Source organism: Ovis canadensis, chromosome 2, assembly GCF_042477335.2.
Source record: "Ovis canadensis isolate MfBH-ARS-UI-01 breed Bighorn chromosome 2, ARS-UI_OviCan_v2, whole genome shotgun sequence".
Lineage (NCBI taxonomy): Eukaryota > Metazoa > Chordata > Mammalia > Artiodactyla > Bovidae > Ovis > Ovis canadensis.
In genome coordinates this window covers 42897182-42960132 of record NC_091246.1, presented here as the reverse complement: position 1 = coordinate 42960132, position 62951 = coordinate 42897182, and the positions used below count along the sequence as shown (strand labels likewise).

Below are 62951 nucleotides of genomic sequence, written 5' to 3'. Positions count from 1 at the left end.
ACTGGATGGACAGGTGGATGGGTGGATGGATGGATGAATTAGTGAGTGGATGGGTGGGTGGATGGATGAATTAGTGAGTGGTCGGATGCATGAACAGATGGCTGGCTGGCTGGGTGGGTGGATGAACAGAGGATGGAATGAATAAAGCAGATGTTTCCACTCCAATTCTAGAAACATATTCTACAAAATTGAGTAGGAGCTGGGCAATGATTGTGTTCTCCAGAACAGTGGCAAGTGTTTGGAAACGGCCTAAGTGCCCATCTGTGAGGGGTGAGGTACAATCTGTGGACACCCCACAAGGAACAGCCCTCCCCCTCTTTCCTGCCACCTTCCCCATCCCCAGGAGCTCATCAGGGGTTCTGCCCATGCCTCTCGCCCAACACCATCCTCTCGGCAGGGGGCGGAGGTGGGGATGCTGCTTGAGTTCACCACCCGTTAAACTCAATTCATAAAACGCTCCCTTTACCGAGATACTTTAAGAAAACCTCCGGGGAACCCTCAGCACTTTCATTTCTAAAAAGGTGGCTCTAGTGAACCCTCTGGGGCACAGAGAGCAGAGCAGATAATGCTGAGAACAAGTGCATCAGTAAGGGGTGAGCTGACCACCCTCACGCTCACACTTAGAAACAAGGAAGACAAATGGACGAGAAAGCCTTCACGCTTTTTGTGTAAAATAACCATGAGCCTGAGTCAGGCTCCACCTGCTCCTCAGGGCAGGCACATCGGGGAGGTCACGTCTCCTCCCCAGGGTTCCTCTCCAGAGTGGACACACCTAGCGTGGGGACTGAGCTGTGTCCTGAGTCTGCACTCAAGAAATGAGGAGCTGGCTGGCCCTGATCTCCTGGCAACAATCCACATTTCCACCAGATGCGTTTTAATTTTTCCACCTGGGAGGACCCTCTTACAGGACTTTCAAGGTCTTCCCACGTGGAGGAAACTTGGATGAGCACGATACGACTTGGTGTGACCTGGCAGAGGTATGGACTCTTAAAACCCTGAGAGCCCAGGGTCTACAGCTCCCGAAAAGGAAACTGCCGAAGAGGACAGGCCCAACAAGGCAAATAAGGGAAAAACAATGCAGCCTGGGGGCTAAGCCTTTTCTCTTTCACTTTCTTGACATTTATATTTACGTTTCTTTTAATACATTTTTAAAAATTCCTTTTTTATAATTTTCACATTTTCAAAAGTCCCTTTTTATGTTTTCAAAAACTCCCATTTCTCTATTAACAATGCCACTGCAGCCCAGCTGTTACAAAAATAACCTGTCTGAAGTATTCACTCATCTATCTTGTAACAACACTACTGCTGCAAATGAAAAGCTGTCATGGCTTTGAATGCTAGAACTTTAAGCTGGAACAGTGGATGTCTGTATAGAGAACCCCGGAAGCAACACAAACTGGGCACGAACCCTCCCTAGGGAAGGAGGGAGGCGTACCCTTCTGGACGGGGCAGAGCGGCTGGTCAAGGGACATGCTCTCCTGGATCCCCAGCCGCAGCTTCAGCCGGAGCAGTGGGTTGCTGATGCCAGTCTCACGCTGGATCTCCGTATCCGACAGGGCGAACATGATGGCGCCGCTCTTCACGTTGGCTCGGCAAGCAGCCACCTACCAGGCTGGGATCCCGACCCAGAGCTGGGGACAGGACACAGGAGGCAGGAGGTTATGCGTGGCTGTGGAGGGACTGACACACCCAGCCCAGGACTGGGGTGCAGGTCGGGGTGGGGCGCATATACACCTCCAGCCAGACCACAACAGTTGGCCCGTCCCACTGTGCCAAGGCATGCCTTGTCTCCAGGCTTCCTCCAGCAACTCATGCCTGCAAGAAAGGAAACATTCAAAATTCAAGAATCACTACTACACACGGGTATAAAACAAGTTAACCTTAGTATTTATTCTCTTTATAAATTTGAAAAGTGAAATAGTATGTATCTCACCATTTTCATTAAATCTTCTAAACCATTAACCTAATGAGAATGCAGACATATTGCAAAGAACACCAGAGTCATGAAATGCTGAATGAGTCCCCGCAATTCCTTATAGAATCACTTCCTTCCCGATGAAAGAGTTATGGCCAACCTTAAAGGATTCAGAAGTCTGCACATCCAAGGGAGGAGGGTAGTCAGGGAAAAACATCCACTCTTCCCTTTCTAAACAGTGAGGACAGATAACGTAGAAGCCCCACGGGGAGGCTTCAGGACACACACAGCTCAGCAAACCTTCTGACTCAGCTTCCCCTGCAAGCTGGCACATGACAGTGTCCACCAAGGGGAAGAGGAAAGACAGCATTTAGAGCAGGAGGCACATGATGCTCGAGGGGAGTCCCCGCACGCCCAGGACACTGCGCTGACCAACAGGGACGCGGATGGTCCCGGCGGCCTTGGCCTCCATTCCTCATGGAGCACGTCCAGCACCTGGTGAGCCCGCAGTGCTCTCCCTGGGTTTTCCACAGAACGTGAAAATCTGAGATTCACCAACCCTCAAAAATTCTCTGAAAGTGGGTGCATCGGCTGCGTAAATTTAGCAATTAAAAGAATACCTTTGAGACAAATTGGGGCTCAATATAAACAAAATAGTTTTGAGAAACAAGCTGATTCTCTCATCTATAATACCATAAATGTTAAACTATATTCAACTGAAATTTTTTCTGGAATACTAAAATCTTTTTTCACGTTTTATAGACAAGGCATTTTCCCTGTAGTCAATGTTGTTTCTGGTTGGCTGACAGAACTGAGATTACCCACTGTGGTCAGAAAATCCTCGTACTTTGAATTGTTCTCTGTGAAGCCACCAGAACATCCTAGAATTTGCCACGCAGAGCAACAGAGCAAAGAAAAACCCACTTGTGCACGCGCGCACACGAACACACACACACAGAGTTAGATGTCCACCTTAACACCAGATCCAGAGAAACCTGCCTACCAGAAAACACAAGCACACACACACACACAGACACACACACACACAGACACATACACAGACACACATCCGTAAACACAGGTACCAAATCCATTGGGATTCCTTTAAAATTATCCTTCCATCACTTTCAAGACAAGAGGCACAGGGCTCCTGAAACTGATGACGATGTGCCCAGGCTCCTTACTTGCGGGCGTCCCTCGTGTCCTCGTGGCTGGCCATGCACAGCACCCCGTCTGCAGCTGGTCCAGCTGAAGGGACCGCAGAGAGGTGGGGGTCGAGGTTTCACATTTGATGGTGGTCTTGTCATCTCGTACCTCTTCTCATAAAGCTGGCAGCTGAGGGAATGAGGTAAGTGTAAAACTGGGTAACAACAGACTGTGTCGAATATGTGAATCTGGAGCTCTGTGAAGAGCTGAGTAGCTGTGGAGTCGCTGTCCCCATGTCGGCGTTTCTGTCATCGAATGTGCCGTTGATGCTCTAGTGTGACTGTCCCACTCCCCCCCAAACCCGGGTGGCAGGGACCCCCACATGGCAGCCCCCAGGCTCACTCTCTCCAGCTCATCCACCCTCTGGAAGTTTCCCCAGACCCTCAGTAGGAGTGGGGGCTGCAGGTGTGTGTGTGTCCTCGTGCCCTGTGTGACGTTGCACGACTAACCGCAGTCTGTGTTTCCACACTTCCTCCCGCGCTCGTGGGACCAGGCAGCATGGTGGGAACGCAGAGGCTGGATTCTGCTACAGTCAGGACTTACTCCTGCTGAGCTTAGGGGTGAGTACAGGCCGGCCTGGTCCCGCGGGGGCACGGAGGCCACTCCCTAGGAGTGAAGGGTCAGCAGGTCTCTGAAGGTCGTGCCAGGGAGAGCCCTCAGCAGCAGAGAACGTGACCTTGGCGCCCGGCTGCCGCCTGAGTGGTCAGAGCACGGCCCAAGTCTCCCTCGCGTCAGTGCACACAGGTGTCCCTCCCACAGCAGCAGTGCTGCTGGCCATGCCCTGTGTGCACGTTCTCGGAGGGAACAGGGCCCAGATCATCAGGGTTCACAAGGCTGCCCTGCCCTGGCCTCTCCATCCGGAGGCCAGTGTTTAACACAGAAGTGCACCGGTATCTGGGGGTCTGCTGCCACTGAGGGGCCACCCTCCCTTGCAGGTGCTGCTCTTGGGGTTCCTCTGGTGGGTCCAAGCCGGGAGCCCAGCCCTGCTTGTGCCGCTCTGAGAGCAGGAGGCTGTCTGCTCTGTCCTGTTCACGTCTCAGCTAGAAAGCTGGATTGGGTTTTAAGTCTTTTTACCAGCAGCTTTTAGCTATATGTCAGAATGAAGTCAGCCACAGAGTTCTCTCCTTGATCTACTTGGTCCTTCATGTTTCTCTGAATTCTCAAAGCAGCTGAAGCCCAGAATGGGGTGGGGGTAGGGTTTCTGGAGGGGAGGGGCTCGGGCACCAGCCGCCATCCCAGGACTGACTCGTCTGTGTGTTTGTTTCCAGTTTACCCGCACTACTTCTGCAGGTGATTATACAGCATCCAGGATACGATAAAGACTACATTTTGAACTTAATGCAATCTTTAATCTGTTAATGCTTTTTATATGGACCTAAGATATTTTATTACAGAGTTTTTAATTAGTGAAAAATTCATGAATACCTAGAGAAAATATTTTAAAATTTAATGTTTCTTATATTTATGTAAACTTATGACTTCATTTTGGAGAAGGAAATGGCAACCCACTCCAGTGTTCTTGCCTGGAGAATCCCAGGGACGAGGGAGCCTGGTGGGCTGCCATCTATGGGGTCGCACAGGGTCGGACACGACTGAAGTGACTAGAAGTAGCAGCAGCATGACTTCATTTATATACTGACTTTTTCCTGTATATCCAGGCTATGAATAGCCTTTCAGATCAGTTCATCTTCTGATACCTGATTTTAGTCTTCAAATGATTGTACTGTAATACTTGTCTGTATAAATCCTATGAACAAATATAGGGCTTTTGCAAATGATGCATTGATTGTAATTATTCTTGTGTCATTTTTAAACGTTAAACCATAAGAGAAGGGGTTTTACTGCGATTGTAAAATCATCATGACACGGTGTGCATTATCCTTCCAGAATGTAACCAAGCTCTCCAACAATCACTCTGAAATGAGCGAACTAATTTCAACCAGTTGTTGTAATTTAACGACTGACCTAAACTGTACTTTTTTTCTAGGAGGAAATGCTTTTTGTCTAAAGCATGGAGCGATTTAATAGTACTGGGTGTGAAGTGTGAGCTTCTGATGAAGTTTGGGCTGAAAGGAGGACTAGAAGATGACTATGAAAATCTCTCCTGTAACCTAGTCTCTGGACCCAGATCCCTCCTCTCTGGTGAGACTCTTCGAGGACCAATCGCGATGCCCTGTACCTGCTGCGGAGCCACTGAGTTGGACAGTGAGCGTGCCACATCCCCGACAGACAGACAGACTAGTGCAGCTCTGACAAAGGCCTTATTTTTCTGATGTAAATCATCCTTTTACATCTGTTTGTAAACATGTTTAAAGAATGGACCTAGGCATACATTTTTAGATTTTGATGACATAGCCATTTTGGATAGTATAAGTAGCAAATGTAACTTTTACTTTTTCAGTAGCACATTAAAAAAGCCAACAAGAGATGCATTCAAATCATGGTGCCTTATTGTGCAGCTGATATCTTGGTAGACAGAGACGGCATGTCTCTTTACATGTGCGTTCTGCCTTTAATTTCCTTGTACAATTCATTGTTACCATTCTGTGTTTCTATTAATCTTTTGTGAACTTCCCGAATATGTGACAAAGTATGTACACTCTACTTTTGAACTATTTTTATCACAGTATTATTTACTGCTTTCTTTCAAAAAAGTAGTGAAGCCAAATTTCCACTGCCAATAAAGAGTGCCGAGGGTAAGCTGTACTCTCAATGAGAACAGACCAGAGCTGGTCATGGGAGCCCGTGTCATCACACGGACATTCTGTTAAGAGAAACGGATGGGTACAATGCAAAGGCTAGAAGGTGGAAGTATAGGGGTCCCCAAAGGACGACCGGCCTGGTATTCATGTCCTTGGCTCCGGAGAGGACAGGGCCCCTCTGCTGCTGAGACGTGGGCAGCGGGCCGAGGGCGGGAACAAAGTGCCGCTGTCGAGGCTCAGCGTGGATCCCAGGGCGGGGTGGCCGAGGGCAACCCTGACGCAGACCCGAATGATGTACTACGGAGTGTGCGTGTACACGCTTGTGTGTGGGAGCTTTTTATATTACTTTAGTCAACAGTCTTTATTATTCATACATCCATAGAAACAAGAATGTAGCAGGGGGAGGTGGGAGGGAGATTCAAGAGGGAGGGGACACAGGGACACCTGTGGCTAATCCATGCTGATGTATGGCGGAAATCAAACCAATATTGCACAGCAATTATACTTCAGAAAAAGGAACATAGCAAGGTGGTCAGGAAAGTATGGAAAAAAAGATTTCTCATATTTATAATCACAACTCTGTGTACATCTGGGAGCAGGCTGCCCACCATCATCAGACCTCCCCGCCAGCATCAGACGTTTAACTCCCAGCATCAGGCCCTAGTTGAGCATCAGGACCTCCTCCAGCATCAGGCCCCAGTCCAGCATCAGATGTTCCCGCCCCAGCATCAGGGCCCTCCTCCAGCATCAGACCCTCCCCTAGCATCAGGCCCTCCTCCAGCACCAGACCTTCCCCCAGCATCAGGACCTCCTCCAGCATCACATCCTCCCCAGCACCAGGCCTTAGTCCAGCATCAGGCCCTCCCCCAGCATCAAGGCCTCTCCCAGCATCAGGCCCCAGTCCAGCATCAGGCCCTCCTTCAGCATCAGGCCCTAGCCCAGCATCATACATTCCTGCCCCAGGATCAGGGCCCTCCTCCAGCATCAGGCCCTCCCCCAGCATCAGGCCTTAGTCCAGCATCAGGCCCTCTTCCAGCATCAGGCTCTCCTCTAGCATCAGGCCCTAGTCCAGCATCAGACATTCCCACCCCAGCATCAGGGCCCTCCTGCAGCATCAGGTCCTCCCCCAGCATCAGGCCCTCCCCCAGCATCAGGACCTCCTCCAGCAGTAGCCCCTCATCCAGCATCTGGCCCTCCCCCAGCATCACACCCTCCCCCAGCATCAGGCCCTCCTCCAGCATCAGGCCCTCCTCCAGCATCAGGCCCTAGACCAGCATCAGGCCCTCCTCCAGCATCAGGCCCTAGGCCAGCATCAGACCCTCTCCCAGCATCAGGCCCTCGTCCAGCATCAGACATTCCTGCCCAGCATCAGGGCCCTCCCTCAGCATCAGGCCCTCCTCCAGCATCAGACCCTCCCACAGCAAAGGGCCTTAGTCCAGACCAGACCTTCCCCAACCATCAGACCCTAGTTCGCCATCAGGCCCTCCTCCAGCATCAGGCCCTAGTCCAGCATCAGACATTCCCACCCTAGCATCAGGGCCCTCCTGCAGCATCAGGCCCTTCCCCAATATCAGGCCCTCCCCTAGCATCAGGCACTCCTCCAGCATTAGGCCCTCGTCCAGCATCAGGCCCTCCCCCAGCATCACACCCTCCCCCAGCATCAGGCGCTACTACAGCATCAGGCCCTCCCCCAGCATTAGGCCCCAGTCCAGCATCAGGCCCACCTCCAGCATCAGACTCTCCCCCAGCAAAGGGCCTTAGTCCAGAACCAGACCGTCCCCAACCATCAGACCCTAGTTCGCCATCAGGCCCTCCTCCAGCATCAGGTCCTCCTCCAGCATCAGGCCCTCCCCCAACATCAGGCCCTAGTCCAGCATCAGACATTCCCCCATCATCAGACCCTAGTCCAGCATTAGGCCCTCCTCCAGCATCAGGCTCTCCCCCAGCATCAGGCCCTCGTCCAGCATCAGACCCTCGTCCAGCATCAGACATTCCCGCCCCAGCATCAGGGCCCTCCCCCAGCATCAGGCCCTCCTCCAGCATCAGACCCTCCCCCAGCAAAGGGCCTTAGTCCAGAACTAGACTTTCCACCCCATCGGACCCTAGTTCGCCATCAGGCCCTCCTCCAGCATCAGGTCCTCCCCCAGCATCAGGCGTGGCAGCCCCACTTGTCTGACGCTCCTGAGCACAATTAGGCAGCCCCAGAGCAGCAGGACAATAGCTCTTGCAGGATGTGCATCTTTAGCAATCACCTGCGGATCACCAGCAGCTGGGGTCTGTTTCAGGCCAAGGAGAGGCAAAGAATAGGCTCTTGTGCCGGAGGCAGCGCTGGGTGTGGGCACGTTCCCCAGCTCTGCTTCCTCCCCGAGGGGGCTTTGCTCTCCTGCTCTTCTCACATGGTCAGTCGAGGACCCCAGGGCTGTGTCCTCCCAGATTCACGGTCTCCTTGATATCTCAAGCCCAAGTCCGGAGTTGCGTCCCAGTCCGGTGTGGCAGAGGGCTAGGAACACCCAAGCTCAAGGGCTGAAAGGATCCTGGGGGACAGCCGGGCCCCAGCGGGTGGCAGAGCAGGGGATGAGGGTGGCCGCCCACAGAGGGCTCCGCAGCAGCACTGGAAGGACAGCAGGGATGCCTTAGCTCACTCGGGGACGATGCCCGGCCTCAGCACTCAGATGTCACCCCCAGCAGCTCTGGGACGCAGGAAGCTGGTGAGTGACACCACGGCACTCGGGCCGTGTGGGTGGGCATTGCTGACCATGGCCTCGGTTTTCATTCCGGTTCCAACTGTCCCTCCGAGGGCTGACGGGCTCCTCTTCCGAATGGCACAGATATTTTCTTTGTGGGGGAACACATCCCGGCTTGTTTCTGTTGGCACTGTTGTCGCTCATCCTGTGTTTTCCTCTTTTCATCCTGTGCTTGCTGCTCTTCCAGTTTAACTTAGGAGCAGCCCTTATTTTCTGCATTTCCTAGTTGTCAGCGTTCCCTGGGGCTCTCCAGGTGGCGCTAGCGGTGAAGATCCTGCCTGCCACTGCAAGAGATAACGAGAGATGTGGCTTCAAACCCTGGTTTGAGAAGATGCCCTGGAGAAGGGCATGGCAACCCACTCCAGTATTCTTGCCTGGAGAATCCCATGGACAGAGGAGCTAGTGGCCTACAGTCCCTCGGGTCACAGAGAGTCAGACACGACTGAAGCAGTTTAGCACACACTCAGGTTTTAGTTCAGTCACTCAGTTGTGTCTGACTCTTTGCCACTCCGTGGACTGCAGCACTCCAGGCTTTCCTGTAATTCCCCATCTCCTAGAGTTTGCTCAAACTCACGTCCATCGAATCAGTGATGCCATAGAACCATCTCATTCCTGTTGCATCCACCAGAGAGGTGGCTGGGGCTCGGCAAAGTGCATGGTCCCACTACGTGGGTGTCAACCTGCCCTCACCACTCCCTAACCGCGTGACCATCACTGTCTCCTCCTCTGTAAATCAGGAGGTGGCAGCACCTGCTTGGTAAGGGGCACACACAGCATCTGGTATATAATCAATGCACCATCCATCTCAGTGTTGTATTTATTACTAATAGGAATAGCATGTAATAATCTGCTCCTTTTTCTCTCTTCTCACTTCGCTGTGCTCCAGACCACATCTGTTTTACCTACCCTGTAAATCCCACACCCAGCACAAAGAAGACATTCAACAAATATCTGGCTGAAGAGGCAGGAACATACCCTGTCCTTAACGAGATGAAGCCGAGCGAGATGGGGGCCTGATGATAACACTGTGTGATGAGGAGACCCCAGGAGGACCTGCGTGGCTATGGGCTGGGGTGGGGGGCATGGGCAGAACCCTTGATGAGCTCCTGGGGATGGGGAAAGTGGCAGGAAGGAGGGGGTGCTGTTCCTTGTGGGGTGTCCACAGATTGTACTTCACTCCTCACTGATGAGCACTTAGACCATTTCCAAATGCCTGTCACTGTTATAGAGGAAACAATCATTGCCCAGCTCCTAATCAGTCAATTTTATAGAGTATGTTTCTAGCAGTGGCTTACAAACATCTGCTTTATTCATTCCACGCTCAGTTCATCCACCCATCCAGCCAGCCATCTGTTCATGCATCCATCCACTCACCAGTCCATCCATCCATCACTCTTAATTCACCCATCCATCCACCCAGCCACTCATCAACTGATCTGATCATCTCAGACCCTAAAGAAGACAGACGCTTCCTCCACTCGTATCAGGAGGACACCCAGCGTGAGTGACAGGAACCTCCTGGGGACAGCGGGGACACACAGAAGGGACATGCATGCAGACCCTCCTCCCTCTGAACGGTGAAGCACCCACCTGGTCCTAAGGCCTCCTTGCTGCTGTGTCCAGGCCGGCCCTTTTCCTTTTTGCCAAGCAAACGACCGATGGAGGACTTGATGCCCTTCTTCTTCGGGGCTTTTGCCAGCGAGTCCTGGCTGCTGTTGCTGTTGCTGGGCTTGCCCCCGGGGCCATCCTGAGAGCCTGTCGGGCTTCGGGGAGAGAAGACGACCTTTAACCGGCACCCTCGTGCAAACACACACCCCTCCATAAGACCTACGGATAGAACTGGCCACCCAGCAGCACCCACGCCTCAACCTCGCAGCAGACAGTGGAGTCTCCTTCACCAACCACACTCCACACGAGCAATGCAGACTTCCGGCCATAAACAACGGCCCCGGGAAGCTGAGATTCTCTGACCGGAGCTCTTCCCCAAGGAGGGCTTCACCCCAGACGATCTGGTGCAGAGGGCGCTCCGACTCTCCCTAGGGTTGCTGCTCGGCAGGTGACGACGCTCCCAGTGAAGGGGAGCTCCTCAGTTCTGGGCAGTTCCCCCCGCCTCCTGCAGGGTGACCGTCCTCGGACATTGCAGGAAAGCGAAGGTCATTGTGCAGGGCTACTGGTCAGGTGACCACATGTGCCCTCTATCGAGTGGCCCCTGGCTCACGACTGGAGTTCAGCAGGTGGGGGTCTGAATGAGGACAATGTCAGTCACAGGAGGGGACAGACAGTCTCCTGAGAGGAGACCCCTGAGGAAAAGGGAGGGACCCTCAAGAGCAAATCCGAGAGACACGGAGCCGTAACCCTCAGGAACGCTCCCCAGGCTGGGCAGACCTCTAGCAAGAGCAGGAAGAAATCTCCCACAGGAGTCAATATGTAGAGACAGATGCTTTCTAAAATCACTGAGGTCACTGAGATCTTCTCCCCCAGCACCTGAAGTTCACCACTAAACACAGGCACTGAATCCAGTGGGATTCCTTTACAATCATCCTTGCAACTCTTTCAAGACAAGAGGCACAGGACTCCTGAAACTGACAACAAGGAGAGCAGGCCCCTTACTTGCGGGCGTCTCCGATGTCCTCGTCGCTGGCTGTGCGCAGTGAGCCCATGAGCCGGTCCAGCCGAAGAGACCGCAGCAAGGCGGAGGTCGAGGTTTCACCTTTGATGGTGGTCTTCTCATCTTCTACCTCTTCCTGTACAGCTGGCAGCTGAGGGAGTGAGGTAAGTGTAAAATTGGCTAACAATAGACTGTGTCGAAAAAGGCAATCACACGGGCTTTACATTATAACCAGAAACTTATTTGAAAATATATTAGCTATGCTATCCGCCAAGTACCAAAAAAAAAAAATGCCTTGTTCTAGCTTAAAATGCCATCTTAAAGGACTGTTTGTTCAAGAGAAGCGGGGCCATGGAGCAGCGAGACCACCCCCACTGAGTGCAGAGACCCCAGCCGGGAGCCTCCCTGCAGCCGGGCTCCGCACTCCCTGGAATCCAGCGACCAGATGGCCCTGCCAGGCAGGACAGCAGAGCCATGCCAGCACCGTGAACCCTGCATGGCATGAACTGCCCTGAAGAAAGGACTGTGCTCATCGCCAGATGCTGCTCAGAAGCACCACCAGCAAGAGTAAGAAACCTCTCAGCAAAGCTGTCCAGACCTTTCTATTTGAAGGAGAAAAGGAAACAGCTTGTACCACCACCCAAGATCATTTGTAGTGATGATGCAGGTTACTGACCCCATGACAACAAGTGAAACACACATAAAGTACCTAAGCCCTCCGTACGAACACCATGTGTCTGGCTTGTATTTCTCCGTAACATACAGACTGGGGGCAACACACTGAAGTGCTTACACCCAGTTTGAGTGTCATTTGCTCACTGGGGTTTATATAAAGCTCCCCTAGGTCTTCACTAAGAAATAATCTTGTATCAACCTAGAGGGGTGGGATGGGGAGGGAGATGGGAGGGAGGTTCGAAAGGGGAGGGATGTATGTGTACCTATGGATGCTTCATGTTGAGGTTTGACAGAAAAGAACAAAATTCTGTAAAGCAATTATCCTTCCATTACAAAATAAACTAATTTAAAAAAAAAAGATCTCGCCTGGACCCCCAGCTTTTCCGCTAGTCCTGGGTCTGAAGATAGGAAAGACAGTGGTGGCAACAGTGTGGGGGACAGATGAACCCCTTCGGGGTCCAGACAGGTCTCACTTATACATTTGGGCGTGGGTTAAGCAGGGGAGGTTTGAGGAAACACGCATGGCAAGTATTTTTATAAACAATGAGTGTGTTGTTTTAACCTACTAACCAATCTTTTTTTAATGGGATTCTGTAAAGAATACTGATCCAGGGCAGCCCCACAGGAGCTTGGTGACAACAAGGTGACTTAGTGCAAAATACAGCTGAACTCGTTTAACGGCAGCTGGATAAACTGGGCACCCTCTCCTGATCTCTATACCAAGAAACCTCAGACAACAGAAGGCTACAAAGGCTAGAAATTACCACCATGGAACTGAACAGGGATCAATCTCAAACTTAAGTTAAAATAAGCATTTATAAAAATCAGAAAACAACAAAGAACAGAGCAGGGAAGTGACACACCTGGGCTGACTATGGACGCAATGGAGACAAACACCTGCCTCAGAGTCAGGGACCACGGCCAGCGCCTTCCCCCGGGCCTCCTCCCAAGGAAGGCCCCTGGCTCCCCAGCCTGGCTGCCCTCCCCCACGATGGGAGCCGCCCCACTGGTGCCCACGTGCCTAGGATGGGCAGTGCCGTGTCCTCACTTAACAGGAGGGCAAAGCGGGCCACAGAGCGGGCGAGCGGCACAGCCAGGTCACCAACCCCAGGGTGATGGCGCTGCTCTGCTCTGCCCAGCAGAAGGGCTCCCGGGCAGAGCTGCCTGAACTGGAGCATGGCTGCCCGAGTCCTGCAGGAAGGCCCCAGGAGTGCTCCATCAGCAGGCTGGGAGTGGGAGAGGGACAAGGAAGGCCAGCCCTCGGGGCACTGGACTCCAGCAACAGGGGCTCAACCAAGTGACCAAAGGGGAGAGGCAGCGATCTCCCTCTTGATGCTCCCTCCATCAGGGATGCCGTGATGGATACGAGAGCCTCTGGAGCAAAGCGGGCTGGACAGCACCACAGTAAGTGTCCAGGCTCTGATCAGACCAGTCTGAACCACACTGCTGGGTGTGGGAGCCTGGGCATGGTGCTCGGCCTCTCTAAGCCTCAGTGTTCCTGTCTGCTGAATGGGGTTAACAGCAGCCTGGACCTCACCTGGGCGTCTGCGGGATTAGATGACAGACTCGGGAAGCACTCGACACGGTGTCTGGCACACAGAGTCTCCTGCACACTGCTACCCACCGTCATTAAATTGGCTTCCCCCAAATCTAACTTCTCTGGCTCTGATTCAGTCATTTGTTTCAAAAAAAAAACACTAAGCAGAAACTCCATGGTGGTCCAGACGTTAGGACTTGGCACGTTCCTTGCCAGGACACCGGTCTGATCCTTGGTTGGGGAACTAAGATCCAATAAGCTGTGCAGCACAGCCAAAAAAAATAAGTAAAGAAAAATTTTAAAATAATAAATACTATTTCTATTATAAATAAGCATGAGATGATTAGAAGGCAAACAAGTGGGAGATAGGCAAACTGTTACAATTGTCCCAACAAATGACCTATTTCCAACAGAACCATCAGCATAGTCTAAGTGGTGGGTGAGTTTCATTACTTCCACTAAAATGTCAATTATTCACCAGTACATAACCACACAGTGTTCATTCATGTAAAATGATAAGGACTCTCAAATACTTCACAGAGAAACAAAGGCATGCTAAATTACTAAATAGTTTACCTTTCGACAATGCTTCCTTAAATCACTAGGCTGATAGATGCATGCAAAGAAATGAAGAGAAACCAGATTTATTGAGATTTTGAAGCTAAAAATTCAAGAATCAGTATAGACAAATACAGTATAGCAAAAATGATGGCAAACATATAAGTGAGATGAAGATTTAGAGAACATGTAACTGGGAACAGAACATTTTTTTTTGACCACAGAAATTAAATAAGCTATTCAAGATGTACTAGAGAAACACTATAAATTATTACTCAGGAAGATACAATTCTATTACAACATCATGATTTATTAAAGCACAGCATTCTGTACAAAAAAGGCCCTTAACAGTTGTCTAGTCTCAGCCAAACTTATCTGTAAGTTAGTTTCTCTTCATAAAACACATGTTATACTTTAAAATAGTAACTTAACTGATGAGGAAGTTACCATAATACCTATTTGAACACTGAACAAATCGAACCACCTTTTGGACATTAACATAAAATGCTTACTTAGAATTTGATTTAAAACTTCTCAAAATAAATTGATGAAAGCAGGTTCCCTGTGAAAACATGTAAGAAAGAAAGCTAGCATAATAGCAGGGGCAGTCTTTACATTTTATTAACCATAGGAGATGCTTTTTAAAGAGTCTAGTAGAGACATTAACTGTGCAAAAGCTGATGAGATTTATAGTCTTCAATACAAGCACCAACACAGAAAGGATATTGTGTCAAAAGTCCATTCATTCTACACTTAAGATCATTTCTCTATGTAAGGATAATCTCATTGATGAATTACACACGATATGTGGTTTAGGATCCATCTACATTATGCTTGTATCTGCATAGTGATATGCTAATTCAAAGTTACTGCTGTGGGGGAAAAACACCATGTGATGAGACATGAAGACAAAGCACAAACCCGACTAAGGGCACACCTGCTGTGGACCACAGCACTGCTATGACCAGAGCAGGTGGGAGGACGGGGAAGTGGAGATGGATGGGTCAACTGCAGCCTTGGGGCGAAGCGGGGCAGTGGTGGGAAGCTGGGGTCTGGACTGACAACCACTAAGCAGACAACAGGATGAGCCAGGAAATCGAAACCAATGATGAGAGCAGACACACCGTCAGAGAACTCCAACAGCAGGACAGAGTATACAGAACTGCTCTTTCCCAAACACGCAGAAAGAAAGCAATCGTGAAACCACAGAGAAATCGTCCAAGATTTTTAAGTATCAACTAATTAGCCAATGATGCAAATTATAAAAACAGTGTCTCAAAAGACCACAAAATGGACTAGTTACCACTTCACATGCCGCTAAATGGTTCACAGTTAATTTAATTCTATGCCGACTAACAATGCAGCTAACATGAAACAGGTGGTAACCAAAAAAAGTGAAAATACAAGTGCAGTTACAAAGCAGAGTGTTGTAAACATGAGTTCATGGGGTAAACAGCAATGCACTCGCAAAACCTAAGCTAAACACGGAAGAAAGCTGGAACATGTGCTTTAGAGCCGCACACTCTGTCACCAAAAGCCCTAGGTCGTCATCCCGTTTTCAGACTCGGAAGACTGAGGAAGCCCGACTTCTTCACTGGGGCCCTGGGGCACCGGGCTTTTAACCTGGTTTCACATGCAGAGCTGGCCTGAGCACGCGGCCAGGCCCATCAGCGAGCAGGCCAGTTGAGATTCCTAAGCCAGGGGTCCAGATATCAAGACTAATTTGTCGCTGTGCGATTATGGAATGACTTCGCTCAGTCGTGTCTGACTCTTTGCAACCCCATGGACAGTGGCCTACCAGGCTCCGAGGTCCATGGGATTTTCCAGGCAAGAATACCGGAGTGGGCTGCCATTTCCTTCTCCAGGGGATCTTCCCAACCCAGGGATCGAACCCGGGTCTCCTGCATTGCAGACAGACGCTTTACCGTCTGAGGCACTAGGGAAGCCCGATTCAAGACTAGGCAGTTTTAAAAATCTTAGACCTCTGAGTGTAGCAAATGTACCTGATTTTCTTCTGGGTTAAAAGAGAAAAAACAAACAAAAGAAAACCTATGTGCTCGGGGAGGGACGCGGCAGGAATGAGGCAGACACATACCACAGTCATGAAGCCCAGCTTGCTTACGTCTCGCGCAGGGCTGTGACGCCTCCTTCGGGGCTTGGAGCGCCCTCTGCTGGGCGGGCAGGAGCCGGCATGCGAGGAGGCGGGATTCAGCTTGAGGGAGTTCCAGGACTGAGAACGAGGAAGGTTGCTGAAGCTCCCCCTGCCCACCCTGCTCTCAATCCCCTCGGCCCGCTGATCCGTGTTCTCCTTCTTTTCTTGGATAAACCTAAAATAGAATAAAATCATCACCTGCCTTTGTCAGCAGAGGAACGTGTCTGGACAATAAATTTGGGCTTGCATTCTGTGTCACGATTAGCAAATTCCAGGAACAGTTGCTCAATTAACATCTCAGCAAAAAGGTTCAGCTTTCCCCCTTTTGAATATTCTCAAACTCAGAATAACTTATCATGGAGTCTTACAAAGTGGCCCCTGATCCTTCACGTTTGATTTGACTTATTTACTCTAACATTCTGATGGGGCCTGGGGGGTGACTCTCCCTGTGAGGAGATGCCTGAAGTTGGCAAGCTTTACCTCCCCTGCTCTCAGGGCAGAGATGCACGTCAGTGCCTCAAATCTTTTCCACTGGGAATCGGGAACTCCGTATAACCAAAACAGCCATTCACGAGCAAGCTGGGGTTTCCAAACACAAGTCTCCAGACCAGATGAGTGCTGAGTTGAACTTTTCATTTCTTTTTAAGCTTGTATATGTACAAACGCATCACTTGATGAAGTTCTCCACCAGCTCTGTGTGAGTTTCTGGATTAATGAGCTGTATTAACCTAGAAGTCACAGTTACTGCTCTTCTCCCCTACTGTGTCATGGATGATTCCATATACAGATTACATACATGATTATGCAAATAAAATGATTTTCCAATTAAAAGACAAGATCCTTAGAGGTAGTAAACTCTCCAGTTTCACTTCTACTTATACATCTTGAAAGTTTTTCACTGTTGACAAGTTGATGGACAGAATTTACCATTTACATCAAGTCAACTTGTTGCATAAGGAAAAATCACTTTTACCTGACAACGTGCTGTAAAAATAAAAATATTAATATATAACTGTCCTAAATTTCCTACAGGGATGAGAAAAGACAATATTTCTGAGCTTGTTTGTGCTCAAACACGGCCCACAAAGCAGTCTGTCTCAGCATCAAAAGTGCAGGCGGCATCATCGGTGTTTGCTGGTTGTGCCATTCACCCCTGCCTTTTCCCCGAGCCCCCCGCACTCGACCAGCAGGAACGGGCACCCCGGCCAGGGGTGAAGAGGATGAGAACAAAGTGAGCGGCAGCTCTGCCAGGTCCTGTGCAGGGTCACCGGCCTGCGGCCACTCTGAACGTGGACTCGGGACAGGAGGCACAGCTGTGCGGGTATGGCACCAGGCAGGCCTCAGGGCCCCCAGCACCCCGGCTGCACCCAGACACAGGGACCCCTGCTCACCAAGAGGTCGGCCTTTGGGTTCTATCCTGTTTTGTAAACTGTTATAACTGCCAAGGCTGGGTCTAAAGAAAACATTTTAAATATACTGATGAGATGAGAAAAACTCAAACACATTTCCTTGGATCACTGTCTTACAACAAGCCAATCTTCACAATGTATTAAGTTAAAAAGGAAAATGCAGATCTGAGTGGGAATTTGCCAACCCCAGAACCCTAGCTTTTCTGTTCCAGGAAGCTTTTCACCAGGACCTGGAAGGCTCCGAGGGACACACGAAGGCGAACCCTCAGTGCTGGAGGGTGCACGGGCCACAGGGGACACTGCCTCGGCACCTCACCCACCTTGGGGCCCAGAGCTGAGGGGGGAACACCCCACAACGGCCCCCCACAGAGTGCTGACACCACACTGTGGACAGAATGTCCTGGCTGACTGAGCTCTATAATCAAGGGCAATCTCAGAACTGAAACTTCTCGAAGCAGACCTGAAGTCAGTGTTCTCACTATGGAACACTCAGACTTCTCTAAGCAGAAGACAGCTCCTCAGAGAAACCGAGTTTCCAGGGAGCTGGGCTCTGGCACACCCACCGGATCTGTTCGTTGATTTTGTCCAGCTGCTCCTGAATCCTCACCGCCAGACTCTTGGCATCGGCCTGCCCGCTGGGCGACAGCAGAGCGGGCGCGCTGAAGAGGGTGACCCCGTCGCCCTCGCCGTCAGACACGCCCTCGTCCCTCTCCAACACCTGGGCCACGTTGGCCAGCACGCTGGCTTGCTGCCCGCGCTCCTGGTCCTGATCTTTCAGGGGCTGCACCTGGGCACGAGAGGACCACGTCTCGTCAGCAACATTCCGGACAGCTCAAGTCTGTCAGGAACTGAACACAGTTTTACATGGAAGCCCTGACTTTGGACAAGTGGGCCCTGCTTATGAGACACTGCCATCTCTTAAGCGAGCAGTACTGAAGAAACAGGCAGGAGGAGAATCCAGTTCCTAGATGGCCTGGTGACATTCAGGTCTCAGCGTGGACGGAAGGCAATCCTATGAGGTTATTCACAAGGGTGGGCTGATGGAGTCAGACACAAAAAACGAAAATTACAAAAATACATCCTTGCTTCCATCAGCCAGGCTGAAGGAAAATTAGAAAAAGAAACCCTTCAGCTCCGCAGCCGCTGGGTCCACCCCACCGGTCATCACTGGTACTAGTTCGCTGAGGAGTGCCGTCCTCGCGGGTTCCCAGCCCTCCGTTTCCCAGGCTGGTCTGAACACGCACAGACAGGAGTGAGCAGGGGCAGCCAGGGGATGGGAGGGCCAGCCTCCCGTGGCTCTCCTCTCAGGGCACAGGCCCTCAGGCGGTTCTGGGGATGGCCCCTCACACCGCAAGGGCGCCTCTGTCATCTGAGCCGCACAGGAGAGTGCCTGCTGGGCCCCGTGCCGCCCTCCCGCTCTCACACCTCACACCCTCCTCTCCATAAATCTCCCCCCTGCCCCACTCTCACCCAGGTCCTGCCTTGTTTTCCCAGACATGACCTCAAAGCAATAGCGGGGCAGCCTCGAGGTGCTGGCTTGCCGGCTCCCTGTCCCCCGTGGCCAGTACCCTCACTGTCTGTCTTCATCACGACCCCACCCCAGGGATGGGCCACCCCTTTTCCTGGCTCCAGGACCACCTGCCATCATGCCTGCTCCACTCCAGTGAACTAGCTGCCTATGGGTTCACCCCCATCAGCCCAATCAGCACATCCTCTCCATTCTCTCGCCTTAAAATCGCACATTTTTGAACAGTTTAATTCTGAGAAACTGTACTCTAAGTGTTCCATAGCAAAGATAAACACTCAGAACAATACTAACCCTTATAAACCATAATGAAGAAGTTACATCTCAGGTGTAGAAAAGCTTCTGGAGGAAACATGGCAAGCCATTGACAACAATGAAGTCTGTAGAGAGAAGCTGGACTTGGGGTCGGGGTTCGGGTGGTGGGGGACAGGACTCACTCTATCGCCCTTGCTCCTCTCATTGCTTTAAACTGTCTCCTCCTCACATTCATTCCTGGGCATTCCTCACATTCATTCCTCTACACCCCACTTCACTTCCTCACGGGAAGTGAACCAAATCAAACGGGCCGAGTTTCTGAGTCACTCGACTCAACCTGGCAGCTCTGTGCTGTCGGCCACGGCAGTCACTCGCCTTGTGCAGCCACTGACGGTGTGACGCAGGCCGGTGCAGAGCTCGGTGTGGAAATCACACAGATTTCAAGACTCGCAGTGAAAAAAGCATGTAAAGCAGCCCGTTCATTTTTAGGAAATTTTAGATTGTGTATGTGGCTCGTATTATCTTTCTGACGGAGAGCACTGTCCACATGAAAGGCTCATGCTTTGTCTCAGCTTTCGGGTGAACCCAGAAAGGACTACTCAGAGTTCTGAACCACACACAACAGCCACACACTCTAAATCCACCTACAACAAATCACACTCAATGTTCAAAACCAGAAATGCTATACACGTTACAGCAGCGGACTAGCCATAAGGAAAATGTAACTCCACTTCCGCTAAGCATCTGCAGTAACTGTAACAAGGAACCCAGCTCAGTTCAGCTCTTAACGCATTTCTAAAGGATTTAGAGATTTAAGGACCTTGTCCTTTTGCATTTCTTCTAAATGCTTTTTTTGCATTTTCAACTTCCCATAGGAGAGAATTCTGAAGAAGAGACACACAGTGCTTTAGAGTCAATTCTTAACAGACGTTGTGTGGACTGCGGGATGGCTACTCTCCTGAGTGAAAGCATAAAGCACCTTGGGATGAGGGGCAGACCTCGCGCCCAGAGTGAAGTGTCGGCACGAAGCGGGATGACAACTGTTAACACTAACTTGTACACAGAAAATCTCCTCCTTTCCCAACTGATCTTCTAGATCCAAGGAGGCCAGGTCCCTGGGGTAAGTGAAACTGCTTTATACTTGCTTTCAGCTTTTGCAGTTCAGTGCTCACTCAAGAAACTGGCTCAGGTTTCACATGCAAAATTCAAACCTGAAACAAAACTATCCCCACCTCAGGGCCAGCCCACAGGTCAGGGTGAAGTGAGGTCTCTAGTGAGGTGTGGGTGTCATCTTGGGTTTTGTGGGGGAAAAATGTGCCACAGAACTTGTAGTGACCACGGGTCTCTCTCGGACAAGCGTCGCCCAAGCGCTGACCTCGGCGAAGGCTCTGGGCCTCATCTTTAGGGCACTGGTGCAGCTGGGACAGCTTTTCATGGAACCTGAACAAGACTGTTGCCCACTGAGCTGCTCTGATAGAGGTTCTCAGACATTTTCCAAAGCAAATCAAATGAGAGATGGCTGGAGTTGGAATATGAGAACGCTTGCTTTTACTTGCTTCAATCTTTACTATCACGTTATATAAAAGATCCTGAACTAAACTGATTGATTTGGCTGCATTGGGCCTTAGCTCCATCATGCGAGATTCCTTTGATGTGATTGCCGCGTGGCAGGTGGGATCTTAGCTCACCAACTAGGGATCGAACCTGCGTCCCTGACCTTGCAAGGCAGGCTCCCAGCCACTGGACTGCCAGCAAAGCCCCAGAAATAAACTTCTAAGGAAGAAACGAAGGGGTGAGGGTGGACCTAGAAGAATGTTCTAGCACAGCGGCTGGTGCCATCGGGGCCACTGGTGGATCCGCCTCACTGATGCTTTCTGTAAGGGTTGCGGGCACTCATCTATGTCTGTTCCTTTACACACTGCCTGTGGAGGCTGTCACGCTTAGTGACTAGCATGAAATGCTGCTACTCTAACCAGTAAAGACATTCTGTCTGGCGCCCTCTCTGGGAGTTTTCCAACTCCTGTCCTGGAGGTTTCCCCCACACACAGACCGGGCCGAGCCAGGCCAGGCCACATGCGCCTCTTGTAAAGGGGCCGCGAAGCTGGCTCACCTTATCCTCCAGAGCAGCCGTTCTCTCCTGCAGGTGAAGCTGAAGCCTCTCATCTGAAACAGACAGACGCTTATCCACGGTGTCTGATGAGTGTTCATGGTGTTCTCCATTCATTTCTTCTCTTTGCCTCGCCTAAAACAGGAAAAACGAAAACCCGTAAACTTCAACAGCAAGTATAGTCGTTCTTTTAAAAGCACCGGGGAGCCGCAACCTGAGTGGCCTGTGCCCTGGTTCCCGAGGCGGTCCCCTCCCACGGCCAGCTCTGGTGGGCTCTTGAGCATCCCCAGAGCAGATGGGCAGGTGCAGAGGGAGGCAGGGACTTCACTGGTCAAAGGTCACTTCCAACACTTCTCTTTGGCAGAGCACCTGGGGGACCTTAGTGTCACCAGCCATTTCCTGTCAAAGGCGCTCGAGGAGCAAGCAGATTTACACTCAGAAACAAGTACACTTGAAAGGGGATCGGCTTACACACATGTCGGTGGAGGAATTTCCCAGTATGTAAACAGAAGCTTGATTCTGGATTAGGGGTGTAACATGAATTCAATTTATAAAGCAAAAAGTGAGAAAATTCATTTTGGAAGAAAAGCCACTAAAGACAGACTTTCCCATATTTTTCTTTACATGAAACATCACTTGAATTCTTTGTAATGATTGCTCTTGTTCAGTCACTCAGTCGTGTCTGACTCTTTGTGACCCCATGGCCTGCAGCATGCCAGCCTTCCCTGTCCTTCACTGTCTCCCAGAAGTTGCTCAAACTCACGTCCATCGAGTCAGTGATGACATCCAACCATCTCGTCCTCGGTTGCACCTTCTTCCCCTGTCTTCAATCTTTCCCAGCATCAGGGTGTTTTCCAATGAGTCAGTTCTTCGCATCAGGTGGCCAAAGTATTGAAGCTTCAGCCTCAGTATCAGTCCCTCCAATGAATAGTCAGGACTGATTTCCTTTAGGATTGATTGGTTTGATCTCCTTGCAGTCCAGTGGACTCTCAAGAGTCTTCTCCAACACCTCAGTTCAAAAGCATCGATTCTTTGGTGCTCAGCCTTCTTTACGGTCCAACTCTCACATCCATACATGACTACTGGGAAAACCATAGCTTTAACTAAGTGTTCCTTTGATGACAAAGTAATATCTCTGCTTTTTAATATGCTTTCTAGGTTGGTCATAGCTTTTCTTCCAATGATAATTCATATTCAGTTCAGCTCAGTTGCTCAGTCTTGTTTGACTGTACGACCCCATGGACTGCAGCATGCCAGGCTTCGCTGCCCATCACCAACTCCCAGAACTGCCATCCAACTGTCTTATCCTCTGTCATGCATTCTCTTCCTGCCTTCAATCCTTCCAGGCATCAGGGTCTTTTCCAATATGAAAGTTCATATTAAAACACTGGAAATCACTACCTCAAGCAATTTTAAAATGTAATAACAAAGTTGGAAAGTCTGTGTTTTATAAAACGAGCATCAATTTCATGGTTGGAAAAGATGTTTTAGGACCTACTGTATAAAAAATAAATGGAAAGAAGACAAAAGAATGATATATTTGAGATTGGCCCTGTGTGAGAAATTGCTTAGGCTAATTGATTGGTCATGGGTATTTATTATACTACTCCGTCCACTTTGTGCATGTTTGAAATATTCCATCATAAAAAATTAAAAAACAGGTTGCTGCTGCTGCTGCTAAGTTGCTTCAGTCGTGTCTGACTCTGTGCGACCCCACAGATGGCAGCCCACCAGGCTCCGCAGTCCCTGGGATACTCCAGGCAAGAACACTGGAGTGGGTTGCCATTTTCTTCTCCAGTGCATGAAAGTGAAAAGTGAAAGTGAAGTTGCTCAGTCGTGTCCGACTCTTCGTGACCCCATGGACTGCAGCCCACCAGGCTCCTCCGTCCATGGAATTTTCCAGGCAAGAGTACTGGAGTGGGTTGAGAGGTTACTTTCTGTTAAATATTTTCTGTTAAAACAGAGTCATCTCCAGCAACACAATTCAAAAGCATCAATTCTTCAGTGTTCAGCCTTCTTTATGGTCCTACTCTCACGTCCATACGTGACTATTGGAAAAACAATAGCTTCGACTATATGGACCTTTGTTGGCAAAGCGATGTCTCTACTTTGCAATATGCTGTCTAGGTTTGTCGTAGCTTTCCAAGGAGCAAGCATTTTTTAATCTCATGGCTGCAGTCACCATCTGCAGTGATTTTTGAGCCCAAGGAAATAAAACCTGTCACAGCTTCCCCAATAAGGCATCGGCATTCAAATATTTTTAAAGCCAAACAAAAGTTTACTTGGAATTGGCTTAGTCATAAACAGCATCCCAATCTCAAGAGCCTCTGAGCAGCAGTTCTGAAAGTAAGGCAGTGCACCCCGATCGGGAGACACTGAGCTCTCTAAGCAGGGAGGAGCCTCACCGAGGCCTCATGATGGGAGTCAGAACCACAGCCCCCGGGAGCCCGCATGTGAGGCTCCGCAGTCCAGGCCCAAGAACACAGCTATGGTGGGGACAGTACTGACCCCTGAGGCTGGACCTGGGATCCCCACTCCATTTCCTGGATGGTCTGTAGCACTGTGTGGCCAGTCCTTCCGGGTAACCTCTCTCAGGGCTCTCTGAGGCGAGCCTCCACCATCGCCCTTTTCTAGCGCGCCTTCTGTCGCAGCCCACCTACGGTTCTCCTCCTGCCTAGGAGCAGCCATCCTACACACACACACCACGTCTGGACCACCAGTTTGGCATGTGGGACCTCAGCGCCATGTCCGACGCAAGCACCTCCACACCTGGGCACCATGCCTTCCGTTTCACGGGCCTCAGGCTGGCACCTCAGGTTTGTTTGAGGGGCACTCGTAAGGTCCAACAGTATCCTGAGCAGCTCCCCGGCCTGGCTGGTCAGAGCAACAAATGTCCTCCTTGAACGTGGGGACCCACTGGCCCCTGCCCATCCCCCACGGGCGACCACATCTGGCCCTGCTCCCGAGGTTGGGTGCCTTGATCAGCAGACAGTGCCACACACGCACACTCCTCGGCAGAGACTGGAGCGGCAGAGAAAGGCAGCGCCGGCCCGCCCAGCTGCGTCTCCGGCCCACAGGCACCCAAGGCAGCTCCTTGCTCTTCTCCTCCAGTGGGGCCTCTATCTGGCGCTCCCTCTCCTCGATGCTGCTGTGTCTCTCTCCCGCCTGTCGGCCAAGAACAGCCTCAGCTCCGCTCACAACGACCCTGTCCTGACGGCACGCGGGCTGTGACCGCAGGGGCGGCAAGCGGGCCGTGCTCTGTGCGGACCACGGGCCCCGGGATCGCGGGGGCCACACCCGCGCGCCTGCGCAAGCAGCCAGCGCGGCTTCGTGTGTGACACGTGGGTGATGGAGAGCGCTGGTGACCGGCTCCTGAGAGGAGAGGTGCCCCCCACCGCCCCAGGCCTCACAGCTGCAGCCTATGCACCCCCTCCTCAGACTGCCTGTGGCGAGCCAGCGCGGGCAGCAGGCAGTGGCAAGCACGGGACACACGGGGGCACACTTTCTACCTTCCTAAGCTGGGAGGCAAGTTCAAACAGTTTAGCCTCCTTAGTGGCAGAGCTTCCGGAAGACAACAGTTCAGACTACAAGGCCGACCTGGGACAGACAGTGAAGATGCCAGGGGAGAGAAGAAACCAACCCTTGAGAGGAAGATCCCAGGCAGAAGGGCGCCCCCTGGCGGCTGTTAGTGACCCTGCTCTGGGAGGGTTTGTGAGCACCCTACACCACCTGCCTCCCAGGGGACACCACCCTCCTCCGGAGACAGGCCGGCCCCTCAGCGGCTCACTGAGCTCCAGGCAACGCTCCAACAGACAGCCGGGTCAGCACAGGCCCGTGCAGCCTCTCCATGCCCAGCCAGTGCCCACCAGCAGTGCGGCGCAACACCTTTCCCACCAGAAGGACGGGTTGGCTGGCTGGCTGTGGAGATCATGCTCCGGCAGCACCACGTTTCCAGGACGCCGCCTCCCACCCGTGGGCTCCGGGGACTGCAAGCTGGGAGTGGGGCCCCGGGTCTGCACAGTGCCCTGCTGTGACTTAGTCAACAATGTATGAATAAAGACTTAAAACTGTGTTCATGACAGAGCTATTTTGGCCATCTCTTAAATGAGACTGGGATTTTTCTCGTTCTTTATCCTGCTAGGCTTTGAGTTGCTCACTGAACTCTGAGCAGCAGTGACTCGGAGCTGAAGCACCTGGGGACACACAGAGCACAGGACAAAACTGGAGGGAAACTAACGCGGGGTGACACGGGAGTGGGGACTGTCTGACACTCAGGGAGCGCTCCCATCTCAGATGGGCCGCAGGACCTGTGTCTGTGCTCCTTCCTGGACTGAGCAGCAGAGGAACAGGCCCTCCCCACGCCCGCCCCTCGGGGACCAACAGCAGCACCTTGGAGAGCGCAGCCACCCGCTGAGCCAGCTCAGCCTCCACTTCCAGCAGCATCTGCTGCAGCTTCTGCTCTGCCAGTTCCAGGCACTCCTGCAACTGTTGGTCTTTATCCTCCTTCTCCAAAGGGAGACCAGAACATCAAGACGGGCCAAGTGGTGTAGCCTCTGCAATTTTAGTGAGCTGAGGCAAAACCTAAATGCATGTGTCTACAGGATTAGTTCTGTTTCAGAAGCTGCGTCACGGTAATTTTTCTCTCAGTGTTCCTGGGCTTGGTCTCAGTGGGCAGAACACCTCCTGCCAGAGTATTTGCTTTTCCTAAATGTCTCCAAAGAAGTCTTTTGAAAAAAAAGTTCTTATAGATTAAACAAGATCAGGTTTCTGTAGAAGCTTATTCATTCTTATTGACAAGTTAAGGGTCAGTACTGACCCTTCTTAAAACATCACCAGAATCATCATTTGAAGGGAACCCTTCCGACCGCAGACGGCCATGGCCTTGTAAGCCAAAATATGGCTTTCATCTCCTCTGAAATACAGACCTGCTCAGAGTGTGCCTGGGGAAATGCCAGTCAACTAATATTTGTAAATGCATGATTATTCTTTTAACAGATTTTCTTACTCTGAAAAGTTTCAGTGTAGAACAATTAGACAGATTCTTTTTGAAAAAGAAAAAGAATGAAATCATCTATACGCTTGGGTTCCTGAGAGGTTAGCATTTATTTCTAAGCTGCTTTCTTATATTTTCTGTGTGCGCATTACTCTATGTACATACATAAACAATAAGAGATGCTTTAAAACCCTCAGAAAACAACAGCACATGGTACATAGTCTTTTCTGATCCGCCTTTTACAGCCATTCTTATGTATGTCGTAATGCTCTAAATTAGCATTCCACATCAGACATTTCAATGGCTTTCTAGGATTTTATTTTGTAGTGGGGCCAATGATACACTTTGTCACACACCAGACTGACTCACTTTGTTTTGGAGAAGCCAGATTTGGTTTTCCTGGTTAAGTCCTGATTATCTGAGACCACACAGGAACAGGAGCAAGTAAAGCTCACCAAACTGCAGGACGTACAAAGCCTAATCAGACTGGAGCTCGAACCCTGCCTTTTGTCACAGTGACCCCAGTTCCCAACAGGCAGCCAGCTGCTGTGAAGTTCCCTGCTACTCTCTGCTCTTTCAGTAAAAATGCTAACAAGCCAACAGATTCAAGGCAAGTAAAACAAGAGTCATGAGTGCAAGTCCACAAAATGGTTAAACCAAATCCCAAATAACTCAAACCTGTAAGTTGCAGTCACCCTCAATTTTTAAAAGAATGTATTTCCTTTCAGTACAGCTAATGTATCATGATGTCCATCCACATTTATGAACGCAGTACTTTAGGGTCCTAAGAACTTTCCACTGGGACTTGATTTCCAACATGGGAATCACATGAAAAGGTCTGTACCTTCCTTCTTCAGTATTCACTACTAGAAAAGTCAGACACAGTTCAGTAAAAGCCACTACCTGTCGATGCATAGAATCCTTATTTGCGATTTCATTTTCAAGTTTATCATCGAGGTTGTACATAGAGATGGCTTCGCAGTGTGCAGCGAGGTAGCGTTTCTCAAGTGTAGTGATTCTCTTCTCCATGTCCTCCTTCAGGGCCATAGCCTACACCAGGCAATGCAGAGGAGAAAAGGTAAGTCATTATCATAGAACACTCCGATACACTTAGGAGTAAAATAGTGGGACTAAATCCTAAGTTTCAAATCAAACATAAAATTAGCATCCTCAAAATTAAAGTCCTAGACATGGCAGTTTTCTGAGATGTGAGCAAAACCACGCCTACCTCAAATATCACATTTGCCACGATGGCACCCATCTGTCTTAACATCGGTTTGGCCACTCGATTTACCAAGCTTCTTTTCTACATCATAAACCCAAACAGCAAACAAAAAGTACACTAAACTACTCTGTCATTGCAAGAATTCCAGAAGGGAAGGTATCTGGCATGAAATGAGCACCTCTGTCTCCTACACCATACAGGCGGGCTTGACCCAGAACAGGCAGGGACCTTCAACAGATCCAACAGAGAGCTCTGGCCTCATCTCCTTGGGTAAAACTTGGAAAAATCTCATGCAATTTCCTCAAAATTAAATAAGAATATTAATGAGTGGAAACAGAAGTCAAAGTGTAACACAACTGGGAGCAGCCTTCTCAAGCCGAGTTCTTCTAAAGCAGTTACAGCACATGTAGGAAACGCTCAAACCAGGAGCAGAGCTTGCTGCTGGTGCGACTCCTGTCCTCCGGCTAAAATCCATTTCAGGTCCCTCCGTGCTCACTAAGTAACCGGTGTTGTCCTAACATTAAAAGTGAAAGGTCTTAAAAATGCTTTTTCCAGAATTCTCTACGTATTAACCTCTGCCACCTAATTTTCTCCTGTGGCCAAGAGTAGTGTGAACAGGCTATACAAACATGTGCAAATATTTCTGTTTTGTGTTCTCACACAGAATTACTCACACCGAGCTACTAAACAAGTTCACCTGCTGTACCACATGTTGGAGGGGTGCTCTCTGAGACGGCCTCACGGGGGAGGGGTGGGGCAGGGTGGGCGCTGTCTGTGTGTGCACAGAGGAGAGGTGAGGCTCACAGGAGGAGGCCTGAGCCCCCAGCTCTCTTCTGTGTTCACAGTGACCGTTAGGGAGTTTCTCATAAATCACGACATCCGCAGACATGACCGCCAGAAACATCCTGATTCTGCATGATCACACAGCACGAGCCTGAGGGGAACTGAGCACCCCTGGCTGACACCCCCCACACCCCAAGGCTGCAGAGTCAGGGTGTCTCAAAGAGTAAGGACAGGGCCAGCGCTGCCAACCAGCCTTAGGCCTGCTCTCAGCAGGCCAGTCTCCCTCCTACATTTAGCCTAGAACCCCCAGGCCAGTTGAGAGAGTCAGAGACAACAGCACAGGACAAACCGGGGACCCCGTCCACCCTGGGCATTGTTGTGGGGGCAGAAGCAGTTACTGAGGGTCTGATGCTGCCAGATGCTAGAGAAACCAATCACCTTGCGCCAGCACTCATCAAAGAGACCTAGAAGAGAAGAGACAACCACTGAGTGGTGGGGAGGGCCCTCTTGCCGCACCTCCCATCCTAGGGACAGGGTGCAGGGTGGGGAGACACAGAACAAAGAGCCCCAGGCCTGTGACTGCAAGCGGGACATTCTGAATCTGGAGAACCCACAGGGAGGAGCAGAGAAGGGAGAAAATGAAGTAAAATGAAACCCATGTAAAATCTCTGTGCAGCGCTACTGAACCACCCTCTTCTCCTGCCTCCTCCCACCAGACTCGGCCAGGGGGAAGAGGGGACCATCAGCTGAGCTGGGGGCCCGATATGATCACGGTTTTGTAGGATCAGGTGAGGTGGGAGGGGTTTCCTTGGGAACAAGATCAGAGACAAGCCAGGAGGAACAGGAGGATTGGGGAGATGGAGGAGGGAGCCAGCCCCTCCTCCTTCCCTTCTAGAACCTCACCTTTCAAGAAGCACCACACAACCCATGCGATTAGGACAATGGCGTTTCCAAGTCCAGTTACAACTCCAATCCCCTGCCCTGAAGGGCCTGAGGAGGGAGAGGGGGTGACGGGGAGTGTCTGGCTCGTGGCTGCTGGCTCTCCAGGAACTGGGGCCTCTCCATGGGCCAGGGCACCTGATTCTTGGTCCACACATTTGATGTCACTCCAGGGGGTACAGTCCGTGACCATGACCTTCCCATCAGGGCACCTGGGTACAGACACAGGGGTGATGTAGGGAGCTCATCAGGGCCAGCTGCCTGGATGAGGAGAAAGAGGGGGCAGCCTCCCATCCTGGGTCCCCTGACAAGACAGTGGAGGGGGGCCAGGCTCTTGCCATCTGCAGGGGAGGGTCCCCTCACTCCCCTCACTGGGCAGGAGAAGGATCCAGGATTGTGTACTGCGGCACCCAGGCTCCTACTGAGTGTGCAGAGCTGTCCTTCGGGAGCTGGGCTTCCTCTGCCAGGCCTGCCTGGCCTCCCTGGGCTGCACAGGAAGCTCTGTGAGGTGGGGGCCTCATCCAGGTCAAGGGTCAGAAGGGTGTGGGCACAAGTTTGACTCATCCTCCAGTCAAACTTGAACACGAGGCCCTCTCATCCACCTGTTGACTCTTCCTACCAATCTCAGCCAACACTGGAGCATCAGAGGATAGTGAATTACTGTTGGCCCCTGAGTCCTCAAATAGGAAACATTCAGGTGCTACTGGGGAACAAGGGGCTGGGTGTGAGGCCTGTCGAGTTGGCTCTGGTTTTATGGGAACCTTGAAGAAGCACACATGTGGCCTCAACATGACTTCTGTCTGCTGTGAGCACTTTGGTCTTTCTAGGCCCCTCCCGAGGAGACATGGGAAGGGGCCACAGGGTAAGCCATGCAGGACAAACGGTGGTGGTAGGGAGCGCTCCTGCAGGCTCACGAGACCCCACAGGCACAAGGGAGCTCTGAGAGGTGGGAGGGGCTTCACGGAAGCAGGAGAGAGAAATGGGTACAAGGAAACTGGGGTCTCCTGTGGTTTGGAAGCCCCGCAGGCTCCTGTGTCTCACCCGGTGCTGGAGTTTTGACAGAATTCAAGTGCATCTTCACGGAAAGTGCCAGCTTTCCACTGACACTCAATGTCCTTGGTGGGTGTGCAGCGATTTTTTTCTTCTTCTCCTAGAGACCAAATAAGGTTCTGAGGATGTGTTTCCCTCATATGTCTCTCAACCCTTCTTCACCACCCAGATCTCCATCCACTCAGTTCAAGAAGTGATTCGGATGGCTTCCTGGCTGCTCCAGTGGTTAAGAATCCGCCTGACAAAGCAGGGGATACAGGGTGCATCCCTGGTCTGGGAAGGTCCCACATGTTGCGGGGCAGCTAAGCCTGTGTGCCACAGCTACTGATCCTGTGCGCTAGGGCCTGTGCACCACGATGAGAAGCAGCAAGAGTAGCCCCCCTCCACAACGAGAGAAAGCCCTTGTTCCGCAACAAAGACCCAGAACAGCCAAAAATCAATGAATTACTCTTTTTTAAAGTAATTTTGGGGTCATTTTCTGTGGCAACACACATAGACCATCCATAGAACAGCCAATGTTCACATGTCAGCAACAGAGGCATACAAAAGGGACTGTGCAGCATTACGGATTGCACTAGGGTTGGGAAGAAAAACGTTTTAGATCACAAATGAGGAGCAAGAAGCGGGGTGGGGTGAGGTGTAAGCTGAGGCGCTGTGGATGGAGAGGAACCCTTGGGTGATGTCCCAGTGGGTGATGCCCTGCTGGAGTGGCAAAGGGACCTCAGGTCATGAAGGCTGAGAGAGGCTGAGACCCCAGAGCAGAGGGCATGGTGCCCACAGGAGCCTGGCCCAGGATCAGACACATCACACAGCCCAAACCCAGCCCTGCCCCACTCCCCCAGGCCTTCTGCACTCTTAACATCCAGGCCCTCCATCAAGGGACACGTTATTCCCCTCTTTCCAGCTGATATTTTGAAAGACTTCCCTACCAGTTGGCATGTGTTATGCAAATAACGTCTGTTTGCATTTATTTTACTGACCTAGGACAAGTTGAAGACCTAGCTGGGCTGGAAATCAGCTTTCTGACCCCTCATCCCATTTAAATCCCATCTCATCACCCAGCACCCTAACTGCAGGCACAGGGGACCACAGGTTCTGTACCTGATTTGCAAGTCGTGCAAGGTAAGCAAGAAGAGAGGGTATTTGAATGACTGGTGTAGTCTGTCCCATCGGTGCGTGGGGCACAACCTCCACTGGCTTCTTCCATATAGAATCCTGGGAAGGAAGGGAAAAGCAGGTGAGTAAACCCCACAGGATTCCCTGAGGCTGGCAGTGTGGCTGGGGAGGCCTCTTTTGGCCATCTGTGGAATCCACAAGGGGAACTCTCTTCAACCGGGCTTTCATCTTTTGATTCTTCATCTACCACATACCTTAGACAGACCCTAGAGCAGTACTGCTAACAGAAATATATTACAAGCCACACATCCAAGTCGCATTCATAGCTGGCACAGGAAACAGTAAAAAGAAAGGTCAGGGGCTTCCCTGGTGGCTCAGAGGGGAAGAATCTGCCTGCCTATGCAGAATACATGGGTTCGATCCCTGTCTCGGAAGATCCCACATGCTGCGGAGCAGCTGAGCCCAGGTGTCACAACTCCTGAGCCTGTGCTCTGCAGCTCGGGAGCCACAGTTTTGAGCACACCTGCTGCGACTCCTGAAGCCCATGCGCCCGAGAGCCTCTGTTCTGCAACAAGAGAAGCCACCCCAGTGAGACGCTCACCTACCGCAACTGGAGAGGAGGCCCCACTCTCCACAACTAGAGAGAGTCCATGCAGCAGCAAAGCCCCAGCTCAGCCAAAAATAGATGCATAGACAGGAAGACAAGGGTTGGAGACCAGTCTTAGAATCTACCTGGTAGACATAAGTTCTGTTGGAGGCTCCCTTCCAGTGGGGCTGACGACTGCTGGTCAATTTCATCCTTCCTTACAGACATGGCTGAAGCAGGTTTGACCTATGGGGACAAAGCAGGGACAGGCATGAGTGGCTTCCACACTCTCACCCCTTCTAGGATCCACCCCACATTTCCTTGATGGCTGCCTGCAACATGAAACAGAACTGGGACCTTTCTTCCCAGCTCTAAACTCGCATTCTTTTCATGTTTGTCCTTTGGCCTTTTGTGCTAGCAAGTAACTTTCACTTCAGTTTTTGCCCCTGTATTCTTTCCTCTTAAAATATGTTTATTCCAGAAAGTATGTGCTCAGATGTGTCCAACTCTTTGCGACCCCATGGACTGTAGCCCATCAGGCTCCTCTGTCCATGCGATTCTCTCAGGAAGAATTTTGGAGTGAGCTGCCATTTCCTCCTCCAGGGAATCTTCCTGACCCAGGGGTCAAACTTCAGTCTCTTGCATCTCCTGTGTTGGCAGGCTGGTTCTTTACCACTAGCACCACCTGGGAAGCCCAGAAAGTATAGGCAAAAAAAATTTTTTACAATAATATAGAAACCACAGAGATCCCCTTGATTAGAGAAGTTATCCAGGATTTTGTGTCTTGACTTCTTCTATTTGACCACATGTGTGAATACTCTCAGGCTCTCTCTCTCTTTCTTCTCACATGTGCATGCACACACACACATACACACACATTTTCACAAATGAGGGTTCTGCCATGCATACAGTTTTTCATAGTAAGCTGAGACAAAACCTAAATGCACGTGTCTACAGGATTAGTTCTGTTTCAGAAGCTGCGTCACGGTAATTTTTCTCTCAGTGTTCCTGGGCTTGGTGTCAGTGGGCAGAACACCTCCTGCCAGAGTACTTGCTTTTCCTAAACGTCTCCGAAGAAGTCTTTAAAAAAAAAAAGTTCTTATAAATTAAAGAAGATCAGGTTTCTGTAGAAGCTTATTCATTCTTATTGACAAGTTAAGGGTCAGTACTGACCCTTCTTAAAACATCACCAGAATCATCATTTGAAGGGAACCCTACCGATCGCAGACGGCCATGGCCTTGTAAGCCAAAATATGGCTTTCATCTCCTCTGAAATACAGACCTGATCAGTGTGTGCCTGGGGAAATGCCAGTCAACTAATATTTGTAAATGCATGATTATTCTTTTAACAGATCTTCTTACTCTGAAAAGTTTCAGTGTAGAACAATTAGACAGATTCTTTTTGAAAAAGAAAAAGAATGAAATCATCTATACGCTCGGGTTCCTGAGAGGTTAGCATTTATTTCTAAGCTGCTTTCTTATATTTTCTGTGTGTGTATTACTCTATCTACATACATAAACAATAAGAGATGCTTTAAAACCCTCAGAGAACAATAACACATGGTACGTAGTCTTCTCTGATCTGCCTTTTACAGCCATTCTTTTGTATATCGTAATGCTCTAAATTAGCATTCCACATCAGACATTTCAATGGCTTTCTAGGATTTTATTTTTGTAGTGGGGCCAATGATACACTTTGTCACACACCAGACTGACTCACTTTGTTTTGGAAAAGCCAGATTTGGTTTTCCTGGTTGAGTCCTGATTATCTGAGACCACACAGGAACAGGAGCAAGTAAAGCTCACCAAACCACAGGACGTACAAAGCCTAATCAGACTGGAGCTCTAACCCTGCCTTTTGTCACAGTGACCCCAGTTCCCAACAGGCAGCCAGCTGCTGTTAAGTTCCCTGCTGCTCTCTGCTCTTTCAGTAAAAATGCCAACAAGCCAACGGATTCAAGGCAAGTAAAACAAGAGTCAGAAGAGGAATTCCACAAAATGGTTAAAGCAAATCCCAAATAACTCAAACCTGTAAGTTGCAGTCACCCTCAATTTTTAAAAGAATGTATTTCCTTTCAGTACAGCTGATGTATCATGATGTCCATCCACACTTATGAACGCAGTATTATAGGGTCCTGGGAACTTTCCATTGGGACTTGATTTCCAACATGGGAGTCACATGGAAAGGTCTGTACCTTCCTTCCTCAGTATTCACTACTAGAAAAGTCAGACACAGTTCAGTAAAAGCCACTACCTGTCGATGCACAGAATCCTTATTTGCGATTTCATTTTCAAGTTTATCATCGAGGTTGTACATAGAGATGGCTTCGCAGTGTGCAGCGAGGTAGCGTTTCTCAAGTGGAGTGATTCTCTTCTCCATGTCCTCCTTCTGGGCCATAGCCTACACCAGGCAATGCAGAGGAGAAAAGGTAAGTCATTATCATAGAACACTCCGATACACTTAAGAGTAAAATAGCGGGACTAAATCCTAAATTGCAAATCAAACATAAAATTAGCATCCTCAAAATTAAAGTCCTAGACATGGCAGTTTTCTGAGATGTGAGCAAAACCACGCCTACCTCACACATCACATTTGCCATGATGGCACCCATCTGTCTTAACATCAGTTTGGCCACTCGATTTACCAAGCTTCTTTTCTACATCATAAACCCAAACAGCAAACAAAAAGTACACTAAACTACTCTGTCACTGCAAGAATTCCCAGAGGGAAGGTATCTGACATGAAATGAGGACCTCTGTCTCCTACACCATACAGGCGGGCTTGACCCAGAACAGGGAGGGACATTCAACAGATCCAACAGAGAGCTCTGGGCTCATCTCCTTGGGTAAAACTTGGAAAAATCTCATGCAAATTCCTCAAAATTAAATATGAATGAGTGGAAACAGAAGTCAAAGTGTAACACAACTGGGAGCAGCCTTCTCAAGCCGAGGTCTTCTAAAGCAGTTACAGCACATGTAGGGAACCCTCAAACCAGGAGCAGAGCTTGCTGTTGGGGCGACTCCTGTCCTCCGGCTAAAATCCATTTCAGGTGCATCCGTGCTCACTAAGTAACTGGTGTTGTCCTAACATGAAAAGTGAAAGGTCTTAAAAACGCTTTTTCCAGAATTCTCTACCTATTAACCTCTGCCACCTAATCTCCTCCCGTTGTCAAAGAGTAGTGTGAACAGGCTATACAAACATGTGCAAATATTTCTGTTTTGTGTTCTCACACAGAATTACTCACACTGAGCTACTAAACAAGGACGCCTGGGGTACCACATGTTGGAGGGGTGCTCTCTGAGACGGCCTCACGGGGGAGGGGTGGGGCAGGGTGGACGCTGTCTGTGTGCCCACAGAGGAGAGGCGAGGCTCACAGGAGGAGGCCTGAGCCCCCAGCTCTCTTCTGTTTTCACAGTGATCGTTAGGGAGTTTCTCATAAATCATGACACCCACAGACACGACCGCCAGAAACATCCTGACTCTGCATGGTCACACAGCACGGGCCTGAGGACCTGAGGGTGAGCAAACGCCACTCGACTTGTCTGACCACTGGTATCACTGTCACACATCCCTTCAAGGAGTGGAACCTCAGAAAACTAGAGAAGATGGCCAGGCAAGCTGCCTCAGCAGAGCCCACGCAGCATGCTCCCATCTCTCTGAGAGAACGGCCTCCACAGACGTTCAGACTCGCCTGAGTGAATCAGAAGGAAATTTCAGCATCATCGGGAACACATTCAACAGGCAGGTAGGGGGATGACCTGGGAGACTGGGGTTGACATATATACACTAGTGATACTCTGCATCAAGTCCACAGCGAGTGAGGACCTACTGTACAGCACAGGGCACTCTACTCAGTGCTCTGTGGTGAAGTTACTGGGTAGGAAATCTAAAAAACGGGGATATATGTGTGTATATATATATGATTGGTTTACTTTGCTGAACAGCAGAAATTGACACAGCAGTGTAAAGCAACTATACTCCAATAAATGAATGAGTGGATGAATGAACTTTTAAAAAAGGAACACACTGGGCCCCCTAGAACTTGTGGATATGAGGAGTCCACAGCCAGGGAGCAGCACAGCGCCAGGACTGCCCTCATGTTGGTCCACTGCCAACGGACCGCCTGGACCAGGCCTCTTCTACCCCAGAGACCTTGACGCAGAGGTGGGGAAGGCAGCCAGTCGGGGTCTCGCCAGTGCTCTGCTCTTGCTCACGCAGCCATGCCAAGGCTGAGATCACGGGGAGAAGAAGGGACCCACATTCCGCCTCAGGACAACAGACACGTCCACTGGCCTGGCGTGCTGCGATTCATGGGGTCGCAAAGAGTCGGACACGACTGCGTGACTGAACTGAACTGAACTGAACTAACTGAAATTACACGATGACTGATCTAACTTACCTCTTTATGTGTGGCACCTAATTTTTCTAGCAAACTACCCCTTTCAAGTTCTCCTCGTGTGTTGATGTGTGTCTATACGTTAGCGCACTTCTTAGTGTATGCTGCTGCTGCTGCTGCTGCTAAGTTGCTTCAGTCATGTCCCACTCTGTGCAACCCCATAGATGGCAGCCCACCAGGCTCCCCTGTCCCTGGGATTTTCCAGGCAAGAACACTGCAGTGGGTTGCCATTTCCTTCTCCAATGCATGAAAGTGAAATGTGAAAGTGAAGTCGCTCAGCAGTGTGCGACTCGTCGGGACCCCATGGACTGCAGCCTACCAGGCTCCTCCACCCGTGGGATTTTCCAGGCAGGAGTACTGGAGTGGGTTGCCATTGTATACTCACCCTAATACACGGCTACTATAACAGAATACATTTAATGTATCTCATTGATCATAACGTCAAGAAAATCTGCTTATTAACAGCTTTAAATTCTAAGTTTGAGAGGAAAAAATTTATCCTAAAATAATTCTATTACCTAGTTTGTAATTGCAAATTGATATACAGAATGTAATAAATCTTGAGACATGTATACCAACGAATACTTTTTAACTGGGGGCTTCCCAGGTGGATCAGTGGTAAAGAATCCACCTGCCAATGCAAGAGGGCAGGTTCGATCCTTGGGTCGGGAAGATCCCCTGCAGTAGAAGATGGCCACCCACTCCAGTATTCTTGCCTGGGAAGTTCCAGGAAGAGAGGAGCATGGTGGGCTACAATCCACAGGGTCGCAAAGACTCGGACATGACTGAGCATGGACGCAGGCAATACTTTTTAACCATAAAAAACTCTTGACTTCTTACAGAAAAAAATGTATTTACAAGAATTCAAGAAGCTCAAAAGTCAACTAGTTACATAAATACATGCATCATCCACCTAACAAGGCAGCAAGTGTACAAATCCGGGATGGCCGGGTGGCTGGTACCTTCTTGTCCAGGGCCCTGTGGTGCTCAAAGAGTGACTTCAATGCCTTGAGCACCTCGAGCTCTCTGGTCATGCCGGCTGGGGACTGCGCCTGCCACTTGCCCGCCGTCATCTGCAGGGATGGTATGTACTGGGAAACCAGGCACTCCAGGTGCTCCAGCAGCAGCTGCAGGGCAGAGCCAAAGGAGCACCTTCAACCTCAGGCTTGAATTCAGGGCCGATAACCCCTCTCAGCCTCATGCTATCGCCGGAAACATGCTAAGGCAAGTCGGAATCCCGCCAGTGCAGTCTAAACTTAGAGTGGACTTCCCCAGTGGCCCAGTAGTTTAAGACTCCACACTTCTGCAGGGGTCATGGCTTTCAATCCCTGGTCGGGGAACTAAGACCCCACACAAACTGTAGCATGGACCAAATTGTAAGTTCAGAGAACTTCCCCCTCAAATGTTCTAAAATTATATTAGCTCTCCTCATAAATTTGAAGCAAAGTATGAGAACCCCAAACTGATCCACTCTGGTCTGCTCAGTGGGAAGATGTGAAAAATGACTTGAAAACCAGACAGAGTTTAAAGACAGCCACACGGAGCCCAGCGGTGACCCCCGCGGGGCAAAGGTCAACCCATGAGAATCCCCTACTGACCCTGGTGTGGTCCCTTTGTGCTATGAGCACAGCAATTTCCTCCTCTCTTGCAAGAAGCTGCTTCCAGCACATTTTGAATTCTTCCGTAGATGCTGCCAACTCCTAGAAAACAGTGAAATGAGTAAGTGACTAAAGGCAAACACAGATTAAACAGAGAGCGAGACTCTGAAGATGACCCTGTCAAGTCTCCACAGGCTCCACACAAAGGGTCTCCCTGCCCCTCCAGAGAACAGGGGTCCACTGACCCCAAGACCACACAGACCACCACAACTCAGGCCGGCCTTCAGCCTCCACTTCGACCTGGCAGGCACGCGGCAGGGGAGAACCCGGAATCCAAGCCTGCCTTCTCAGGACCCAGGGAAGTCTGAGAAACTTCCCTAAACATAAACCTAACCACAAAGTGGATAAAGAGATTCTTAAACGACACACAGACAAGTGACCTAGAACCGCTGGGGAGGGTCAGGAAGAGAGGTAAGATCTACAAGGCCATCATCAGGCTTTGGAGTGTTCCTCTGGGAAAAAGGCTGATGGCACCCCAAGGTCATCTGTTAGCCTGACTCCACAGAAGTCACCCAGTCATTCCATACACTGGTAAAATGTTAAATTCATGTTATATGTCTTTTCTCACAATTTTCATGCACGCGGTGCCGTCCACGTGGTGAACTTGCTCAAACTGAACCACATGGAGTCTTTCATTTTTCTAGTTTCCTTTGCACAAATAAAAAACTCCTGGGCTATGTATCCCCGACTACATACTGACTATTCAGCACCTAGAACACTGCCCAACACTTGTAAGAGGCATGTAGTAGACATGTGAAGCTATGAGGGTGTATGTTATACACATAAGCAGTAGGTACCCGTCATTAAGATGTTGGACACACTGTTCTGTGCTTTGTAAGATGGGAGATGTTAAGGGGCTTAGCCTTTCTGCTTCAAGGACTGATCCTATAGCTCAATCCACGTGCCCCAGTGACTCCTCCAGCCAGTGTTTCCCTCCTTGTGGGGCCCCCGCCCATCCTCCCCACAGCACCTGCACAACCACTTACAAGGTCAACCTGCTGGGGTCGATCCTGCCCAGAAGGCCAAAACGCCCTGGCCGGCAGGGCCCACAACCAGGCTAACAAAATGAAACACAACCCCAACGCTTCGCTGGGTGAAGGCCAATCCGAGGGGCCCAGCCCCCGGCTGCTCTCACCTCAGGCCACTCTGCTTCCAGGACTTGGGCCGAGGCCAAGTTCTTCCTTGTCTTGGCCTTTGCCTTGGGGATGCAGCACCGGAAAAGTGCCCATAGGCGGGCCCTTCTGCGACCCATCCTCGCAGATGGGGGCAGCCCCCCACTCAGGGGCAACTGCTGTTTCACGGTTAGATACCTCAGCACCCGAGCTATCACCACCAATCTCACACTACGACCACCACTATTCACACTACGACCACCGCTCTCACACACACCGCTCTCACACACTACTCTCACACACGACGCTCTCACACACCACTCTCAGACACACTGCTCTCACACTAGGACCATCAGCACTGCTGTCTCTAGAAGAAATGGCATGAAGGCTTTGCCTCCAGCACGTCTCCCAGGAGCCTGGAACCTGGAACCCACTCAGTCACAAGGGGCTCCGTGGTAACAGGGGGGCTGGGCTCAGGCCCACCATCAAGGGTGCCGACAGGGGGGAGGGGCTGCCAAAAAGACGACAGATGAGTGTGGGCTGCAGGAGAAGGAAGGCTGGGCCCACAGCTCAGGCCCAGCATCAAACATGACCCTGCAAGGGGACTGGTTCACAGTCGAATCAAATAGTAGAAACCGCTTCAGAAACCACTACACTAGGAATGAGCATGTCTTCTAAGTGGGCTTCTGCCTCCTCTACCCCCCAAACAAGCCTCCAGTGAGGCTACTCAAAGGGCACCACTGAACTCAAGGGTGTCCCCAGAACCCACCCGGGTGACAAGGACTCACCACGCTAGCTGCCCCTCACTCTCACCCTGAGCTCGGTCCTCCCTGACTGACTCCCTCACTCAAGCTCAGCAAGGGCTTGACCAACCTCGCTCCAGGCACTTAAAATGAATTCACAGTGGGTATAGGGGTTCCGTCCATCTGCTGCAAACTCGCCCTCTTCACTTTGACCCTGGATGCCAGACAACTCTTGCCCGTGGGGGCTACATGGTGGAGGTTCAGAGGTGTCCCTGCCTTCAGCTGTGACAGCCACCGCCTCCCAGACCCCGCCAGGTGCTGCCCCTCCCTCCAAGCCCGAGTCTCCCACCCCCTCTCCTGGCCCCACTCCCAGCCTCGCGGCTCTCCACTCGCCAGGGCACAGGCCATACTGCTCCTGGCTCAGCCGGAGCCTCTGCTGTCACTTGAGGACCTCAGTCACCAGGGTGCTTGAGGCCCTATATCCACCCATCTCAGCAATTACACACTCTGGGGGAGACAGAGTACCGTTTGGGGTCCCGCCCCCAGTTCACCCTGAACACATTCTCTTTTTTTCGCTTTATCTGCTAGAGTTCTCTGAGATGTCTTTTGAGAACCTCAACTGTTGCTTTCAAAAAGACTGTAAAATCACTGTGCTCAACTTTAAGAATAAAATCTTCATTTTCCACCTTAAAGTGAACCTGGAGAGAAGAGTATAAGCAGTCATTTTCTCAAACTGGAAAAGAAAACCTGCACGTGACCATGTCACAGAATACAGTTCACGCAACCCCTCCCTCCTCAGCCTTCTCCTCCACCACCAGCAGCCTGGCATCACAAGGCCTGCCCTGGGCCGGCAGGGGCAAGGGAAGAGGGCAGACTGACTCCTCTGTCCCCAGGCCAAATGGGCCGCTTGCCCCACCTTCTTCCCAAGTTCAAGTGGCATTGAAACAGCCTGGGCAAGCTGGGGATTCTGATCAGAAACACAACCGTGGGGAATAAGCAAGGACCCCTGGTTCTTGTTTACCCTGGTATCAAAGAGGATCAATAGAATTCCTGTGAATTTTACATGTGGCTTCAGATGAGAGAAGACACCCAGGGCTTCCCCACTTCCAGTAATAGATGCAAGCAGCTTGTGGGTCAGCCTACCAAGAGCTAGAGAAGCTAAATACATTTCAACAGAGGTCCTTAGGCAACCACAATCCAAGATTTCAAACAAAAGCTGGAGACTGAGAGGGCTGCTTCTTCCCTCAGGCCATCAGAACAAAGCTGACTCTGGGAAGAAAAGGCAGGGAAGAAGTCAAGCAGAGGGGACTGGCTAACAGCTCTGGACAGTTCCTTGGGCTGGGAAGACAAAACTTCAACTGCAGGCCTGACAAGTCAGTTCGGATGTTAGAGAGTAAGCTCCCCAAGAAAAGGGAGGCACAGAAAACATACCCAACACTCTGCCCAAACCGGCTGAGCGCTGAGTATCAATCAGCTTGTGGTGCTCGGGAGACAGATGGTGGGTTTCAGGACCGGCCGAGAAGAGAGGGGGCCATGGAGGGCACCCCAGGCTTCCAGATGGAGACGCTGGAGGGCTCCTCCCTGGGGTCGGGGGGAAGCTGGTGAAGGCTGCTGAGACTCAGCTTACAAGGACACTCCAGCCTCAAGTCACTCAGACCCTGAGTGAACAGACAGCTCTGTCCCCACTAGAGGTACCCAGGCGAACAAGGACAGAAAACTGATGTGGCAATATCACTGTCAAAGAGTGTCTAAAGTAAGAAGCATTACTAGTGATAAAAAGGAGCATCTCATACTAATACACGTTCAGTCTACCAAGAAGACAAGGATCCTAAATTTGAATGTACCTAATAACATAACCTGGAGAAGGCAATGGCAAGCCAGTCCAGTACTCTTGCCTAGAAAATCCCATAGACGGAGGAGCCTGGTAGGCTGCAGTCCATGGGGTCGCTAAGGGTTGGACACGACTGAGCGACTTCACTTTCACTTTGCACTTTCATGCATTGGAGAAGGAAATGGCAACCCACTCCAGTCTTCTCGCCTGGAGAATCCCAGGGACAGGGGAGCCTGGTGGGCTGCCGTCTATGGGGTCGCACAGAGTCGGACACGACTGAAGCGACTTAGCAGCAGCAATAACATAACCTCAAAATATCAATACATAAAAACTGACAGAAATAGAAAAGCAATCACAGCCAAGTTCATAATTGCAGTGGGAGATGTTAAAGACACTACTCTTGGGGAACTGGGCTCCCTGGTACCTAGTCACTTGCAGCCACGAAGTACTGAAATGCGGCTGGCTCTACAATGAGATGTGCTACAAGCCTGAAACACACACTGGATTTTAAAGACTTAGCATGAGAAAACGAATGTAAAATATTTCATTAGGTTTTATCAGGTTGATTACACACTGAAATGATAATATTTTGGGAATGTTAAAATAAAATATGTTTCAGGTAATTTCACCTACTTCTCCTTAACTCAACGTGGCTACCGAAATCTGAATTACGATGGACAAACCTGATCTAACTGATACGCACGTAACTGCATTCCCACTGATAGATATTGTTTTCAAGAGCCCAAGGAACATATAACAAAATGAATATATATTGGCTCCTTAGGAAAGCTCAAATTATTTCAAAGGACTGAAATAATGCAGGGGATACTTACGGATTGCAGTGGGCTGATGGCTTATGTGCCCTCAAACTTCACCCTGCACGTGGTGATGATGTTAGGAGGCAGGGACTCTGGAAGGGGTCAGGTCAGGAGGGCATGGGCTCCCATGCTGCCAGGACAGGGAGAAGAAGCAGGCAGTCTAGGAACCAGGAAACAGGCCTCACCAGACGTGGCCCCTGCTGGTGATCTTGGGACTTCCCAGCCTCCAGTACTATAAGAAGCAACTTTCTGTTGTGTATCAGCTGGTCTCCGGTATTCATAACAGTAGCCCCAAAAGACCGAGACGGGGCTCCTCGTGGAATCAACAGAGATCAAAACGGGGCCACTAGAAACACCTCCCCAAACACTGGGAAGATAGATGACATGCTTCTTGTAGAATTTCATGAATAATAATTTAAAAAACACAATGTAAATTAGAAAATACTTTTACATAAAAGATAAGGAAAAGTTGGCTTATTCAAACTTGTGGGACCCAGCCAACTGTGTTTAGATGGTAACTTAAAGCCCTAAACACATATACTGGAAAAGAAGGAAGGCCAAAATCAATTGAGCCTCCATCCCAGAAAACCAGACAGAAAGCACAGCGAATGGAGCACAAGGTAGATGGGAGAAAAAGGAGCAGAAAATAAGGAAACACAGGGCAAATACGAGATTTTTTTAAAACAAAGCCAGAAGTTGGGTCTTTGAAAGGACTGATAAACCTGATAAACCCCTAGAGAGACTAATTAAGAAAAAGAGACAAAGCACAAATCACCAGAATCAAGATTTTTAAAAGGGGAGACAACACATTTTGCAGAAAAGAAAGATAGTATGAACCACAGTTCACTGACTAATAGGAGAGTCTACTGGCCTAGCAAAGGGGAAATGCTTTACCTAAATATACCCAAGAAGACATACAAAATCAGAAAATTTTATTTGCATGAAAAACACTAAATCTGAAATTAAAAGCCTCCCCAGAATGAAACCAACCGGGTTTGTCAATCAATTCTTCCAAAAATCTAGGGAAGAAAACAGTAATCTCACAGGAACTCTCAGGGTAAACAAGGAACACTCTCCACCTCGTTTTCTAAGACTAGCATACTGTTACTGCTGCTAAGTCACTCCAGTCGTGTCCGACTCTGTGTGACCCCATAGACGGCAGCCCACCAGCCTCCCCTCTCCCTGGGATTCTCCAGGCAAGAACACTGGAGTGGGTTGCCATTTCCATCTCCAATGCATGAAGGTGAAAACTGAAAAGGAAGTCGATCAGTCCTGTCGGACTCTTAGCAATCCCATGGACTGCAGCTTACCAGGCTCCTCCGTCCATGGGAGTTTCCAGGCAAGAATCCTGGAGTGGGGTGCCATTCCTTCTCCATGGAGTACAGGAACATTAAAGAAACACACACACACAGAGTTAACTGTGAGGAGATGCGCATGTTGGGCAATCATTCCATGATGTCTATGGGCATCAAGTCATCACAATGCAGACCTGAAATACACAAAAACTGCATCTGTCAGTGACTCCTGAGTGAAGCTAGGGTTCTAAACTCGGCCTGGTACCTTATAGCTGGCAGGTGTGGGAACTCGGGTTCATGTGCAGGCTGTACACACTCTTAATCACAGGTGAGACCTGAAGCAACGAAGCAACTCTCCATTTTTCTTTTGTGTTTTTCTCTGTTCCCCTTGCCATTTGTGTTTAGCAGATTCCCAGCATTGAGTGAGCAGCGTCAACGCAGCAATAATGTTTCCCCATTGAAGGCAGGAGCGTGTAACACCAGCAGACTTCCCAATCGCCCCTGGGTGCTGCATCACACACAAAAGCAAAGAAACACGACATCCCTGAGACAGAGCTGCCCGACGGCAGTGGGGACTATGGTCCACCAGACGTCCCAAGGGGACCCCCAGGGCTGGCCCCCCAGCTTGAGGCCACACTTGCCTTTCCACCATTCTGAAGGTCCTGGCAGAAGAAAGCCAGGCCATGGAAGGGGGTGGTGTGGCCGGCCCGCGGGACTCAGGGCAGGACGCACTCGGGTCTGTGCTGGGCTCCACATCCAGTCACCACCCTTGGAGTGTACAAAGTTCTCGGTTTCTGACAAAAAACAATGGAGCCAAAGTCACTTAGGATGGTTTTCAAGGAAAAAACCTCACTGAAGATTCACGCAGTGCCAGCCTCCACCCCTGCTGAGATTCAGACTCCTGGTCATCCAAGGTTGTGCCCGCAGCCCACCAGGGCAAGGGGAGCCTCCCAGACACAGGGAGGCATTCTTCCCCCACTTTGAGTGAAGGGCTGCACCCCCGTGGATGAACCCGGCTCACCCCTCCACTTCTGATGCTGAGGCCCACGTGACTCCCACGACCAGATATCCAGCCTCTCCCGGGGCCTCCGTGTCACTGCCCAGGCCTTGTCCATGGGGCCCCATCAGGCAGGGTGAGTCCTGTGCGGAGCCTCCCAGCTCGTTGGCCTCCCTGCCCACATCAGGGCCGTGCAGGAGCACTGTGTGTCCACTGAATGAGTGGATGAGGGCCCCTAACAATGACAGTGATGACGACGAGGAGGAAGAGGTGAAGGGGGCTGAGGTCCAAGTGTCAGTCCCTGATTCAGGCCTCTGTGCGTATTAACTCATTTAACCTCATGACAAGGTTGTGTGTCTGTGTGTGGGGGGCAGGGGCCGGTCCTGCCACTGTTCTCACCGTGGAGCCAGCAAGTTCACTTGGCCAGGGGTGGCTGCAGCCACTGGCCACAGACTGGACAGCTTTAACACAAACTCATTCGCCCCCAGTTCTGGAGTCAGAAACCTGTGATCAAGGTGCGGGCAGGGCTCAGCTCCCTCCAGAGGCTCCAGGGGAGGGTCCCTCTGGCCTGGTCCAGCTCTTGGGGGACCCCAGGCCTCCCTGGGCTTGTGGCCACATCACCCCGACCTCTGTGTTCATCTGCACAAACCTTCTCCCCTGGGTGGCTCTGTGCTTCAGATCACTCCCTCTTCTCTTCCAAGCACACCTGCCATTGGATTTAGGGTCCACATGCGTCCCGGGTGACCTGGTGCAGAGGTCAGTAACTTATTTCCATCTGCTGAGACCTTCATAGGAATAAGGTCACCTTTGCAGGCTGTGGAAAGATGGATGGCTTTCGGGGCCACCACTCAGCCCACCACGCTGGTCATGAAGCCACCGGGCAGAGCCTCACTGGGCTTGGTGCAGGCAGCTTTGAAGAAGCAGGGCTCCAGGACTTCAGTCCTAAGGCTGCCTCAAGAAGATAGTTAGGATCAGGACACTTGGGCACAGGGAACAGATGAGCAGGGCTCCAAGGTGTGCTGGTGGGCGTGGGGCTCACCTGCAGGGAGCCTGGAGCCTGACATGACGGCCCAGGGCGGGGGAAACAGCACATGGGTTTGGGAATGGACGCATCCCAGCCCGGACGAGGGGAGGCAGGCATGGGTACTCAGGCCAGGGGAGCCCAGATCTTCCTGCTGCCCTCAAGGGGCAGGTCAGATGGGCCCAGGAGGGAGCCGTGGTTTAAACGACCAGGGTCGCAGTCCCGGTCTGCTGCTGTGTTGTCTCTGGCCAGTGACTCAGCCTCTCTGAGACCCTCTATTGCTCCTCCGCAAATCTTTGCACACGTGACTCGCTTCACAGTTTGGGGGAGATCTTGGTGTTCTCAGTACCCCCGCCCAACCCCGTGGCCGGGGCTATGCCACCTCTCCACAACCTTGAGGCCGCTAAGACCACCCCTGCACAGACTCTCTTTGCAAAGAAGCTGGAAGCCGCTTCCCCTACCATAGGAAGCCTGAGGCACCGAGACCCAAGAGGCAGCAACCCCTCCAGCCTGGGGCTCCCAGGCGCAGGGTTGACCACATGGGTACTGGGAATGACCATGGATGGCCCCATACGGCCAAGCCCGTCTTTCCTGTTACAGCTCCCGTTTATTTCTGTGCGCTCTGTTCAGCCACACGCAAAGACCCAAAATATAGTCCTCCAAGTCCGTGGAGATTTCTCTCGATGCTGGTCAAGAAGCAGTGCCTGGGCCACATCCCTGGGAAAACACGCTCCGCTGTTTACGTGAGTGACAGGGTCCTTCCAAGAAAAACATCTGGCAGGACTGGGAAAGGGTCATGGGACTCGGTGGATGTATGGGATGTCCTCGTTCTTACACATATAGGATGTTTTAAACCCTGGTGCCTGGCCTGACAGCAGTCTGCTCCTGGCAGGAAGAACCCATAAGATGCTGGTCCCCTCCCCCAGCAGGACGCCCCAGAGCGGTGACTTCTATCTGGACTGGCCCCTCGGGTGGGGAGTCTGGAGGCCACAGAACCGCAGGGGCCTCGAGCCTTGGCGTGGGCGTGGAAAGGGCCAAGGGGCTCGGGGAGACGCCAGGGTCAGGGCCCTTGCAATGGACCACCGCCAAACGCTGGACAAACACAAGAAATAACAAATGTCATACCTTAAAGTTTCTAAAGAGCCAAGAAGGCCCAGAAGAGTGACCAGGACTGTGCTGTCACAGTCCTGGGGAGGGGAGGGGGAGGCTCGCCCAGCACAGACTGGACAGGTTTAAACCTCCACTCCCGGCTCAACTCACAGGAACAGTGACCTCACCACAGTTGTTCCCGGCACTTTCATTTTAGAAGGAAGAAGGGAATCACAGAACAAGCAACAATGTCCCCGTGGAGGATTCCAGGTGGTCGAGGATGCCAAGGGCCCCTCTTCGTCCCCACCGCTGCCTGAGCCGGCGTGTTGCACATCACGGTCACCCATCTCCGCTGAAGGGCAGCCTCCTAGGTTGTTGGAAGGTTGGCCTCAATGAGGCCAAGCCTGGGGTGCTTAGCTCCCCTCATGGGCTCCCGGGCAGCACACCTCCCCAGCCCACCCTGACCCCACAGTTGCTGCCCACCTCACAGGGCCCCATCACTGCCATCAGGGAATTAGTAGTGCCAAGTCTCAGGCCTGAGGGTGGTGGGCGGGCCTCCACAGCATCCTGTGTGTGCACCTCAACTGGCTCACGGTCCAGCAGGAGCTGTGGGGAGCGTGTGTAAACGGCAGGGACACACAGGACTGCTTCCGAGCACCGCCGGGCCAGGAAGCCGTGGAGCCCCGCTGGGAAGCCTGGGTTGGACTTCTGACCACCACAGGGGACTGGTCAACTTCCCCCCTGTGCCCTCGGCTTCCTCAGCTCTAAGGATAATACCACCACTCGGAGGGCCTCTGATATCAGGGCCGCTCTGTGGGAGAGGTCGTGTTCTCCCTAAATGTGTTCAAGGCACGTGATGCCTGGTCAGTCCCTAACGACCGGGTGCATTCTTGGGAGCCCTGGATCCTGCCTGCTCTTCCTGTTGGCACCGGGGTCCCGTGTGGGTGTGAGCTGGAAGGCTGGTTCCAGGCTGAGTCTGTCTGCTTAGGTGACAGACATGCCCCCCCGGGAGGGAGAGCGGTGGCACGAGGTGGGGCCTCATCCCCTCCTTCTGATCAGTGGAGGAGAGACACACAGAGACGAGGAGGCCATGTGAGGAGGAACCGGAGGCTGGAGGATGTGGCCACAAACCCAGGAACACCTGGAGCCCCAGAAACTGGAAGAGCTGGGAGTGACGCTCCTCCAGAGCCCAGGGCGGGGAGCCCGGTCCTGCTGACCCTTGACTTTAGACTTCTGGCCCCCAGAACTGGGAGACAATCGATTAGTATTGTTTTAAGCCTCCCTGCCACACCAGTGTGTGGTCATCGGTATCAGAACCCCCACCTGGGACACTCAATGATCTGTGTCCTTAAGATCCACCAATCGACCACTACCTCAGCCAGGCCAGTCTTCCCCTGGTCATCCCGGGATGTCTTCTCAACAGTAAACCTCCTGACTCAGGTGAAAGACTCACGCTGCACACAGGGGCCCCATCAGTGTGGGGCTCAAAGCCCATGTTGCCTCAGAGCTGCTCAGCCTCACACACCTGCTGGCCCAGGGGGAGCAAATGGGGTCACACACCTCTGAGCCCCTGTGACCTCCACACCCTGCCCAGTCATAACTGGGCCAGCAGACATTTCAGGAGGGCAGACTTGCTTATCTGTCCCCATTCCTCGTGCTTCACTGTCCTTTTGCATCCCCCCACCCCTGCTCCTGGGCTCCCCTGGGGACTCCCTTGGGGCTTAGCGGGTAAAGAATATGCCTGCAATGCAGGAGACCTGGGTTTGATCCCTGCGTTGGGAAGATCCCCTGGTGAAGGGAAAGGCTACCAACTCCAGTATTCTGGCCTGGAGAATTCCATCGACTCTATAGCCCATGGGGTCACCAAGAGTTAGACATGACTGAGCAACTTTCATTTCCTTCATCCCTGCTCCTGGTCCAGCCTGTCCAGCTGGCCCTCATGTTTGGGCCTGGGGAACACTGGTGACATCTGGGGACATTTTCAGTTGCATTTATGAATGCTGCAAGATATTAAATGCCAACAACACCAAGGCTGAGAAATCCCACTTTAAGACTCTTCATCTTTTGGGGGTCATTGTTTGAGTATCCAGTGGAGTCCATGGATTTCTTTCTCCCTGGGGAAAAATGCATAAGCCCCAATTTTGTTTCACAGTGGCAAGGCAGTGTGGCTGGGCTCTCTCCGAGGTATCTTGTTCCCCAAACCTTCCACTTCTTGTAATCAGAGCACATCCGGGAATGAGTCATCCAGGACATCTCTCCACTAAGCAGGCTGGTGTGGACCTGCACACACCCCGCATGCTGCCTGTCACCTGCGGCCCCTGAATAGACTCTGGTCTCGAGCAGAGGCAGGCAACAGGCTTCCTGGGGCCTGACTCATCTCAGGGGAAAGTTTGGGGTTGCAGGAGCCATGGAAAAGTCGGTAACGATCTGAAGACACCACAGGCAGATGGCTCATGCTCAGCTCCAGCTTTTTGAAATCTTGAACCATTTAGTTTATGCCAATAACAGTTTCACCTAAAAAGGGCCCAATCAGAGACTTCCCTGGTGGTCCAGCGGTTAACACTCTGCCTTCCAATGCAGGGAGTGTGGATTCAGTCCCTGGTTGGGGAACTAAGATCACCGCATGCCTTGAGGTGTGGCCCCAAATATTTTTTTAGAAAAGGTCCAATCAACTGCTGAAAAACTTTTAAGGCTATAGAACCAAATTATCACTGAAATTTGGGGTCACTGTGACCTTGTGATTTGTATTAATAAGAAGAAATACATGTTTGGTCTTTGCCCCCGGTCCTGGCACAAAGCTCCTAAAACTGTAGGAATTACCTAAGTGGGGAGAGCAGTCAAGGTGTCTCTTGTTAGGTGAATGAGGTGACTTTTCAGAGAGTGCCTCCTTTCCAAAGGGGGGAGCTGCCTGCCAGGGTAACTAAGCACATGGTTAGAGGATTGGAATTTCCGGTCCCTCCCCTGCACCCCCTCCTCCCCTGACCATGTTTGGGAAAGCCCGAAGCGCTTCTGGTTGAAGCAATCACAACAGCCAGTGACTGAATCAATTGTGCTGGTGTGATGACTCCTCCATAAAAACCCCCAAACAGGGTCTGGACAGCTTCTGGCTTGAGGAACACATGCAGATTTGGGGAAAGTGAGGCTCGGAGAGCGTGAAGTTCCTTGCCTCCCCCTCCCCACACACCCTGTCCTATGTATCCCCCTCCATCTGCTGTTCCTGAGTTTATTACCTTTTACAATAAGGCTGTGACCTACTAGGCAATGTGTTTCTCTGAGTTCCGTGACCACTCAACAAATTAATAGAACCCAAAGTCATTAGAACCTCTGAACGGGTAGCCAGTGGGTCAGAGTACAGGTGAAGTCTGGGCTTGCAATGATGGCTGGAGTGGGCGGAGAGTCTTGTAGGGCTGGGCCTTTAACCTGTGGGGTCTGGAACTACCCCCAGATAGGCAATGTCCACACTGAGTTAAGTTGCAGGAAACCCAGCTGCTGTCACAGAAGTGCTGGGTGGTGCCGGGGAAACAAAACATGCATGTTGGAACTGGAAGAAGCCTCGTCACTTATTAGAACAACTCGATCTTTCCTGGTGGCCATAACCAATGTCTTTATGCTTGATGTTTATTTCAAATTCAGAGGTTTTAAAGAAGATACGTGTGGCGAAGGATTTAACTGGACTTGGAAAGTCTCTTCTTTCTCCATGGAATGAACATGGCCATTCCATTATCATATGAGCAATAATGATATATACCTGAATATTCACATCACCAGTGAGAATTTCACGAGTGTCAGACTTTAAGTTAAGTACTTTAGAATAACCCAGTGATGTAATGACTTGTTTCCCAGATGGCTCAGCAGAAAAGAACCCGCCAGCCAATGTAGATTTTGAAATGCAGGAGACCTAGGTTCAATCCCTGGGTGGAGAAGATCCCCTGGAGGAGGAAATGGCAGTCCATTTCAGTATTCTTGCCTGAAAAATTCCACGGATAGAGGATCTGGAGTGCTACAGGCCACAGGGCTGCAAAGAGTTGGACACGAATGAGCAACTGAACATACACACAGTCATGCAAATACTGTTGGTATCTGTTTGACAAACGGTGAAACTTCATTGCTGTTGTTGTTCAGTCATCCGATTTTGTCTGATTCTTTGCGACCCCATGGCCTATACACTCAAAGGAATTGTCTAGGCCAGAATACTGGAGTGGGTAGTATTTCCCTTCTCCAGAGCATTTTTCTGACTCCCCACATATTGGAAGAGTCAACTTGAGAATTCTTGTTTTTTATTTCATTTCAAACAGCCTTTGGGTATCTGAAAGGACAGTGTAGGTACTTTCAAGATGTCTTCTGCAAACAAAGCCCTTTTGGCAAACGTGGTCAGGATCTCCAGGTCGGCGTTGCTGTGGTAAGTGTTGCAGCTCAGCCAGAAGGCACATCCTAAGCTCTTCCTCTGGCAGAAACAAATTCACAAAATAAGCCAAGAAAGAGAGCTGGAAAAACAAACCACACCAACAACCAGAAAATCATTCCTCATGAGACAAAGCTAGAGCAAAACCCAACATCCATGTGGCCCCAAAACCCTCTTGGCAATGAATGTTCAGGAAGGAAGACATGAAACATATCAAGTTCTAAGGAAAGGCAATGCCCATGGCCAGTGTAGTTTAGAGGTGGCCTGACTGCTCAGATGTAGACACACACCAATGTAAACCCTTTGCAGACAGCAGTGATGGTCATCACCATGGTAAGTGTTTACCCTGGTGACAACCTGCCCTGGGCACCACATAAGGGAGCAGACCTGATTCTCTTCCTCTGGCCCCACACCATTCACTCATGAAGGCATCTCAGGTGCTATTGTGCCCTGCCTGCCTGTCTGGCTCGGCCATGAGCTGTGACCACCTCGAGGGAAGGACTCCACCTTCTCTTCTCTCTGCACCATGAACCTGCACACAGGGGGCCTTCAGAACCTCAGGAGACTCACCCCACCCCCACTATAGCCAGAACACTCCCCAGGCGTTAAAACAGCTGTGGAGTCACTTTGGCCCAAGCCCTGGTTACGGATCCCTGCAATCTACTACAGCCTCTACAGCGTGAATAATCAGGTCCTTTCTACACAGATTCCCGGCTGTGAGATCCAAGCTTTGGATTCATTGTCAGCTCTGTCCCTCCCATGGCAGCCAGGTGGGCCACGATGCAGACAAAGGAGTTCATGAGCTAAGCTTCAAGGGAGGCATTGAAAGGACAGCAATGGATGCACCCTGTTGCAAACTGAGGGAGGATCCCTACAGGTCTCAGAAAAGGCCTCTGGTGTGCAGGTGTGGAGGAGGGCTCCCAAGGTGCAAAGGAAAGAGAGGTACTCAGGGGCAAAGGCTCATGGCCTCTCCTGTAGCAGCTCCAGTTGGTAGCTCGTGAACAGTGGACAGCCAATGTGGTCACATGAGTGTGACTCTTATTCCCTCACAAAGCAAGAGAAAGGGGGCAGGGTATGGGAGTACCCGGAGGGTGCTGGTGGGGTGGATGAAGGGAGGTGTCCTTCCTCTCTTCAGTGCCAATTGCTTTTGTGAGTCTCAGAGCTGCCAGAAGGCCGTTACCAAGTCAGGTCCCCACAGCATCCAGTGTGGGCTGGGTGCACGTGGACGAGCCACACCATATGGTTTCCCTGAGTTCTAACAGCAGGATCTGGGGATTTTGTCTAGGTACACACTTCCTTGCTGTAGCTGTGTTACCTGTTACCCCCTTCTTTGAGCCCCAGTTTTGTCCTCTAGAAAAGACATCGATTGCTACCTTAGCAGGTTGCTACCTTAATCCTGTGAAGACTAATTAGGGTAATCCTACAATTAATAGCTGGCCTTAAGAGAGATCAATGAATAGCTGGCCTTAAGAGATACTGGGCTTCCCTGATAGCTCAGCTGGTAAAGAATCCTCTTGCCATGCAGGAGTCCCAGGTCTGAATCCTGGGTTGGGAATCCTGATCCTGATCCACTGCAGAAGGGACAGGCTACCCACTCCAGTATTCATGGGCTTCTCTTGTGGCTCAGCTTGTAAAGAATCTGCCTGCAATGCAAGAGACCTGGGTTCAATCCCTGGATTAGGAAGATCCCCTGGAGAACGGAAAGGCTACCCACTCCAGTACTCTGGCCTGGAGAGTTCCATGAACTGTATAGCCTATGCGGTCACAAGAATCATACACGAATGAGGGACTTTCACTTCCTTTTCAAGAGCTATGACCTGAATCCAGATTAAACTGGAGTCTCCAAGTGTCATCTGGCATTTCTTCCCTGAAGCCAGCCAAAACCCACACCGTTGCATTTCCAGGGGCTCCAGCTGGACAGAACACCCAGCGTGGTTCAAACAAGCTGACAGACAAGCAGGAGAGGACTCACAGACAGACAGCTTCCCTCTGGTTTCAGATGGAGCTCCGGGACCACAGCAGGAACCGGCGCTCTCAACCCCTGGATTCAGCAACGCCCTCATTCTCAGGCCAGCAGCTCTGCCCTGATGGGCGCAGGAAGGTCACCAACTGCCCCAGGGGGATCTCACACCCCTCCCACTGCTGGAGCCTGACCTCACCCAGCCCCACCCCTTCTACCAGAAGGCAAGCTCCTCTTCCCTTGATTCCAGCGTGAGGCCCGGCCCTGGGCCCCGATTGGTCACCGCACCAGTTCTGAGCCAATCACGGTGGCCAGGGGGGATAGAACACACCGATTGGCCAGGTCCAGATCCTGTGACCGTACTCTCCAGGACACCTGTGAGCTGCTTCCCCTGTGTCAGCGGTGGAGACAGTGCCATGCCCCAAGAGCAGGGCTGAGAGTCCAGTCACTGTGTCCCTGTGCTCAGTGTCCTGGGACGGGCCTGCGCATCCTCTCTACACACCGCTTTGTCCTCTGCAGGCAAAATATTCATGACACACCTCTTCCCTTCCCAGGCGCTGTTTCACCCACCCACATTCAAGGGAGCAGGGCCTCCTGTTTGAAGATAGGTTAGGAGATCTTCTCTTGACCTCTGGGTTTGGTTCTTGTATCATGTTAGAATAATTTATTCAGTCTAAAACCCTCCACAAGCACCACCACATGCTGCTTTGCGTATTCAGGATTCTTAGCTGTTCTGAGTTGAGGGCATGGCCCACGGGCCTCCCAAAGGGAATGAATTTTGTCCAAGGAAGCACCTGAGAGGCTGAATCACTGAATCACTTTGCTGTACACCTTAAACAAACAAATTATTGTAAATCAACAATACCTCAACTTAAAGAAAAGATATTCCTTCATCCAAAATTGTTCGAAATTTTGTAAAGTTTTTCTTTCAATTGTTGTTTCTTCAGTTCAGTTCAGTCTCTCAGTCGTGTCCAACTCTTTGTGACCCCATGCATTGTAGCACGCCAGGCCTCCCTGTCCATCATCATCTCCTGGAGTTCACTCAAACTCACATCCATCGAGTCGGTAATGCCATCTAGCCATCTCATCCTCCGTCGTCCCCTTCTCCTCCTGCCCCAGATGAGGAGCAGCATCAGAGTCTTTTCCAATGAGTCAGCTCTTCACATGAGTTGGCCAAAATACTGGAGCTTCAGCTTTAGCATCATTCCTTCCAAAGGACACCCAGGGCTGATCTCCTTTAGAATGGACTGGTTGGATCTCCTTGCAGTCCAAGGGACTCTCAAGAGTCTTCTCCAACACCACAGTTCAAAAGCATCAATTCTTAAGCACTCAGCTTTCTTCACAGTCCAACTCTCTCACCCATACATGACCACTGGGAAAACCATAGCTTCGACCAGATGGACCTTTGTTGGTAAAGTAATCTCTCTGCTTTTTAATATGCTGTCTAGGTTGGTCATAGCTTTTCTTCCAAGGAGCAGGCATCTGCCAATTTCAGGGCATCAGTCACCATCTGCAGTGATTTTTGAGCCCCCCAAAATAAAGTCTCTCAGTATTTCCATTGTTTCCCCATCTGTTTGCCATGAAGTGAAGGGACCAGATGCCACGATCTTAGTTTTCAGAATGTTGAGTTTTAAGCCAACTTGTTCACTCTGCTCTTTCACTTTCATCAAGAGGTTCTTTAGTTCTTCTTCACTTTCTGCCATAAGGGTGGTGCCATCTGCATATCTGAGGTTATTGATGTTTCTCCGGCGATTTTGATTGCAGCTGTCGGTTTTAAATAACTGCAATTAGCTTTATGGAAACTCAGATACTCTACTGCTCCTTTAACCTGTAGAAATCTCTTCAAGTTGGCTGCGGAGTCTCTAGAGCAGCTTTCTGATGCTCTAGAATGACAAGATGTGCCAGGTTCATCATGTATGTCATGGTTTTGTGTGGCCTTGCCTCTCGAGGTGGGTTCTTTGTGACTCAGGGCCTTTGTCCACCTGCGCCAAAGCTCTGGCTCTGAAGGCAAAAGTAGACATCTGTGTGGAGACCTTGGCCCAGGGGTTCCAGCACAGACATGCTCCTGCGTGTTCCCAGTTCCACTGTGCATACCAGTTGGCTGACTGGTGTCTTCACCACATCTGCACCAACTACAACAATGTGTGTCGCAAGTTCCCCCGAGACATGAAGGCCATGTCCCCAGGTGAGCATCCCCAGCAGCATTTGTCGCCTCCCTCTCCTTGGGCCCAAGCCTCTGACCTGACCCCAGGGAGCCCAGAGGCTGCCAAAGACCCCTGTGGGTGGGGAGTAGCCTGCAAACATGCACCCGGCCCAGCGGAGGGGGTCCTGGAAAAAACGCTGGTGTGGAGGGCAGCCCCCTGTCCCGGCCCACCAGAGACCTGGGGCAATTCATTCTGCCCCTCTGAGCTTCTGCTTTTCACAGGTCGAGTCAGACTAGAGGTCGTATTTTTTAAAATGTTTGTGGACCAAACTCCACAATAAAAAATACATTTTTGTTTGTTTGTTAATTTTTACAGTGTTGGTTGGTTTCTGTCAAACAACAATGCAAATCAGCCATAATTATACATATATCCCCTCCCTCTAGAGCCTCCCTCCCATCCCCACATCCCACCCCTCTAGGTTATCAAGAATTACATTTTATCTTGTGACCTAGTGCACATATTGAAAAATTTATCATCTGTTTTTAATACTGTTCATGACTCACGACATTAAGTTCATAACCTAGGAACGGACACAAGTCACAGCTTGGACAACACAGATCTGGGTATCCTCTGGGATCCCTGCAGCTTGGTCTCTGCTTAATTGATGTCTCAGGTCCTGGGGCCTGACAGGAGTCCAGGGATCCGGGACTCATGGGATCCAGGGAGAGGTGTGGCTGGCCTCCCCCGCTTGGCCTTCACTGGGCACCGTCTGCGTTGCTGTGACCCTCCTCCCACCAGTGCTCCACCAGTTCTCCCACTCCTGCTCTCTCCTCGTCACTCTTCTAGCATTTTCTTTCTAAAGCACAGCTCCAACTGCCTCACTTCCCTGGTCCCAAACTTCCGTGGAGCCCACACACCTTCTAAAATAAGTCCAAAGCCCTCAGCCTAGCCTTCCCTCCCATCTGACGTCCTGCACACCCCCACCCCCACACCTCCCCTCTGAGAACCTCAGCTCTGCCAGCTGCATCTGCTGTCCCCCCAGCCAGGCCGAGCATCTTCTTGCCTACAGCTCTTCTCACCATTTCTCCCTCATCCCTTGTCGCAGCCTGCTTTATTCTCCGAGCCTTGATAAGATCTTCCCTCTGACTTGAAGAAAAACACAAGTGGAAACGCCTTTCCCCAGTGTGGACCGTCGGCTCCACTCCCTGGGCAGCTGACTCTCTGTGGGGGCTCAGTGAAGGCAGGGCTTCCGCTTCTGGTCCCCAGGGGTTGGCATGTGGGCCTAGGAGGACCAGAGGCGTGTTCCATGGCAGCAGGGCAGGGGTGGGAGTCCCTCTGTCCCTCCTCCTGCACCTTCCTCACCCAGCCCTACTGCCGTTCTGCCCCAGAAAACCAGCAGTATTTCGAGAAACACCGGTGGCCACCCGTCTGGTACCTGAAGGAGGAAGACCACTACCAGCGGGCCCGGAAGGAGAGCGAGAAGGAGGACTATCTGCACCTGAAGCGGCAGCCCAAGCGGCGCTGGCTGTTCTGGAATAGTCCGTCCTCGGCGTCCTCTTCGGCCGCCTCCTCGGCATCCCCATCCTCCTCCTCGGCTGTGGTCTGAGATGCTGCCACCCTCTTCTGACCCTGCTGCTGTTGTCCCCCCTTGTCTTTGCCCCTCTGCTCCTCTGCATCGCCCCCTCCACCTCCCGGGGACAGAGGACTCGCATAACCAGGACCCTTTGGGTGGAGCTGCTCTCACCAGCCAACATAGCTCGGCACAGAGAGGAGGGAGCCTGGCCTCGTGGACCAGAGCAGTGGCCCTGTGCAGAGGTCCTGATTCCATGGCCGGCCGGGAGACAACTCCTGGGAGGCGGGCATCGGGGAGAGAGCTGAGGACCGTGACATCTTGTCTGTGGGTCAGAGAACCTTAACATCAAAGGGGAAACTCTCCTGCGGAGCAGCTGTGTGTCCTGGTCTGCGCAAGCAGCCCCCTCCCAGGGAGCAGCAGTGGGCCGGCAGGGTCCTACCTCTGTTGGCCCCACGTCTCCATCTATGGACTTGAAGGGTTACAGAGGCTTTGTGGGCCTTTCCACGTGGGGCCTGCTCAAATCCTCACTGGAAAAGTCAGGGTAGAAATTAAGCCTTCAGAGCCCAACTCCAGGCCTCCACCCCTGTGCTGCAGCTGCCAGAAGCCGCAAGTGGAAGGCTTGCCCTCTGCCGGCATTGCTTCCGGGGCTGTGGGCAACCAGGCCTGAGAAGGTGGCAGAGGTTTTTCAGAGCTGCAGCCCTGGAAGCAGTGCTTCTTGGTGCAATGAGAAACTTCTCTTCCCCCTGATCCTTTACCGCTCAGGTTTGGAGATGGAAACCCAAGGAAACACTGGAACAGGGGGAGAGAGAGTAGAGGGTGATGGGACCAGAGTACAGCAATCCCATGCTCCTTTGGGCTCCTCCCCCCGCTGCTGGCAGCACAGCTTCTTATGGGAAGAGGGTAAATTTTGCAAAAAAATGCAGACAATAATGAACAAAATCACCACCGACAAAAACATTGTGGCCTCTATCCCATCAAAAGAAGAAAAGCAGAAAAAGACCCTGGATGGCTCTCATTTTTATAAAGCCAAGCAGGGGTCCCATGTGGATGAGGAAATGGTCGAGGTGGTAGAATTGACTCCGATGCTTTTCAGGAAAGCAGTGTCACTGGCTGTGACCGAGGACGTCCGTCCTGGCTCCACTGACTGACTCTGGAGGGCACGGTGCGTGCCTTCAGCATGCTGGGGATGAGGTTGCAGGGGTGGGGAGGGTGGGCTCGGGAATCATCATGGTGTTGGACCCGTCACGAGAATCAGACTGTTCTCAGCTTAAGAAGGTAACTCCATAGGATATGACCCTGTTGAAGGGGTGGGATGCGGTGGGGGTCAAAGGTCAGGGAAAAGGGCATTGCCATGGAGAATAGGAGTCCTTGTCAAGAAGGATCGTAATGAAGCACGTGACCTTACTGAGTGCTGGTTGGTGATAACAGGGAAGAATGGGGAAATTGAACAGGAGCAAAACCAAGGTCAGTCCAGGGAAGAGGAGGGAGGAGCCTGGAGGATGGTGGCGGATTAAGACAGCATCTTGCAGCCCCATGGGGGAAAGCTGGGCCACAGCTGACCCTCTCCCCCTTTTCTAATTCTGATTTGTATCTCACTCCACACACCCTTGTTAGAGTCAGAACACAGGGTCCCTCTGAAGAAGCTGGAGCCAGAGAGACTGAGCTCCTGTCCTCAGCACTCAGGACTCATCTCATCTAAGAAAGACGCCTTAGGGAGAGGGACTGGGTTTTGGTCCCAGGGCCCGGTGTGTGGGGCTCCACCCCCAATAATCTGGCATAGAGCAAACCCCGCACAAATGGAACCTCTGCATCCATTATGTGGTGCCAAGACCTAGAGATTTGAGGTCAAGGCCTTGTCAAGAGAAGGAGCAGGAGGTGGCAGGTCAAGTGCACCTTGAGTGGCTGTGAGCCATGGTGTCCGAGCCCTAGACTTCAAGGCCATGGCTGCCTCCCCTCCAAGTCCTCCAGATGGCAGCCTTGGAAACCGGACATGTGCTGCCCTCTACTGGCTGGTCAGCTCACTTCTGCTGAGCTCAGGGTGAGGTTGAGGTGAAGGGGAGCCTCCAAGGTGGGGTGTGCTGCTCTGCACCAGCACCTTCACTCTGGGAAGGGTGTGGGAGGGGCCATGGGGGCCTCCCAAGAATTCTAGGGGGATGGAAGAGCCACGACGTGAAATCCAACGGCAGGGGAATTAGGTCTCCATGAAAGAGGAGGCCTGAGTCATCTGGCCCACTGATGAGGATGCAGAAAGGCCAGCAGGGACAGAAAAGGAAGGTGGCTCAGCAGTGGCAGGAGGCTCACATTTGAGAGACCACAGAAGGATCCCAGCAAGCAGGGTCTCACCACCTCTTCCCAATAGCTCTGTCAGAGCCAGTCCATACCTCCAGGGAGCCCAGCAAGCCCAGGTGGGACTTAGATATCACCTGGGGAGGCTGTGGGGGACTTGGGCCAGCCCAGTCAGGGAAGAGCAGGGAGGAGAGGGATGGAGGAGGGGCTGAATTCCAGTCCCCCAGGAACCTGGTGCCCAGAAATCTTGAGTCAGAGCAGGAGACACATTCATGCAGGGCAAGCTTGAGCCTGAGGCATAAAAGCGAGAAGGAAGGAGTGGGTCACACAGCAAGAACACACTCTCCTGCACCCATGTCACTCAGAACTACTCTAGAGGAGAGTGGGAGGATGGGGGAGAAAAACATACACATGCCTCTTTTTATATAAAATTGCATATTTAATTTGGTCATGAATTCATAAACATGAGTATTTTGTACCTAATGGCCTTTCTTGTACTGTTTGATATTTCCAGCTCTTCTAAGGTGAGAACTTCCAATGGAGAGAAGAGTGAAAAGATAAGCAACCACTAGTGAAACACTTAATTAAGTGTCTATCGTGGGTCAGGTGCTCTTTGGATTGGACATAAAACAAGGCAACTTCATGCTCTCATCAAGCGTACCTAAAATAAACATGGTGAACACTGACAAGGCTAATGCTTTAGGTGGGCACTAAGGAAGTCCTCTGAGAAAGGGATAAGTGACCTGACACTTGACTGACAAGAATTCATTTCTATCTTCCTCTGAAGATGAAGGCAGACTGTCCTCCACAAAAGGAACAGCAAAAACAAGAAACAGGTGACTTCCAGGGAACAGAGGGGCAGTAGGGCAGGACCTCTGAAAGGGAAGAGGAAAGGGCTATTGCACCAAGGCCACTGAGGTAGGACCCCTACCAAACTCCACTGGAGCACCATACCCTGAAGGTCCCTAAATACTAGGCCAATTCTAGTTTGGGTCCAGCCTTGGGCACACAAAGTTTTGAGATGAAAAAGATACACTGAGGAGTACTGCTTTCCTAACATCATCCTGCCACGACTGGAATACTGCAGAGGCAGGTGTGGTGGGAGCAGGGCTGAAGGGCCTACAAAGTATTTCTTAAAGTAAGAGGAAGTGATCTGCCCTCCCTGGACTGAGGGTGCTGGGGTGCATCTTCCACACTGAGAGTGGTCAAGCAAGGAAACCTCCCACTAAGTACTGGGAAGGGCAAATGGAGGAGGAGCCAGAGAAGGGGAGGCCCCCTTGCCTGTTGTTATTCTGAGAAGAAGATCACAATACAGACTGGGCAAGATGGCAGAGCAGAAAGACCCTGAGCTTGGGTCCTCTCACGGGCAGCCCAAATTACAACTATTTGCAGAACAAGCACTGATAAAAAAGACAGGACCCCAGCAGCATAGGTCTTCTACAACTACAGACAGAAAGCAGGAACCACACTGAGATGGCTGGAGCAGGCAGACTCACAGTCTCATCAAGCACCATACTCCTGGGGGGACCACCCACAAAGTAGAGGATTATATTGCAGGGTTTTTCCACAGGAGAGTTCTGACCCCCCATTGGGCCTTCCAGCCCAGGGATCCTACATCAGCAAGATGAACCCCCAGAGCATTTGGCTTTGAAGGCAAGCAGGGCCCTAATTTTGCATGTCCCACAGGACTGGAGCAAACAGAGACTTCAGTCTTAAAGAGCACACACGTACACTGGGAGCTAGGGCAAAAGTGGTCACTTGATGGAAACCTGGGTTAGAGCTGCCTGCTGGTCTGAAAGAGTGTCCCAGAGAGGCAGTGGGTGGGTGCGGCTCAGGCTGTGGGTATAGACACTGGTAACAGCTATACTTTTCACACTGTCCATGGGATTCTCATGGCAAGAATACTGGAGTGGGTTGCCATTTCCTTTCCCAGTGAACCATGTTTTGTCAGAACTCTTCACCATGACCCACCCATCTTGGGTGGCACTGCACAGCATAGCTCATAGCTTCACTGAATTATGCGAGCCCCTTTGCCACGACAAGACTGTGATCGATAACGGGGATTGACAGAGGGGCCTGGCAGGCTAGTCTATGGGGTCACAAAGAGTTGGACACAACTTAGCAACTGAACAATAACAGCCATACTTGGAAGCTTCTACTGGTGGACACGGGTGCTGACAGGCACTACTGTGGGATCTGCCCTCTAGTTCATTAGCCCCAGTAGCTAATGAGTTGGGTGGGGGTCATCAGCCCCACCCAACAGCCTGTAGGCGCCAGGGCTGGGATGGTGTTGTTATTGTTGTTCAGTCGCCAAGTCATGTCTGACGCTTGGCAGCATGCAAACGGACTGCAGCATGCCAGGCATCCCTGTCCTTCACTATCTCCCAGAATCTGTTCAAACGCATGTCCATTGAGTCAGTGATGCCATCCAACCATTTCACTCTTTGTTGGCCCCTTCTCCTTCTGCACTGAATCTTTCCTAGCATCAGGGCCTTTTCCAATAAGTCATCTCTTTGCATCAGGTGGCCAAAGTACTGGAGCTTCAGCTTTAGCGTCAGTCCTTCCAATGAATATTCAGGATTCATTTACTTTAGGGTTGACTGGTTTGATCTTCTTGCTGTCCAAGGGACTCTCAAGAGCCTTCTCCAGCACCACAGTTCAAAAGCATCGATTCTCAGCCTTTTTGGTCCAACTCTCACATCTGTTCATGACTACTGGAAACATTATAGCTTTGACTATACAGACCTTTGTCAGAAAGTAATGTCTCTGCTTTTTAACACACTGTCTAGGTTTGTCACAGCTTTTCTTCCAAAAAGTAAGTGTCTTTTAATTTCATGATTGCAATCACTGTCCACAGTGCTGGGATGCTTCAGCCCAAACAACTAACAGCCCCACCCATCATCAGACAGCTGAGTAAAGACGTCCTGAGCCCACTGCCACCTCTAGGCATGCCTCTAGACATGGCACTGCCCACCAGTGGGCCAAGACCCAGCTTCCCCCGCCAGTGGGCAGGTAAGGGCCCTGCCCTCCAGGAAACCTTCGCTGGCCTCTGGACAGCCTCACCCACCAGGGGGCAGAATGCAAGAAAGCCACAGTCCTGCAGACTGTGGACGCAACCTGTACACAGCAGGTGACACCCTGTCCTAGGACCAACTGGGCCCATCCCTGCCTATTAGCAGGCCAATACAAGCTTCAGGACATGCCAGATTCGATCCCCAACTGTGTCAGGAACTACCCCCCTACCCCCACCCTGCACCAGTGATCTGACACCAACTCGGGGTACCTGGGCCCTGTGGCCAGACTCCAGGGCATGGCTCTGCCTGCCAGTCATCTGCCACTAACCCCAGGACCTGGCTTCACCCACCAGTGGGTGGGCAACAGCCCTGGAGTTTTCTGGACCCTGGCCATGCCCACCAGTGAGCCAGCCCTAGCTCCAGGTCCCATGGGGTTCTGCAGCCAGCTTCCTTGTGACCAGGTACCACTAATGAACAGCTGGCAGCCCCCACAAAAGGTAGGCCCTAGCAACCAGGCTTATGACAC

General features: G+C 51.2%; 2 protein-coding genes across 2 annotated transcripts; one reads left to right on the top strand and one right to left on the bottom strand.

Moving 5' to 3' along the window:
• Window positions 1–8725: 8725 nt before the first annotated feature.
• On the bottom strand, window positions 8726–27433 carry LOC138432603 (liprin-alpha-1-like). The gene is made up of 9 exons (XM_069574011.1): window positions 27290–27433; window positions 25783–25899; window positions 24475–24558; window positions 21397–21528; window positions 18070–18293; window positions 16041–16272; window positions 11178–11326; window positions 10158–10330; window positions 8726–8851 (listed from the first exon to the last, which is right to left on the bottom strand). Exons 1-9 carry the CDS (start codon window positions 27431–27433, stop codon window positions 8790–8792), a joined length of 1317 nt encoding a protein of 438 aa, XP_069430112.1. The 3' UTR covers window positions 8726–8789.
• Window positions 27434–51766: 24333 nt separating this feature from the next.
• On the top strand, window positions 51767–58080 carry LOC138432338 (rho-related BTB domain-containing protein 2-like). Its single transcript, XM_069573703.1, has 3 exons — window positions 51767–51781; window positions 55488–55593; window positions 56941–58080. The coding sequence occupies exons 1-3, from the start codon at window positions 51767–51769 to the stop codon at window positions 57156–57158; spliced, it is 339 nt and encodes a 112-aa protein (XP_069429804.1). The 3' UTR covers window positions 57159–58080.
• Window positions 58081–62951: the final 4871 nt, after the last annotated feature.

Coding starts and splice junctions, on each gene's coding strand:
- LOC138432603 (XM_069574011.1), bottom strand. CDS start 27,433: ATGGCCCTGAAGGAGGACATGGAGAAGAGAATCACTACACTTGAGAAA. Junction 18,294..21,396: donor CGGCTGCTCTGGAGGATAAG/GTGAGCCAGCTT, acceptor TCTCGTGCCCAG/GTGCAGCCCCTGAAAGATCA. Junction 11,327..16,040: donor AGCTGGGCTTCATGACTGTG/GTATGTGTCTGC, acceptor TCACTCCCTCAG/CTGCCAGCTGTACAGGAAGA.
- LOC138432338 (XM_069573703.1), top strand. Junction 55,594..56,940: donor CATGAAGGCCATGTCCCCAG/GTGAGCATCCCC, acceptor GTTCTGCCCCAG/AAAACCAGCAGTATTTCGAG.